Raw genomic sequence first — 72,089 nt, forward strand, 5'->3', positions numbered from 1 at the left:
CATTAGTATACTGTATTGGTGTTTTTCTTTCTGGCTTACTTCACTCTGTATAATCGGCTCCAGTTTCATCCACCTCATTAGAACTGATTCAAATGTATTCTTTTTAATGGCTGAGTAATACTCCATTGTGTATATGTACCATAGCTTTCTTATCCATTCATCTGCTGATGGACATCTAGGTTGCTTCCATGTCCTGCCTATTATAAACAGTGCTGTGATGAACACTGGGATACACATGTCTCTTTCAATTCTGGTTTCCTCAGTGTGTATGCCCAGCAGTGGAATTGCTGGGTCATAAGGCAGTTCTATTTCCAGTTTTTTAAGGAATCTCCACGCTGTTCTCCATAGTGGCTGTACTAGTTTGCATTCCCACCAACAGTGTAAGAGGATTCCCTTTTTTCTACACTCTCTCCATTTATTGCTTATAGACTTTTGGATTGCATCCATTCTGACTGGTGTGAAATGAAACCTCATTGTGGTTTTGATTTGCATTTCTCTGATAATGAGTGATGTTGAGCATCTTTTCATGTGTTTGTTAGCCATTTGTATGTCTTCTTTGGAGAAATGTCTATTTAGTTCTTTGGCCCATTTTTTGATTGGGTCATTTATTTTTCTGGAATTGAGCTGCAGGAGTTGCTTGTATATTTTTGAGATTAGTTGTTTGTGAAGATCTTTTTTGTAGAGTTCTTCTGTGTATTCTTGCTACCTCTTCTTAATATCTTGTACTTCTGTTAGGTCCAAGCCATTTCTGTCCTTTTTTGAGCCCATCTTTGCATGAAATATTCCCTTTGTATCTCTAATTTTCTTGAAGAGATCTCTAGTCTTTCCCATTCTATTGTTTCCCTCTGTTTCTTTGCACTGATCGCTGAGGAAGGTTTGCTAATCTGTCCTTGCTATTCTTGGAACTCTGCCTTCAAATGAGTATCTTTCCTTTTCGCCTTTACTTTTCACTTCTCTTCTTTTCACAGCTATTTGTAAGGCCTGCTCAGACAGCATTTTCCTCTTTTGCATTTCTTTTTCTTGGGGATGGTCTTGCTCCCTGTCTCCTGTCAGTGTCATGAACCTGTGTCCATAGTTCATCAGGCACTCTGTCTATCAGATCTAGTCCCTTAAATCTATTTCTCACTTCCACTGTATAGTCATAAGGAATTTGATTTAGGTCATACCTGAATGGTCTATTGGTTTTCCCCACTTTCTTCAATTTAAGTCTGAATTTGGCAATAAGGAGTTCATGATCTGAACCACAGTCAGCTCCCGTATTGTTTTTGCTGACTGTATAGAGCTTCTCCATCTTTGGCTGCAAAGGATATAATCAATCTGATATCAGTGTTGACCATCTGGTGATGTCCATGTGTAGAGTCTTCTCTTTTGTTGTTGGAAGAGGGTATTTGAAATAACCAGTGCATTCTGTGAATAAAACAGTTAAGGTCCTTGCTCTCAAGGGACTTACCTTCTAGAGCGGGTAGGAGAGTCAGGGAAAAAATGGTAAAAATATTAGCAAAAAATGTCAGACATTTCTGAGAGAATTGATAGAACTTGATTACTTACAACATGTGTGATGGTGTGTGTCATAAGTGAGGGCAATGGATAAAGAGTTAGGAATGATGCTGAGATTTTTTTTTCCTTCAGGCAGCAGTGAAGAGGCATTGTGTTGTCATTAGCCAAAATAAGACAGCAGGCCCAAGAGCACAGATAATCAGAGATGAGCAGAAGGGCAGCAAATGAATTCGATTTTGCAAGCCACGTTGCAAATATCTGTACCTCCAGGTAGAGATGGTGGGCTCCAGAAACTGGCTTCTACAGATAGTATGCTGTAGTAAGTTAAAAACAATTTTGTCTTTGTTAATATCTGTCTCCAACTCCCAGCAGAACACTGACACATACTGAACATGTGCATGACAATTTTCTTGCAGAAAATAATATATATTTTGAAGACAATACTATCTGTAACTCCACGACTAACTCACAGTAAGATTACGACAATGATTCTGTTTCCCATTTTTCCTGTCAGTATTTGGCTATATTACCTCTCAGATGCATGTAGCAAACTTTGACTGGTTTGGTTATCTTATTGTATTTATAGGTTCCCTCCAATACGATCAGTGTTCTTCCTTTCTAGCCCTGCTAAACGAGATATGTTTTTAGGCTGAGTTTAATTAGATACTTAATTAGAATTTAAAATCTCTTTATTAAAACACTAAGCTTTTTCAGAAAAATATTATATTCATATTTGCATCCTCATGGTTTATCCATGTGACACTTAAATTAACAAATGAAAACTTAAAAAAGAATGTGATATGACACACAAGCGAATGAATACACAGAAAAGCAGATCATTGTAATTCTTCACCTAACCTTATCTGAACAAAAATACTCAACTATATGATTCCAAAGATCACTTTCTAGAGATGCAATTCTGATATTAAAATTTGACTATTGAAAATAAGTGAGTACGTTATGTTAAGAGGTCTTACATTCAGAGACCTTTCACGTGTATAACAATGAACATATTCAAATTAAATTAGAATAAACTTATTTTAAAGAAATACCATATAATAGACTATTTCATAAAAAAATCTATAGATACAGAAGAAAATAATATACTGAAGCTTTGGATTGTTCAAACTGGTTTTATAATGTTTTAAATTTCTCTGAAAATGAAATAAATAAACACAAGTTACACTGGAACTTTGATTTTTTAAATCCAACTTATCTGCTTCCCTGTGTAGTTACAAACTTACTATAGAGACAGCTACCTAATTCCAATAAAAATAAAGATAATCTTCAGGAACTAAGAGATCATATTTTTCCATTTACATAATTTGATTTCAAAAAGCATGTGTGTGTGTGTGTGTTTGCATGTGTGTTCTCAGTTGCTCAATCATGTCTGACTCTTTGCAATCCTGTGGATTGTAGCTGACCAGGCTCCTTGGTCCATGGGATTTTTCCTATGTAAAATGGTTACTCGATTACTAATCCACTGTCAATATTCCAAGTAGAGTGATTTCCCTAATGTCTGCATTTAGAGGGGATTCACAGGTGGATCAGTAGTAAAGAATTCTCCTGCCAAGGCAGGAGACATAGGAAACGCAGGTTCCATCCCTGGGTTGGGAAGGTCCACTGGAGAAGGAAATGGCAACCCATTCCAGTATTCTTGCCTGGAGAATCCCATGGACAGAGGAGCCTGGAACACTGCAACCCATGGGGTCACAGAGTCCGACACAACTGAGCACACATGCAGGCACCCTGCATTTAGGGACTAATTTATTAAACCTATTTTCTGATTTTAATTCATTTGTCATTTCCTAAATTAATATTCAATCTCAAAAATGTGCAAAATAAAAGTTTTAGTATATAGCATTCTATTGCTGAAATAACCAGGAAACACCTTTCCTTTCAAGTTTAAGGTAGAAAGAATGCAAGTGGTTATGATTGTGGACTCTGAAATCAACTTCCTCTAAGTTGAGTCCTTCCTACCACTATCACTTCCAGGTGATACATCTTTGTGTGTGCATGTGTGCTAAGTCGCTTCAGTCATGTCCAACTTTGAGACGCTATGGACTGTAGCCCACCAGGCTTTCTCTGTCCATGGGATTCTCCAGGCATGAATACTGGAGTGGGTTGCCATGCACTCCTCCAGGGGATATATCTTTGAAAGTCATTTAACCTCAATAAACTTGTTTCCACATAAGTAAAATGACAAAAATAATAATGGTGCCTATCTCAGAGGTTTGTTGTGAAGATCGGATGAATGACAACACATAAAATTCTTAACACAGAGCATGGCCCTTACCAAAAGCTCAACGTGCTGGTTATATTAATATATAAATTTGGATATTATCTGCCTGTAGTGTTTGTAACACTGTCCATTAAAAATCGTCAGGCATTTTGATACTTCTTGCCCTTAATTGGGATTCCCTGGTAGCTCAGCTGGTAAAGAATCTGCCTGCAATGTAGGAGAACCCTGTTCCATTCCTAGGTTTGGATGATCCACTGGAGGGAATGGCTACTGACTTCAGGATTCTGGCCTGGAGAATTCAATGGGGTCGCAAAGAGTTGAATATGACTTTAATTAGTTAAGTCTTTTAAAGGTCTTTTGTAAGTGCCAATCATATGACTATCCGTATGTTAAATGCTACAGACAATAATAAGAAAATTGAAAATATAGTGTTTGATACACCGGTGTGAATGATGAAAGATATAATAACAGTAAACTTTCATAATAATTACGTGAAAAGTAAAAATGTACATAAATGAGGGTGTGCAGTGAAAAGTCTTTGGTCATTTCTTTTAGCTACGATATGGATTTTTTCTTATTTTCTTTACTGCAGCTTTTGTTTTAATGCAATGATCTTAACTCCTAACCTCCAGAATCTCCTAGCAGGATCAAATTCCCACCCACACTTTTGGAGACAGCATAGTAAACAGAATAGTAAAATAGTGTCTTATAGTTAGAATCATACTCCTTGAAGTTTCACCAAGAATTATTCAAATTTTAATTAGAGATGTTTTTGTCTGCATTCTCAAATGGCAAATTCATTTATTAATAATCCATCCAAAATGTTAGGGAATGTTTCTAAGGTATACATTTTTCTAAATAAAGTAAATGTAAAGACAGTTTCTTTGACTGGAAGAAACCCACAATCCATTAGAAAAAAATACTATGTAAAGAAATCCTTGCAATGAAATGTTAAATGTGATATAATGGATAAGTTACATTAGTTTCACAGATGACCCATAGATAGTACTGACTACTTCTACCTAAAAGAGGGAAGAATCTCACATTGTTTCATAAGGGAAGCATCACTTGAGCTGCTGGGGTGGGGCGTAGGAAAAATGTTTGAACAGATGTAGCACATGGTCATAAGATGCAATGCTCTCAACTGTAGAGAACGGCCAGAGAAAGTGACAAGAGCTTTCAATAAACTGAAAAAAAAAAAAAAAGTGAACTCTGAATCATCAGCGAATGAAGTAATGAACCATTTCATTCTTGGGAGTGATATGGTCAAATCTGTTTTAAGAAAGATGAAGACCCTATATACGAGACAGCAAAAGAGACACAGAAGTATAGAACAGTCTTTTGGACTCTGTGGGAGAAGGTGAGGGTGGGATGATTTGAGAGAATAGCATTGAAACATGTATATTATCATATGTGAAATGGATCGCCAGTCCAGGTTCAATGCATGAGACAGGGTGCTCAGGGCTGGTGCACTGGGATGACCCTGAGGGGTGGGGTGGGGAGGGAGGTGGGAGGGGGGTTCAGGATGGGGGATACATGTACACCCATGGCTGATTCATGTCAATCTATGGCAAAACCACTACAAAATTGTAAAGTAATTAGCCTCCAATTAAAATAAATATTTTTAAAAAAAAAAAGAAAGACGAGAAAAAGGAGTGTGGAAAGTGATACGAAAACTACAAGACATTCTTTAAAGATGGCAGTTGATGGATCAGTTTTAACAACATGTGTTTAATGGTTTCTGAACTAGATACGGTAACTTTCAAAGGCTGGAAAATTTAAATATTTTAACTCACTGGATAATGTGTAAAATAAAATATTACATTAATTATAAGTCATTCATATCTATAATATTTTATATTGAGTTATTACTGCACACGTATAATATACTTCTAGGAAAAATGAGTGCATTAAAGTCTAGACTATTATTTCAAAGATAAGCTTAGCAAAATGAGATGAATTTTAGAATTAGTCAAACCTCTGAAAATTACAGTAAAAGCAATGATGGCCACAGGGCATCAAAAAATTCTGAACTGTTTTATGAAACATGCACATTTTCTGTGAAAAATCAGTCTACTTAATATATGCTACCATACACAAATGCATTGTTGATGCTGCCTTAATTAAAAGGACTCCTTTCAGTAATGTCTCTGGCTCTGGAGGAATTACAATCACACAGATTGGAAGAGCTAAGAAAGCTTATTTAACTAAGCTGTCAACAACAATCTCACAGATCTGCTTAAATTTATTGGGAGGTCGTGAGGTCTATTTGAAATGCTGACAATAAACACAGAACCAGTTCTAAATGTGTTACATTTAATACAGAGAAATATATTACAAGGTTAAAGGAAGTTGGCAGTATCTATCAGAAATGCACCTACCCTTTGACACAGGATTTCACTTATAAGATTATATCCAAAAATTACGCACAGAAGTATATAACCCAAATCTTTACTGTAGCTCTTTTTTAGAATAGAGAATATTTGGAAATAGCTAACAAATATATTTATAAGGCAAGGGTCATATAATTAAGTGTTTCAACTGGACTGTTAAGCTATATAAAAGACAAAAAGTACCCTACTTGAACTGAATATGAAAGAACTTCCAGAATATATGAAGAGATAAAAAAAACAAGTTAGTACAAATAATGACTCAATATATGTGTTATTTTAAGAAGAAGGTAGGGGGGTGTGTGTGTGTGTGTGTAGAAAAGGCCCTGGAAAATTAACTTACCTGGTTAGGGTTGGTGGCGGGGGAATGGTTATCTCTAGCAGGAATTTAGGGGCCTGGTAAAGGAGGCATTCACTGCTTCTGTTTGTGTATATCCTTGCATTATCTGCATCATTTAAAAATGAAAGGCTCTCTTTCTATCCCCATTTCTTATGCTGGGACTTGAACATTTCCTTTGCTTATTATAATATTTTAGAATTTATTTTTATTTATTTTTACTTATTTATTTATTTTTGGTAGCGTTGGGTCTTCATTGCTGCTAACGGGCTTTCTCTTGATGTGGCGAGCAGGGGCTACTCTTGCTGCAGTGGCTTCTGTTGTTGCAGAGCACAGCTCCAGATGCACGGACTCACTAGTTTTGACTCCCCAGCTCTAGAGGGCAGGCTAAGCAGTTGTGGCACATGGACTTAGCTGCTCCATGGCATGCGGCATCTTCCTTGACCAAGGATTGCACCCAGGTCTATTGGTAGACAGATTCTTACCTGCTGTACCACCAGGGAAGTCCTGTTTTTATTTTTATACTAGCAAAAACATGAAATTTCAGCACTAGTGACATAAACATCCCATCATAACTGCAGCACATTATTTCTCCTAATTAACCATTGCCATTTACTACCATGGGTTAGTTTGGCAGGTGAAATTTATGCATAAGTATCTTTTTTAATATGAATGTATACTTTATTTTGTACAAGAATCTAGTTGATAATGAATCACTGTCTCTATATGAAGAGAGACAAGATAGTATAATGTTTGAGCATAATACATAAAGTCAGATAGACCTTGGGCTTGAATCTCAGCAACCATGTGACCCAGGACAAGTTTATTAAACATTCCATAAAGCCTGATTTTTTTCTTGATTGAAAAATGAATATCATGGTATCCACTTACTAGAGCCTTAGGAGGACTAAAATAGATAATGCTGTAGAAAGTCCTGTAGCACATTGCCTGTTAGAATTCTTTTAGTGCTTTTTGTTAGCTTTACATTAATATCCTGTTTTCAATAAAGTATATAATTTCTGAAAAAACATATGAAAACATTTTGTATGAATTTTTCAATAATAGTACATATTCAAAGCTGTTTAATTCTCTAATAATATATTTTGCTTCTGAATATAGAATGTAACTATGTTAATATGCGAGAGCTAGACATTAGCCTTGTAAAAACATATTTTATATAATTATTTCATTTTATTTGATTACCTGCACAGTTCTAAGAATCAGTGATCTTTGGAGTACATGTGGGAAATAATGTGAAAAGATGACAAGATTGAACACAGGAAAACTGGATTTTCACTATTCAAACTATTAATTTCTTTCTAAAATGTGTTTTTCATGTGAATTTTCATTATGTATTCAGGCTGTAGCTTCCTAATCAATAAAATAATTCATACCATGGGAGAATAAAAAAGAGGGAAGACCAAGAAGTTAGTATAAAAATTATATTTAAGGAATTGATAATGAATCTAAGTTAACATGGCTTTTTAAAATTCATGTATTTAATTTTTAAAAATTGCCTAACAATCTAAGAAATCAGTAACTGAGGGGAAAAGAAAAAGTCTTGATTCTGTTTCCATGTGAGAGTAAATCAAATGAACCACGATTGTCATACAGCTGTTAATATTATTAGGCTTAATCCTTACTTTAAGGGTCTGGGAATTGAAAAAAATAAACTGATACATTAAAATTTTTTAAGACTTCTGACAACAAGGTGAATAAAGGGAATTGAGACTTTAAAATACATTTTTTAGAAAGTGTTCTAGTTTCATTCTTTTACAAGTGGTTGACCAGTTTTCCTGGCACCACTTGTTAGAGATTGTCTTTAATCTATTGTATATTCTTGCCTCCTTTGTCAAAGATAAGGTGTCCATAGGTGTGCAGATTTATCTCTGGGCTTTCTATTTTGTTCCATTGATCTATATTTCTGTCTTTGTGCCAGTACCATACTGTCTTGATGACTGTGGCTTTGTAGTAGACCCTGAAGTCAGGCAGGTTGATTCCTCCAGTTCCATTCTTCTTTCTCAAGATTGCTTTGGCTATTCAAGGTTTTTTGTATTTCCCTACAAATTGTGAAATTATTTGTTCTAGCTCTTTGAAGAATACCGTTGGTAGCTTGATAGGGATTGCATTGAATCTATAAATTGCTTTGGGTAGTATACTCATTTTCACTATATTGATTCTTTCAATCCATGAACATGGTATATTTCTCCATCTATTAGTATCCTCTTTGATATGGAATTTAGAAAGATGGTAATAACCCTGTATATGAGACAGTAAAAGAGACACTGATGTATAGAACAGTCTTTTGGACTCTGTTGGAGAGGGAGAGGGTGGGATGATTTGGGAGAATGGCATTGAAACATGTATAATATCATTAAAAAAAAAAAAGAAAATTAGTTTAGTTGTCTTTAAAGCTGCTACTGAAATACAAAAAAGCAAAGTAATTTTAAACAAATAAATTTTAAAATGATGAACAATTTGATAAAGTTACAGTTTGATAAAGAACAATTTGATGTAAGTTTTCAGTAGGATTTAAAACAAATAATGATATTTTAATTGTATAATATATTTTAATTGCATAATAATTCCATTGAATAAACATTGTTGTTGTTGCTGTTAAAAAAAATAAAAATTAATAAATAAAATACATTTTTTAAAATGTCAGTTATACCATGGCTAGAAATATCCCTAGGCCAGATATAGGTTTCACATTTGAGAATTTAACTATGGAAATGACTGTCAATTTCACCATGACAAGCTTACAGGACAGTTAATATAGGACAAATATATTTGTCTTCTTATATCTACATTATCACTTTAGTCAACCTGAAATTATTTATCAATTTGTATGATAGAGAAACTTATGGCCTAAGTTGTCATTTAGGTACTGGGCTATAGCAATGAGTTTTTATAAAAGTGAAAATTGTACGTTCCATAAAATTCGTATATGAGCAGTAATGTTACAACATGAAAAGAAAAAGAAGAATCAAAACATTCTTAGGTTCAGAAAACATTCAACCTTTGCCATTAGAACTAATTCCATCTAGTATTTTTGCTTCACGCTCTTTTGCATAATTTTTTAAATATATGTAGAATTTTAGGTGCTTTTTAAACAAATATATTATTTTAAGTATATAATATGCCTACTAACACAATGAAAAAATATGGAAGAATATAAGGAAGAAAATAACAATCATACATAATTTGTATGAAGTGCATACAGCTAGTATTAATATTTTATTATAGTTCTTTAATATTTTTCTCTATGCATTTTAAGTTAAAGTTTTATGTGTATTTAAGAACAGTAAATAAATAAGAGTATTTACAAATCTTAGATGAAAGATAATATTATACAAGATAATAGGTGACTTATTGACATGATATAGGATATTTTCATTCGGGAAGATTTTTTAAGATACAGAAACAAAATTTTCTTTCCTTAAATTTCTTGACAAGGAAGTGACCTTTAAGTTACTTTCAGATGGGTATAAACAAGAACCAAAATTCATTGGCAATTACTTTTGTAAACTCCAAACTGCGTTAAAGTTATAACCATCATAAACAAGTTCATGAACTGAAAAAAATCCAGTTATGGCTTTAAGTGGCCATAAACGACGGGTAACATCCTATTTGAACATTGGGTACAGTTTTATAAGCAGATTTCTTGATTCTAGAAAATCTGAAGATTCAAAACAGGGACTGAGTTTTGTAGTACTTAATATAAAGTCCAACTTCATTGTTCAAATTTAAAGTCAATGTGAGTATTGTTGTTTAAAGCTAAGTTTTGTCCAATTCTTTGCAACCCTATGGACTGTAGCCCACTGGTTCCTCTGTCCATGGGGATTTCCCAGGCAAGAATACTGGAATGAATTGCCATTTCCTTCTCCAGAGGATCTTTCCTACCTTCCTTCTCCAGGAGATCTTCTCAAACTGGCATCTCCTGCATTGTCAGACAGATTCTTTACACTGAGCCACCAGGGATGATGTTAGAAAATTTTAAGAAAAAAGAAAACGACTTCAGGGACTTCCTTGGTGGTACAGTGTGTTGGCACAGGTGGCTAGGAATCCACCTGCCAGTGCAGGGGACACAGATTCAATCTCTGGTCTGGAAAGATTCTACACATAGTGAAACAACTAAAGCCCACACAAAGCAAAGAATACCCAGCACAGCCAAAAATGAATAAATAAGTTATTTTTTAATAAAAGGAAAACAACTTCATAAAACAGAAATATTACACTCTACAAGCTGCTTTCTGCTCTGCCTTTTCCTGGAATCTTCCCCACCCTTATCCTGTTACCTGTCACCTCTTCTATGGGATATTTCCTGAGGATACCACTCCAAAGTAAACAGCACAACTTCCTACTTTCCCTCTTTTGTGTCTCTACTGTAATTTGTGCACATTTCTAAAGTCGTGGGCTTCCCAGGTGGCACTAGTGGTAAAGAACCTGTCTGCCAATGCAGGAGACAAAAGCAATGCAGGTTAGATCCCCGGAGAGGGAAGATCCCTTGGAGTATGAAATAGCAATTGGCTCCAGTATTCTTGCCTGGGAAATTCCATGGACAGAGGAGCCTGGTGGGCTACATTCCATGGAACCACAGAGTCAGACACAACTGAGCAACTTTTTTTCTAAAGTCATACATGTAATACTTTATGGATTGAATTTTGGCATGTCTTCCTTCCATTTACCTTACACTAAAGAGCAGTGCAAAAACATGGGCATATTAAACTTTTTTTTCTAGCACAATGTCATATGCATATTGAAATATAAATAAATGCTGAAAGGTCAAAGCAATATTTAACATCCCTTGTGGCTCTGACGGTAAAGCGTCTGTCTACAGTGCGAGAGACCCAGGTTCAATCCCTGGATCGGGAAGATCCCCTGGAGAAGGAAATAGCAATCCACTCCAGTACTATTGCCTGGAAAATCCCATGGACAGAGGAGCCTGGTAGGCTACAGTCCACGGGGTCGCAAAGAGTCTGACATGACTGAGCTACTTCACTTTCACTTTCAGGGCAACATAGATTGAACAATCACTTAGTGATGTTTCTAAAAATTCCTGATACCAGCTATCAGGAAAGTATTTCTAACCACATCATATGTTTTTTATTGTATTTCCCTCTGTAAGGTTTTATTTTGTTTTGTTTTCTGTTCTAGTTAAGCTAGATATGAAATTGCAGTCATTGTGCCTAGTATAGATCCCTGGTACTTAACTGAACTCCATGTTTAAAAGGATAAATAAATTGGTGATGAATTATGTATAATATACTTAATCATTCTGATTTTAGAATTTAATAATAACCTTAATAAAAATAATTCTTACTTAAAGAGAAAAGCAATTGCTCTTTTAATACAGAGTATTATTTAAATAAAATGATTTCTCCATATATCGTATTGTTGTTGTTGTTTAGTCGCTAACTCATGTCCAACTCTTGTGACCCCATGGACTGTAACCCACCAGGCTCCTCTGTCCATGGGATTTCCCAGGCAAGAATACTGGAATGAGTTTCCATTTCCTTGTCCAAGGTATCTTCCTGATCCAGAGATCGAACTTGTGTCTCCTGCTTGGCAGGTCGATTCTTTACTACTGAATCACCTGGAAATCTACCATATATTATATATATATTGTTATATACTCAAATTGGTATTTGATCTTACTAAATTCAAGTTAAAGTTTACCTGGTACACTGGCATACAAAAATGTGTGGCAGTTTTACTGAGACAACATATTACAGTCTTTTATACTATACCACTGTATAAATGTTTGTACAATTCCTTTAGGGGAAAAATAATCATCTTATGTATTACTGGCAGGAATATGATCATTAATATTCCTCAAGAGTGTTGCTTTATCCAAATTTTAACTTGATTTGGAAGCACCTAAATGCAAAAAAGCAAAAGGGCTATCTGAGGAGGCCTTACAAATAGCTGTGAAAGCAGAGAAGCAAAAAGCAAAGGACAAAAGGAAAGATATAAGCATCTGAATGCAGAGTTCCAACAAATAGCAAGGAGAGATAAGAAAGCCTTCCTCAGCAATCAATGCAAAGAAATAGAGGAAAAAAACAGAATGGGGAAGGCTAGAGATCTCTTCAAGAAAATTAGAGATACCAAAGGAACATTTCATGCAAATATGGGCTCGATAAAGGAAAGAAATGGTATGGACCTAACAGAAGCAGAAGATATCCAGAAGAGGTGGCAAGAATACACAGAAGAACTGTACAAAAAACATCTTCACGACCAAGAGAATCACGATGGTGTGATCACTCTCCTAGAGCCAGACATCCGGGAAGGCAAAGCCAAGTGGGCCTTTGAAAGCATCACTACGAACAAAGTTAGTGGAGGTGATGGAATTCCAGTTGAGCTATTTCAAATCCTGAAAGATGATGCTGTGAAAGTGCTACACTCAATATGTCAGCAAATTTGGAAAACTCAGCAGTGGCCACAGGACTGCAAAAAGTAGGTTTTCATTCCAATCCCAAAGAAAGGCAATGCCAAAGAATGCTCAAACTACCGAACAATTGCACTCATCTCACACAGTAGTAATGTAATGCTCAAAATTCTCCAAGCCAGGCTTCAGAAATACATGAACTGTGAACTTCCAGATGTTCAAGCTGGTTTTAGAAACGGCAGAGGAACCAGAGATCAAAGTCTCAATATCCGCTGGATCATCAAAAAAGCAAGAGAGTTCCAGAAAAACATCTATTTCTGCTTTATTAACTATGCCAAAGCCTTTGACTGTGTGGATCACAGTAAACTGTGGAAAATTCTGAAAGAGATGGGAATACCAGACCACCTGACCTGCCTCTTGAGAAACCTATATGCAGGTCAGGAAGCAACAGTTAGAACTGGACATGGAACAACAGACTGGTTCCAAATAGGAAAAGGAGTATGTCAAGGCTGTATATTGTCACCCTGCTTATTTAGCTTCTATGCAGAGTACATCATGAGAAACGCTGGGCTGGAAGAACCACATGCTGGAATCAAGATTGCTGGGAGAAATATCAATAACCTCAGATACGCAGATGACACCACCCTTATGCCAGAAAGTGAAGAGGAACTAAAAAGCCTCTTGATGAAAGTGAAAGAGGAGAGTGAAAAGTTGGCTTAAAGCTCAACATTCAGAAAACGAAGATCATGGCATCTGGTCCCATCACTTCATGGAAAATAGATGGGGAATCAGTGGAAACAGTGTCAGACTTTATTTTTTGGGGCTCCAAAATCACTGCAGATGGTGACTGCAGCCATGTAACTAAAAGACGCTTGCTCCTTAGAAGGAAAGTTATGACGAACCTAGACACCATATTAAAAAGCAGAGACATTACTTTGCCAACAAAGGTCCGTCTAGTCAAGGCTATGGTTTTTGCCAGTGGTCATGTATGAATGCGAGAGTTGGACTTTGAAGAAAGCTGAACGCCGAAGAATTGACGCTTTTGAACAGTGGTGTTGGAGAAGACTCTCAAGAGTCCCTTGGGCTGCAAGGAGATCCAATCAGTCCATCCTAAAGGAGATCAGTTTTGGGTGTTCATTGGAAGGACTGATGCTAAAGCTAAAACTTCAATACTTTGGCCACCTCATGAGAAGAGTTGACTCATTGGAAAAGACTCTGATGCTGGGAGGGATTGGGGGCACGAGGAGAAGGGGATGACAGAGGATGAGATGGCTGGATGGCATCACCGACTCGATGGTCGTGAGTTTGGGTGAACTCCGGGAGTTGGTGATGGACAGGGAGGCCTGGCGTGCTGTAATTCATGGGGTCTCAAAGAGTCGGACACAACTGAGCGACTGAACTGAACTGAACTCATCTCTCGGATAAACTCTTTGAGCATACTGGAAAGCATAAAAAGTTACAGATTTAGAAAGAAAATCTATCATTTATCATACCCATACAGCATACTTGCTCAATAGTATACCTGGACATAGGACTTTATCTAATCCTCATCTCCCTTATTTGAAATGTAAGAATGACTGTAAATATATTCTTATTTACCTCATGAATTTTGTGGAAGATTAAATGCAATATACCTCACAACCCTCTCAATGAATTAGTTATCACCATCATTATCATTATTCTTTCTTCCTCACTGCGTCTTAAAACACCTTTCAAAGCTATTCCATTCCTTAGCGCTAACTCCTGCATTCTCTCTAAAGTAGTTAGTTCAGTGTTTGTTTTTATTGGTTCTACTCTAGCCAGACCTTTTCTATCTCACTGGAAAAAAATTAGAAATCTGTAAGAGATATTGGTAAATTAAGTACATGTCTTAGCTTCAGTGTTGAAAATGACTGTTCTTTCTTCCCAATCCTCATCTCAAGTTTTGCTATTTTTATATTTAGTGGCAGAAATATTCAGCTTATCAGCGTTACACATTTTATATCTGCACTGAAGCTTAAAGGAACCAAAAAATGAATCTTGCTGGTCATCATTGTACCCCTATGGAATCGTCTAGCCTCTGTAATTTTCCACTCCGCTACCACCTATAGCTACACATGGACAGTAAAACTTGGGATTGTTAAAAAAAAAAAAAAAAAAAAAGTTTAAATGGAAGAAACAATTACATTTGTCCCTATCAATATCAGAATATCTGAACCTTTTGTACAAAACATGATAATCATGTTTTATAAGACCCTTTTCATTTTCATGGAGTACTGAAGCTTTTGCTCTGTCAGCAACCTTCTTTTCTGTTTACTGCAAATTATTGGATACTGCCCTAAGGGCATGTGCAGCCGTCCACAAAGCAATGAAGGAAAACAAACTGGGCGCACATTAAACAAGGCAAGCCAAGCAAGTCAGATGCACGTCTTGGCACATGTCAGACAGAGCAACAGCCTACTGCAAGACTTTCATGTTTGCTGACAGGAGGTTAAGTATTGGATACAAGCACATGTGATGAGAAGAACGTAATTTACTTTAACATTCTGTTGATTTTAAAATAGACTATTAAACGTAATATAAATTATAAGCTTAGTGCCCTGGGGGAGATTAATGTAGTCACCTTCATTCAGATAGGTAGGAATATGGTTTTGCTTTCTTCCATCTTTTTATTTATGGACCATGGAATAGTTTGCATTGGGAAGCATGATTTTACCCTAAATAACTGGAGGGAGAGAACTGAACTCATTAACATTTGGTGGTTTGTCCAGGTAATATAATCCAGGTAACATTACAGAAACATGATAATATGCATAAGCATATGCCCTCTAAGCAAATGGTTCTACTGTGTAATAATTCATTTATCACTTTGTATCAGTATAAATTCTTTACCAAATGAAAGGATTTTTTCAAGTTAATGAAAACTAATGTAAGATTCCCCCACAGTGTCTTCCCAAGAAGAAATGTAAGGAAGTTTGTACAACCAACACTTTATCTGCCTCCATGAGCAATGATTTGAGGTCAATAACAGATATTCATAATGCCACAAAGAATCTTTATTCCTATACATATGTATGCAGATATGTGAAGTGTGTGTGTTAGTCACTCAGTCATGTCTGACTCTTTGTGACCCTATGGAGTGTAGCCCACCAGACTCCTCTGTCCATAGGATTCTCCAGGCAAGAGTACTAGAGTGGGTAGCCATTCCCTTCTCCAGGGGATCTTCCTGACCCAGGTATTGAACCCAGGTCTCCTACACTGCAGGCTGATTCTTTACCATCTAGGCCACCATGGAAGCCCCATGTGAAGTAGTAAAGATATATAGATAGTCCCATAGGTCCAATGAATATCAGTTCCCAAATTGCATGGCTTCTAAACCTTTGTACCATATCTGAATTCTGATAAGCAACAGATCAGAATACATCTGTTGGAGGCTCCCGAGCACAAGCCATTTATTTTGCTACTGGTTCACAGTGTCGAGATTAATTTTTTCTGCTACATTAAATGTCCCCCAAAACTGTTATTTATCTTGCATATAAAATATTTTAATCCATTAAATAATAAAACTAGCAAATGTCATTATCTTCATTTCTCAAATAAATTATAAAAACAAACAAGCATTAAAGAGTCTGGTTCTTTGATAATAGACAAAGTTATGTTTAGTGTGCTCATTTGCATTTCTGCAACCAAAGAGCCCAGAGATTACATTGTAGGTCTAGGTCATGGCAGGGAAGCTCTTGGACAAACTTTTTTGAGTGCTGAGCTGTGAGAAAGAAAAGTAAATATTCACATGTTGGTAGTTTCTTCCATAAGCAAAAATGCACACACACAACAAAAAGTTCAGTTCAGTTTAGTTGCTCAGTCGTGTCCGACTCTTTGCAACCCCATGAATCACAGCACACCAGGTCTCCCTGTCCATCACCAACACCCAGAGTTCACTCAGAACCACGTCCATCGAGTCAGTGATGCCATCCAGCCATCTCATCCTCTGTCGTCCCCTTCTCCTCCTGCCCCCGATCCCTCCCAGCATCAGAGTCTTTTCCAATGAGTCAATTCTTCGCATGAGGTGGCCAAAGTATTGGAGTTTCAGTTTCAGCATCATTCCTTCCAAAGAAACCCCAAGGCTGATCTCCTTCAGAATGGACTGGTTGGATCTCCTTGCAGTCCAAGGGACTCTCAAGAGTCTTCTCCAACACCACAGTTCAAAAGCATCAATTCTTCAGCGCTCAGCTTTCTTCACAGTCCAACTCTCACATCCATACATGACCACTGAAAAAACCATAGCCTTGACTAGATGGACCTTTATTGGCAAAATAATGTCTCTGCTTTTCAATATGCTATCTAGGTTCGTCATAACTTTCCTTCCAAGGAGTAAGCGTCTTTTAATTTCATGACTGCAGTCACCATCTGCAGTGATTTTGGAGCCCAAAAAAATAAAGTCTGACACTGTTTCCCCATCTATTTTCCATGAAGTGATGGGACCAGATGCCATGATCTTCGTTTTCTGAATGTTGAGCTTTAAGCCAACTTTTTCACTCTCCTTTTTCACTTTCTCCTGGCAATCTTGATTCCAGCTTGTGCTTCTTCCAGCCCAGCATTTCTCATGATGTACTCTGAATATAAGTTAAATAAGCAGGAGTACAATATACAGCCTTGACGTACTCCTTTTCCTATTTAGAACCAGTCTGTTGTACCATGTGCAGTTCTAACTGTTGCTTCCTGACCTGCATACAAATTTCTCAAGAGACAGGTCAGGTGGTCTGGTATTCCCATCTCTTTCAGAATTTTCCACAGTTTATTGTGATCCACACAGTCAAAGACTTTGGCATAGTCAATAAAGCAGTAATAGATGTTTTTCTGGAACTCTCTTGCTTTTTCCATGATCCAGCGGATGTTGGCAATTTGATCTCTGGTTCCTCTGCCTTTTCTAAAATCAGGTTGAACATCTGTAAGTTCACAGTTCACGTATTGCTGAAGCCTGGCTTGGAGAATTTTGAGCATTACTTTATTAGCATGTGAGATGAGTGCAATTGTGCGGTAGTTTGAGCATTCTTTGGCATTGCCTTTCTTTGGGATTGGAATGAAAACTGACCTTTTGCAGTCCTGTGGCCACTGCTGAGTTTTCCAAATTTGCTGGCATATTGAGTGTAGCACTTTCACAGCATCATCTTTCAGGATTTGAAATAGCTCAACTGGAATTCCATCACCCCCACTAGCTTTGTTCGTAGTGATGCTTTCTAAGGCCCATTTGACTTCACATTCCAGGATGTCTGGCTCTAGGTGAGTGATCACACGATCGTGATTATCTGGGTCGTGAAGATGTTTTTTGTACAGATCTTCTGTGTATTCTTGCTACCTCTTCTGGATATCTTCTGCTTCTGTTAGGTCCATACCATTTCTGTCCTTTATCGAGCCCATCTTTGCATGAAATGTTCCCTTGGTATCTCTAATTTTCTTGAAGAGATCTCTAGTCTTTCCCATTCTGTTGTTTTCCTCTATTTCTTTGCACTGACTCCTAAGGAAGGCTTTCTTATCTCCTCTTTCTATTCTTTGGAACTCTGCATTCAGATGATTATATCTTTCCTTTTCTCCTTTTTTTTTTTTTTTTTTTTGCTTCTCTTCTTTTCACAGCTATTTGTAAGGCCTCCCCAGACAACCATTTTGCTTTTTTGCATTTCTTTTCCAAGGGGATGGTCTTGATCCCTGTCTACCGTACAATGTCATGAACTTCAGTCCATAGTTCATCTGGCACTCTATCTATCAGATCTAGTCTCTTAAATCTATTTTTTACTTCCACTGTATAATCATAAGGGATTTGATTTAGGTCATACCTGAATGGTCTAGTGGTTTTCCCTACTTTCTTCAATTTCAGTCTGAATTTGGTAATAAGGAATTCATGATCTGAGCCACAGTCAGCTCCTGGTCTTGTTTTTGTTGACTGTATAGAGCTTCTCCATCTTTGTCTGCAAAGAATATAATCAATCTGATTTTGGTGTTGACCATCTGGTGATGTCCATGTATAGAGTCTTCTCTTGTGTTGTTGGAAGAGGGTGTTTGCTATGACCAGTGCATTTTCTTGGCAAAACTCTATTAGTCTTTGCCCTTCTTCATTCCATATTCTAAGGCCAAATTTGCCTGTTACTCCAGGTGTTTCTTGACTTCCTACTTTTGCATTCCAGTCCCCTATAATGAAAAGGACATCTTTTTTTGGGTGTTAGTTCTAAAAGGTCTTGTAGGTCTTCATAGAACCATTCAACTTCAGCTTCTTCAGCATTACTGGTTGGGGCATAGACTTGGATTACTGTGATATTGAAGGGTTTGCCTTGGAAATGAACAGAGATCATTCTGTCGTTTATGAGATTGCATCCAAGTACTGCATTTTGAACTCTTTTATTGACCATGATGGCCACTCCATTTCTTCTGAGGGATTCCTGCCCGCAGTAGTAGATATAATGGTCATCTGAGTTAAATTCACCCATTTCAGTCCATTTTAGTTCGCTGATTCCTAGAATGTCAACGTTCACTCTTGCCATCTCTTGTTTGACCACTTTCAATTTGCCTTGATTCATGGACCTGACATTCCAGGCTCCTATGCAATATTGCTCTTTACAGCATTGGACCTTGCTTCTATCATCAGTCACATCCACAGCTGGGTATTGTTTTTGCTTTGGCTCCATCCCTTCATTATTTCTGGAGTTATTTCTCCACTGATTTCCAGTAGCATATTGGGCACCTACCTACCTGGGGAGTTCCTCTTTCAGTATCCTATCATTTTGCCTTTTCATACTGTTCATGGGGTTCTCAAGGCAAGAATACTGAAGTGGTTTGCCATTCCCTTCTCCAGTGGACCACATTTATCAGCCCTCTCCACCATGACCCACACATCTTGGGTGGCCCCATGGGCATGGCTTAGTTTCATTGAGTTAGAAAAGGCTGTGGTCCTAGTGTGATTAGTTTGACTAGTTTTCTGTGAGTATGCTTTCAGTGTGTCTGCCCTCAGATGCCCTCTCGCAACACCTACCATCTTACTTGGGTTTCTCGTACCTTGGACATGGGGTTTCTCCTCAAGGCCACTCCAGCAAAGTGCAGCCATTGCTCCTTATCCTGGACGAGGGGTATCTCTTCACTGCCGTCCTTTCTGACCTCGAATGTGGAATAGCTCCTCTAGGCCCTCCTGCGCCTGTGAAGCCACTGCTCCTTGGAGGTCGGGTTGCTCCTCCTGGCCACAGTTCCTGGCCTCAGGCGTGGTGTAGGTCCTCCCGGTGGCCAGCCCTGGCCTCGGACGCAGGGTAGCTCCTCTTGGCCACCGCCCCTTGGGCATGGGGTCCTCCCGGCTTCTGCCCCTGACCTTGGACAAGGGGTAGCTCCTCTCAGCCATGCTAAGTGTGCCAGTCGCAGCCGCCTGCGCTAAGTAGTCAACAAAAAGTAGCTGTTTGCTTTTTTTTTTTTTTAAGACTTTTTTGATATGTATATATGTGTTAGTCACTCAGTCATTTCTGATTCTTTGCAACCTCATGGACTGTAGCCCACCAGGCTCCTCTGTCCATGGAATTCTCAAGGCAAGAGTACTGGAGTGGAGAAGATCCCCTTCTCCAGGGAATTTTCCTGATCCAGGGATCAAAACCAGGTCTCCTGCACTGCACACAGATTCTTTACTGCCTGAGTCACCTACCGTTTTTTAAGTCTTCATTATTTAATTTGTTACAATATTACTTCTGTTTTACCTTTTGGATTTTTGGCTGTAAGGCATGTGGGATTTTAGCTCCCTGACAAGGAATTGAACCCACATCACTTGCTTTGGATGTCAAAGTCTTTTTTTTTTTTTTTCTTTCAATGAATAAGTCAATTCTTTTTTCTTTTTTATTTAATTTTATTATTGTTATTATTATTTTTTACTTTACAATATTGTATTGGTTTTTCCACACATCAACATGCATCCGGCATGGGTATACACGTGTTCCCCATCCTGAACCCCCATACCATCCCTCTGGGTCATCCCAGTGCACCAGCCCCAAGCTTCAGGTCTTAACTGCTACTGGACCACCAGGGAAGTCCAGGGAAGATTGTTTACAATCTTAAAAAAAAAAAAAAAACTCCACTAAGTAATCAAATACAATGATAGAAGTTCAAAACAATGTTTTGCATATACGACGTTCAGAATCCAACAGGAAATAAGACTTACCAATACAATATGAAGAAGCAGAAACTATTAAGTTGATTAAGAGCAATATAGATAAAATGGTAAGAGTTTAAAAATGTGATGAACAGTTTTTGACCCAAAAGGAGATTCAGAGAAATCTTTATCAAGAAAGTACCATCATGGTGATATAAAATTAAATTCTAAAAATGTGAGCACTGGTAAGAGAAGAGAGCAAATCCATAAAGATTAAATGAAAAGAAATGTGGAGATTGCTACTTTTCTTAAGCTAATGCTTAGAATACACTGAGTTTCAGGAGGAAAAGGAATTATGTACAAAAGCACGTCCACATACATAGCGATTTATAGTAAGGCCTTTGAGAAATAAACTGTGTTGCACCAAACAATATCCTTCTTGGTCTTATGTACTTCTAAATAGTTCAATCCTTAATTTTTTCTAATTAGGAGCAAGAATCCCAAAACTAACACAGATTAGTTTTCACTTCTATGTGACTTAGTTTAACCTCTAATGCAAGACTGATGACATTCAGTGTTGAGTTCCAAAAGAGAATCTGACAGACCTTACATGAAAGTCTGCTCTTTCCCCGGGAGCCATCTTCATCTTTCCCAGGGCCAGTTACACATCTGTGTCTGGAAATTGTATAGCTCCCCTGGGACTCTCCTATCGGTACACAATACGACTTTCAGTAGCTTGGGTCTTGTCTCAACCAAAGTCCTAGTAAAACCAAAGCATCTTGCCGTGATTCAAGCAGGACTTTAAAAAATCTTCTGGCTCTAAAATTTTTCAGAGGTAGTTGATTTTTAAGCCTGTGACAAAATTTGAAGACACAGGAGCTTGTTGGATGGAAAGTCCCAATAAATGTATGAACTCTTTTTTTTTTTTTCTAAAAAAAGGTACTGCCCTATTTTAATAACTGTTCTCCATCCCACAGATATGTGCATGGTAGTTCATCAAAGATTTTGAGCCCAAATCCATAAAGGGTTATTATTGTTAAATTTTACTTGATTCTTCCTTTTCACGTATCCATCCTCCAGGGAAATTAATTCCTTGGATCTTTTTTCTGAACTGTCCAAAAGAATCAGAATTATTCCACTGGTGTTCAATGTAGAGTTACAGTAGTTTAAGGGTTGCATATGTGATAAAGTGGTATAGCCCACAACCATTCACAGTCTGATGAATCCAAATTATAGAGATGGTCAACCTTATAGGACTTCAAAATTAGTTGAGCCATAGACTCGTGATCACTTGCTTTGCATTTTTAAAAGATGTGAATTGTGTACAAGTGAAACATTATGAGAAAGCAGTTTAACTTCTTTAAAAGTCAGAGGGAGGACACTGGGGTTGGCAGCCTGATACTTTGGTTGACATACTGAAACTCTGGATAAAGCTAGTAAGGTTTCAAAGTATTTTTTCCTCCAGTTATTGTAGCAATTGCTGAAGCTCCAGTTTCAAGCAATCCAAACTACACTGTGGTGGCAACTTTGCAGGGTGTTTCTTCCAGTTAGATGACTTTGGACAAAATCACAAAGTGTATAAATTTCAATGTCCTCAAGCAAAAGATGTCAAGCTTCTGCTTTCCATACAGTCCAGAAATGGGATGCTATCCTGTGATGTATTCTCTGCTGGTCCTTTGACTCCTCGTTGAACTCTAGGTGATTGTTCATGGCCTCAGCATGCGCAGCTTGCAGCAAAAGGAGACAATGCCTGAAGCACTGGGGCCACCATCATACTGGACCCCAATTATTTCGTTATTTCCTATAGAGAAGAATTTTTTTGTTTCAATTCAATATAAAACTACTCTTACAAGAACAGGGGTTGCAAAAAGTCAGGCACTTAATGATAAAGACCATTCATCACAAAATAGGATGAACTTTGGTTATTTTAGCTCAGGAGTGGGAAGTAGAAGTCCAACAGATGGATAAGAAATTGTGGCTTTGACTCAAAAGAACTGCCCAGGCCTTCTACCTCCTTGGCTCTTCCCAGTGTCACTTTCTCATGAAATGCAGTGTGAAAATTAAAATGCAGCTAATTCTACAACTTGAAAAATGAATACATAAAATCATTCTGAAAGAGGCATTAGGTTCTTCCCGATTTCTTCCAAATAGCATTACTGAAACGGATCAACTGAATTTGTCTTCTGCAGACAGTTTCCACTGTGTAAGTCCTGGGGTTCAGTAGTGTGGGGAGTTTTTGAATTCACCGTGTTTGAATGCACCGGCTGGCTGAGCTCTGTGCAGGACCAGCTGGCTGTTCCTCCTTGATAACCAAGGTACCCAATGGGGCATTGTTTTATCATTGTGATGACACAGGCGATTTGCAGGCAGCTTTCTTGACTTCTGCCTGCCTGCGGGCACATCAGGACCTTGTTTTTATATTTTTTTTTCTAATAACCTCACCTTTTTTTTCTAATAACCTCACCAAGCAAGCATGTTTTTAACACCTCAGGACTGGAAACGCATCCTGACATCTCCGCCACACCATCTCACCTGGTTTAGGAGCTGGTACTTCCGAATCCTCTTCCAGTTTAGGTTCTGATACTTTAGAAACATGCTAAATAGTGAAAAGGTAGGAAAAACCGTCAAGTAATCTATTCAATATGCAAGCAAAATTGGAAAACTCAGCAGTGGCCACAGGACTGCAAAAGGTCAGTTTTCATTCCAATCCCAAAGAAAGGTAATGCCAAAGAATGATCAAACTACCGCACAATTGCACTCATCTCACACGCTAGTAAAGTAATGCTCAAAATTCTCCAAGCCAGGCTTCAGCAATGTGTGAACCGTGAAATTCCTGATGTTCAAGCTGGTTTTAGAAAAGGCAGAGGAACCAGAGATCAAACTGCCAACATCCGCTGGATCATGGAAAAAGCAAGAGAGTTCCAGAAAAACATCTATTTCTGCTTTATTGACTATGCCAAAGTCTTTGACTGAGTGGATCACAATAAACTGTGGAAAATTTTGAAAGAGATGGGAATACCAGAACACCTGACCTGCCTCTTGAGAAACCTGTATGCAGGTCAGAAAGCAATAGTTAGAACTGGACATGGAAAAACAGACTGGTTCCAAATAGGAAAAGGAGTTCATCAAGGCTGTATATTGTCACCCTGCCTATTTAACTTATATGCAGAGTACATCATGAGAAACGCTGGACTGGAAGAAACACAAGCTGGAATCAAGATTGCCGAGAGAAATATCAATAACCTCAGATATGCAGATGACACCACCCTTATGGCAGAAAGTGAAGAGGAACTCAAAAGCCTCTTGATGAAAGTGAAAGTGGAGAGTTAAAAAGTTGGCTTAAAGCTCAACATTCAGAAAATAAAGATCATGGCATCTGGTCCCACCACTTCATGGGAAATAGATGGGGAAACAGTGGAAACAGTGTCAGACTTTATTTTTCTGGGCTCCAAAATCACTACAGATGGTGATTGCAGCCATGAAATTAAAAGACGCTTACTCCTTGGAAGGAAAGTTTTGACCAACCTAGATAGCATATTCAAAAGCAGAGACATTACTTTGCCAACAAAGGTTCGTCTAGTCAAGGCTATAGTTTTTCCTGTGGTCATGGATGGATGTGAGAGTTGGACTGTGAAGAAGGCTGAGTGCCAAAGAATTAACGCTTTTGAACTGTGGTGTTGGAGAAGACTCTTGAGAGTCCCTTGGACTGCAAGGAGATCCAACCAGTCCATTCTGAAAGAGATCAGCCCTGGGATTTCTTTGGAGGGAATGATGCTAAAGCTGAAACTCCAGTACTTTGGCCACCTCATGCAAAGAGTTGACTCATTGGAAAGGACTCTGATACTGGGAGGGATTGGGGGCAGGAGGAGAAGGGGACGACAGAGGATGAGATGGCTGGATGGCATCACTGACTCAATGGACATGACTCTCAATGAACTCCGGGAGTTGGTGATGGACAGGGAGGCCTGGTGTGCTGCGATTCATGGGGTTGCAAAGAGTCAGACACAACTGAGCTACTGATCTGATCTGAATCTATTGCTGTTTCCAAAGTTAAAGTATTAACCTGAAATTTGATGATGACAGTACGTAATGAATGGGAGAAATTGTGGCAGGTTGTGAGAGAGAAATTGAGGTCTGGAGAGGAGGTTCTCTGACTATGGGAGACCAGGAGGGTTGTGTTTTTGGTTTTTTGCTTTTTTTTTTTTTTTTTTTTTCAGATAACTTGACTAGGAGATTAGAAAGCTAGGTCTACCAAAAATGAGACAGATAGGTGGAGCAGGCTGGAAGGAAAAATCAGCTATAGTTTTAGATTCCTGGTGTTTGAGTGTATGTGTGTTAGTTGCTCAGTCGTGTCCCACTCTTTGTGACCCCATGGACTGTAGCTTGCCATGCTTCTCTGTCCATGGAATTCTGCAGGTGAGAATACTGGAGTGGGTCACCTTGTCCTCCTCCAGGGGATTTTCCCAACCCAGGATGGAACCTAGGTCTCCTGCATTGCAGGCAGATTCTTTACAATCTGAGCCACCAGAGTGTTTGAGTAGGCAGAGGGAAATCCACTTAGAGGTAATAGTCCTTAATGAAAAATTGGAATTAGGTTCAGGAAGAAGTACCACCTGAGAATTTAAATTTTTAATTTTGCTAAAAAATGTTTGTAGGAGAGGTTATGTAATGTCAAAAGTTTGCAGAGGGAGACAAGAAGAGAAGGTTAGATGGAGCAGTGAGAAAGAATATTACAGAAGGAAAAGATGATTATTAAGAAGATTATTTATTTAGAGGTATATCTTGGTGTGAGTGAAGTGAAAGTCGCTTCATGTCTGACTCTTTGCAACTCCTTGGACTGTATAGTCCATGGAATTCTCCAGGCCAGAATACTGGAGTGGGTAGCCTTTCTCTTCTCCAGCAGATCTTCCCAACCTAGGAATCCAACTGGGGTCTCCTGCATTGCAGGCGGATTCTTTACCAACTGAGCTATGAGGGAAGACTTTGGTGATTGTTTGTAAATTGAGAAGACCAAACTCAGATAGTATCAGTTTTAAATATTGAGAAAGAATAGTACCTTCTCACCGATGTACCTGTTTCATTGTCAGTGAATACAGCTATAATTATATATGTATAATTATGTGTATATAAATCTATAGGAGTATATGCCACATTATAATTTCAAAATTCTTTGTAAGATATATGAATATATGATATACATTTTATATGTAAGTATATTTATCCAGGTACTTATATATGATGATGGGAATTATAGAAATGATTGCTTTCTATTTAAGAATGAATTACTTGGTATGGTGACACATCATAACAATTTTGCACGTTTGTGTATTTGATGTTTTGTTATAGTAGTTTCATATATACAAACATTTAGCACCTGGCTCTTCCAAAGGGCATGTGATTCTTCCATAAGCAAAAGCCAAGGAAGTCTTATTGAACCAGATGTGCCAACTTTGCATACATTTGGGGTGGAGCATAGGGTTAATATGCATTCTTATGTCCATGTATATGTGCCTGCACAGTTGCTACAGTTGTGTCCAATTCTTTGAAACCCACTGAACCATAGCCCCCCAGGCTCCTCTGTCCATGGGTTTCTCCAGGCAGGAATACTGGAGTGGGTTGCCAAGTTCTTCTCCAGGGGATCCTCTCTGCCCGGGGATCAAACTCCAGTCTCCTGCATTGCTGGCAGATTTTTTACTGATAAGCCACTGGGGAAGCCCTCATATTGCCATAACTGTATTCAAAATCAGTAGTGTTGTATTAGAAACTTGTGACAAAGAGACTGTTTTTGAAAACACTTGCCATAAACCTGCTAAACAAAATATGTTCAGTATTTCCCATCGTATATACAAAAGATAAAGTATATTGTAGCATATGTTGTTAACAGATGAATCTCTGGTGACATTTAGGGTATATAAAAATGATATATCAACTTGAGAAAATAATTCACTCAAGACATGATAATAAAAGTTCTTGTTTTTCTAAATAAAACTAATCTTTAGCAATCAACCCATTACCTTTGAATAACACTTTCAAACTTTTCTGAAATTATTTAAGGCAAAGTAAGGTAAATTTCAAAAAAAGGTAAATTTCTAACAAATAAGACATTGTTTGAATAGGGAACCAAATACTCTTCAAGTAACTTATGCTCATTTGTGAGACTAATATTTGCAAGTAGCAACATTCTATATGTAAGTGCATGTATATTATCAGGATATGGTCACCTACATAAAAATTTGAAACCAAATTTTTATTTTTTTTAACAATTGCAGTTTAAAGGAAGGTGAACTTGTGTATGCCTTGTTTGATTGAGTGGTTTTCTATAGATAATCAGTATTATTAGTAGCTTTTAACAACATGCTGTCTTTTTATACTGGGACCTGAGAGACATATTGTTCTAGTGTCTGTGGATTTAATTTAAGTTTCAACGGCTACCCAGTAACTCTATCTTGCTATCTAGCTACATTGCTTTTAAATCTCTCCCCTAGACATCCTATTTCCAACTTACTATTGTAGACCACCATATCTCTTTCAAAAATAGGGCTCTACCCTCCTGTGTTGGATGATTTTCTTTTATTGTTCAGAAGCTTTTAGGTTTTGTGACAGTAGTTTAATTACTATATCTTTATTCAGTTCATTTCAGTACAGGCGCTCAGTCATGTCCAACTCTTTGTGACCCCATGGACTGCAGCATGCCAGGCCTCCCTGTCCATCACCAGCTCCCAGAGATTACTCAAACTCATGTCCGTTGAGTCGGTGATGCCATCCAAACATCTCATCCTCTGTCGTCCCCTTCTCCTCTCGCCTTCAATCTTTCCCAGCATCAGGGACATTTCAAATGAGTCAGCTCTTTGCATCAGATGGCCAAGGTATTGGAGTTTCAGCTTCAGCATTAGTCCTTAAAATGAACATTCAGGACTGATTTCTTTAAGTATGGACTGGTTGGATCTCCTTGCACTCCAAGGAACTCTCAAGAGTCTTCTCCAACACCACAGTTCAAAAGCATCAATTCTTCAGCTCTCAGCTTTCTTCACAGTCTAACTCTCACATCCATACATGACCACTGGAAAAACCATAGCCTTGACTAGATGGACCTTTATTGACAAAGTAATGTCTCTGCTTTTTAATATGGTGTCTAGGTTCGTCATAACTTTCCTTCTAAGGAGTAAGTGTCTTTTAATTTCATGGCTGCAGTCACCATCTGCAGTGATTTTGGAGCCCAAAAAAATAAAGTCTGACACTGTTTCCACTGTTTCCCCATCTATTTGCCATGAAGTGATGGGACCAGATGCCATAATCTTTCTTTTCTGAATGTCGAGCTTTAAGCCAACTTTTTCACTCTCCTCTTTCACTTTCATCAAGAGGCTCTTTAGTTCTTCTTCACTTTCTGCCATAAGGGTGGTGTCATCTACATATTTGAGATTATTGATATTTCTCTCGGCAATCTTGATTCCAGCTTGTGCTTCTTCCAGCCCAGCGTTTCTCATGATGTACTCTGCATAATTTAAATAAGCAGGGTGACCATATACAGCCTTGACGTACTCCTTTTCCTATTTGGAATGAATCTGTTATTTCCACGTACAGTTTTAACTGTTGCTTCCTGACCTGCATACAGATTTCTCAAGAGGCAGGTCAGGTGGTCTGATATTCCCATCTCTTTCAGAATTTTCCAGTTTATTGTGACCCACACAGTCAAAGGCTTTGGCATAGTCAATAAAGCAGAAATAGATGTTTTTCTGGAACTCTCTTGCCTTTTTATGATCCAACGGATGTTGGCAAACTGATCTCTGGTTCCTCTGCCTTTTCTAAAACCAGCTTGAGCATCTGGAATTTCACGGTTCAAGTATTGTTGAAGCCTGCCTTGGAGAATTTTGAGCATTACTTTGATAGCATATGAGATGAGTGCAATTGTGTGGTAGTTTGAGCATTCTTTGGCATTGCCTTTCTTTGGGATTGAAATGAAAAATGAACTTTACCAGTCCTGTGGCTACTGCTGAGTTTTCCAAATTTGCTGACATATTGAGTGCAGCACTTTCACAGCATCATCTTTCAGGATTTGAAATAGCTCCACTGGAATTCCATCACCTCCACTAGCTTTGTTCATAGTTATGCTTTCTAAGGCCCACTTGACTTCACATTCCAGGATGTCTGGCTCTAAGTGAATGATCATACCATCATAATTATCTGGGTCATGAAGATCTTTTTTGTACAGTTCTTCTGTGTATTCTTGCCACCTCTTCTTAACGTCTTCTGCTTCTATTAGGTCCATACCATTTCTGTCCTTTATCGAGCCCATATTTGCATGAAATGTTCCTTTGGTATCTCTAATTTTCTTGAAGAAATCTCTAGTCTTTCCCATTCTATTGTTTTTCTCTATTTCTTTGCACTGATCATTGAGGAAGGCTTTCTTATCTCTCCTTGCTATTCTTTAGAACTCTGCATTCAAATGGGTATATCTTTCCTTTTCTCCTTTGTTACATAGTTTCAATTAGGAAGTGTGATGTTGCTAGCTTTGTTCTGCTTTCTTAGGATTATTTTGGGGTCTCAAAGTCTTTGTAGTGTCATACAAATTTTAGGGACTTTTTTCTAAATCTGTGAAAACTGCCATTGGTGTTTTAACAGGATTCACATTTGATTTATAGATCACTTTAAGTAATATGGACTTTTTACCAATATTAATTCTTCTGTGCCATTAAGAAAGAATATCTTTGTATTTGTGTCTTCTTCAATTTCTTGCATCAGTATTCTGCCCTGCCTTTTAAAAATTGCCTTCTGGCAGCAAATGGGAGAAATTATGTGTCTTACTTCTTTTGTTTCTTTTTTTCTTAAGGATCATTGCTCTATACTGCCAGTATCTGAAAAAAAAAAAAAATCATCAACTGTTGATAAAATACAGTTCCTCCTGGAAAGTGGGGAAACTTTAGTTCTTTTCTTTCAGTTACTGATTTGGGGATCAGATGATGGTGCAGTGGTCACATCCAATTGTAGCAAATAGGTTTCTTACTTTCTATCTTTTTTATTATCACAATATAATCATGAATTTATACTAATTCAGTATTTTACTATCAGAGTCATTTTTTGATCACTGTTTTTTCCCCAAGTTTTCTCAATGTAAACCTTCTCAGGTTATTCTCCATGACCCAACTAACCTCTGAGATTCCTTGCTTCATGGAACAACAAAAGCCAAATATCAGAGTTCCTTCAGATAGTTCAGTTTTCTTCTCAGTAAATTTGTTTGACATTGGTCTGAATTTTTTTTTTTTTTTTTTTTGCCATTAGTATGTTTTATTGTTCTTGAATATTCATTTGTTTTTTCCTGGAACCATCTAATTCTGTGTTTGCGGTGAGAGAGAACTTTGGGTAGATTACTATCTTTCTTAATCTTTTATTATGGTATAGTTTAATGTTGTTTAATAAATGACACATATTTTGGTCTGTCTCTTGACCTCTAATTTGGGCTCCTCAGCCAGTTCTGCTTGTCCTTAATGTTATTGCTTTTATTTACATATTAATTGGACTTTGCGTTATTTTATTTTTCTCTTGGTTGTGCTGAGGGTATATACTACAGAAGGTTTATTTGTGCTTTGATTGTTTTGAATGAACTTTGGAAGATTATAAGTTGGAGGATTGGATATTAGAACTTAGGTGACTACCATTGTTCTTTAAGGACTTTATTTCTGTTTTTGTTAACTCTTGGAATTATATTACAAGGTTTTGGTGGTGGTGTTTTATCTTATTTTGCATTAATGCAAAATGCACAAGTGTATTATCTTCAAAGCTTTATATTTTCCACTTATACCAGTTGAAACTTCCCTTATTGTTCAGCAATAAAGAATCCACCTGCATTGCAGGAGACACAGAACATGTGGGTTGGATCCCTGGGTTGGAAAAATCTTCTGGAGAAGGAAATGGCAACCAACTCCAGTATTCTTGCCTAGAAAATCCCATGAACAATGGAAACAGGTGAGCTACAGTCCATGGGGTCACAAACAGTCAGATATGACTGAACACACATACATGCAGTCATCAAAGAAGACAAACAATACTACTTGAAATATCATATATAACCCACCTCATCATGTTATAGGGGCTTCCCAGGTGGTACTCTAGTAGTTAAGAACCCACCTGCCAATGCAGGAGGCATAAGAGATGCGGGTTTGATCCCTGGGTCAGGAAGATCCCCTGGAAGAGGGCATGATAACCCACTCCAGTACTCTTGCCTGGAAAATCCAATGGACAGAGAAGCCTGACAGGCTTACAATCCATAGGGACACAAAGAGTCAGACCTGACTAGAGTGACTTAGCAGCTGCAGCAGTATCATATTATATATTTATGTGTATTTTATATTAAATAGGTTTAATCAAAATTTTGCTTTCTGCCAAGAAAATTATATTTATATTTATTATGTTATTTTTATTTTGTGTAACAGATCAATGTCACAAGTTATTAATTGTCTATTGGCAACAATATATTTAAAATATCATAAGAAGCCTAATTAATAAACTGTATACCAATAGTAGTTAATACAGCAGACTCTGATAATTCTAAGATTTGAAAGTTGGCATGATAGCTTATGGAGACACCTCAAGAAAGCTTTGTTTTTCTTAAATTGTAAAATTGGTCTAATAATAGTATTAAAGTTTTAGCATTGGTATGAAGATTCAGTGAGCTACCTATGCAAAGTATATCACCCAGCACTTAGAAATATTTAATAAATATTAGTAGATATGCTTATTATCTCTCTATATAATTACCTACATTTGAACTTTGCAAATGCAATTTGTGTCACATCATTTGCATTTTCTCTTTGTCTCAAAAGAGTAGAATTAGGATGGAATTCTTCTTGACTTAGCATTTATATTGAATTTAAAACATTCAACTTTCAGAAACATAATTATAAAGTATTATGTATTTTTTTTATCTTATTTTCTTAAAAAAAAAGAGTTTGCTGTTTATGCTTCTGTGTCCAGGAAATAAAATGTCTTTTATTTTCTGACAGACAATAGAGAATTTTGAAAATTAAAAGTAACATTTAAAAATATTTTTAATATAAATGTATTTATTTTAATTGGAGGTTAATTACTTTACAATATTGTACTGGTTTTGCCATACATCCACATGAATCCACCACAGATATACACGTCTTCCCCATCCTGAACCCCCCTCCCTCTATCCTCCCCGTACCGTCCCTCTGGGTTGTCCCAGTGCACCAGCCCCAAGCATCCATTATCATGATATATGTACTTTTAACAATATGGAAATCTTAGAAAAGTGAAAAGAAGATTGAAAATTCCTGATCATTCTGCTACATTGAGATAATGACTGTTAACATCTTATAGATCGTTTCCAATTTGTTTTACCGACATCCCTGCTTTGCTTTTTATCCATGATAAGACTTTGGCTCACAAATACAATTGTTTTATCTTTGAAAAGATTTTTAGAAGTATAATTGCTGAGTTAAGGGGAACAAAGGTATTTCATGCTATCGTCATCTTCCCAAATTGACATTTAGAAATATTGTGTCACTTGTGTGTGATTAGATTCTAATTCTTTGTCATTTCAAATTCAGATAAAAATCTTTTTGTGTTGTTATAACCCATTTTATTACTTAACCTTGCTCATAAGTTCCTTTGTATACCATCAAATGTGCATTTAAGGCTACATTGTGAATGGCTTCAATCTATTAACACTACAAATTATTGAAACATCTTCTCTACTTTCACTTGTTGGTTTTCATTCAAATTTGTGATGAAACACCTTCATGTGTATGCTGATGACAAAGCATGAGAAAAACCCATGGGCAACGTGGAGTTGTGGTTCTAAAAGCCCAGACACTGATGTTGAGAGCCTCTGGTGAGATGAACCTGGTTGGAGGGGAAGGCATGCACCAGGGTGGATAGCTGTGGGCCAGGATAGAAGTTCAGGCACAGGCTCCCAGACCGAGTTTCCTCCAGTAATGCCTTGGCTTGAGGACTCAGGCCTGCTACAGAGTTGATGGGTTCTGAAAGCCTTGCTTCTAGCCAACATTCAAGGCTGCATTTAGCAACTACCTCTATTCTTCATAGAACTAGATGCTGAGGCTGAAAGTCCCTCCCAAACACCTTTTCTGCAAGAATCTTCTCTCTCAATGTTGTCAAGACATCCCCAGGTTCAGAATATACACCTTTAACCTAGTCTCCCAACCAACCAAGCGTCCTGGATCATCCATCCACAATACTTTTATTTTTTATTTAAATAGGCCAGGTCTTAGTTGAGGCATGTGGAATCTAGTTCCCTGGCAAGGGATCAAACCCACACCTTCTGTATTGGGAGCATGGAGTTTCAACAACTGGACCACCAGGGAAGTCCTACAATGCTTTTATATTCATGTTAACAGATCTGAGTCCATATTTCAGCCCTCTCTGGAAACAGAATGTGTAACATAAACTTTATACTAATCCATGGTATCCCCCAGGATGGGTCCTGAAACACCTCAATTCCACCTCTTCCTTCAACCCAAACCCTCAGGGGTGTACACCCTCAGTGTTCTTGGAGCATCCTCTCCTGGACCTGAATCAGGCACATCCTAAAATATAGAGGGCAGCACCAGAGTTCTGTGTTGCAGCCATGAAATTAAAAGACACTTGCTCCTTGGAAGGAAAACTATGACAAACCTAGATAGTGTATTAAAAAGCAGAGACATTACTTTGCCAAGAGATATTTGTATTGTCAAAGCTACAGTTTTTCCCGTAGTCATGTATGGATGTGAGAGTTGAACCATAAAGAAGGCTGAACACTGAAGAATTGATGCTTTCAAATTGTGGTGCTGGAGAAGATTCTCAGAAATCCCTTGGACTGCAAGGAGATAAAACCAGTCAATTCTAAAGGAAATCAACTCTCAATATTCATTGAAAGGATTGATGCTAAAGCTCCAGTACTTTGGTCACCTGATGGGATGAGCCGACTCATTGAAACAGACCCTGATGCTGGGAAAGATTTAAGGCAAAAGAAAAGGGAGCAGTGGAGGATGAGATGGTTAGATACTGTCACTTACTCAATGGACATGAAATTGAGCCAACTCCAGGAGACAGTGGCGGACAGAGGACCCTGGCATACTGTAGTCCATGGGATCACAAAGAGCTGGACACGACTTAGCAACTGAACAACACCACCACCAGAGTTCTGAGACTGGCCACTGAGTATAAAAAGATAAATCTTTCACCAGACCCTACTTCAAAACAGTCCTTCTCAGGTGACCCTGAGACTTCTGCCTCAAGCATCCAGACTTACAAGCATTTATGCTAACAGATCCCAGCTGCATCCAGACTCTGTACCCTGTAGGCAGCCCCTCCAGGTCCTTGGGGCCTGGCAGCCTACCAGAGTATCATTTTCTTGAAATGAGCCACAGATGGAGAGTCTTTAGTATTAATCTTGCTTCTTATCTTTGCTGGGCAAACTTAGGCCAGTTACTGCTGCAGTGAACATGAAAATGCATCTTATCCTACCCAAATCCAGGAAAAAAAAAAAACCTTTTACAAGCAGAATATTTTATCTGTAGATTGAGGACCACGTTACAGTACACTTCAGATTATAGAATGAGACAACAGAATTTAACTTAACAATGTTTTGGTTCAAAAGCGGTATGTATGTATTTTCTTATTGGAAAAGATAAATGATGAGTCTATTGACACACTTTTGACACATAAATGCAAATTAGAAACTGACCGTATTCTAAAACTGACATCACAAACCAAAAGATGAGATGATTTAATATATGGTGTGGTATTAGGCCTACTCTGATGACCCAGACGGCAAAGAATCTGCTTGCAATGCAGGAGACTGGGGCTCAATCCCTGGGTAGAGAAACGGATGGCTACGCACTCCAGTATTCTAGCCTGGAGAATCCTAAGGACAGAGATCCTGGTGGGCTACAGTCCAGGAATCACAAGAGCCAGACATGACCGGGTGACTAACAGTTTATGTATTATTAATGTTTCATTTCTGTTCAGTCACTCAGTTGTGTCTGATTCTTTGTGACCCCATGGACTGCAGCACATCAGGCTTCCCTGTCCATCACCAACTTCCAGAGGTTGCTCAAACTCATGTCCATCAAATCAGTGATGTCATCCAACCATCTAATGCTCTGTCATCCCCTTCTCCTGCCTTCCATTTTCCCAGAATCAAGGTCTTTTCCAGTGAGTTAGTTCTTCACATCAGTTAGCCAAAGTATTGCAGTTTCAACTTCAGCATCAGATCTTCCAATGACTATTCAGTACTGATTTCCTTTGGGATTGAGTGGTTTCATCTCCTTGCAAACCAAGGGACTCACAAATGTCATCTCCAATACCACAGTTCAAAAGCATCAGTTCTTCAGTGCTCAGCTTTCTTTATAGTCCAACTCTCACATCCATACATGACTACTGGAAAAACCATAGCTTTGACTAGATGGAACGTTTTTGGCAAAGTAATGTCTCTGCTTTTTAAATGCTGTCTAGTCTGATCATAGCTTTTCTTCCAAGGAGCATTCGTCTTTTAATTTCATGGCTACAGTCACCATCTGCAGTGATTTTGGAGCCCCCAAAAATAAAGTCTGTCACTGTTTCCATTGTTTCCCCATCTATTTGCCATGAAGTGATGGGACCAGATGCCATGATCTTAGTTTTCTGAATGTTGAGTTTTAAGCCAGCTTTTCCACTCTCCTCTTTCACTTTCATCAAGAGGCTCTTTAGTTCTTCACTTTCTACCATAAGTGTGGTGTCATCTGCATATCTGAGATTATTGATATTTCTCCCAGGAATCTTGATTCCAGCTTGTGCTTCATTCAGCCTGGCCTTTCACATGATGTAAAGTTCTGTTGATTAATCATTTGCCTGCCAAGCAAGAAACATAGGTTTAATCCCTGCCTGGGGGAGATCCCCTGGAGAAGGAAATGGCAACCCACTCCAGTATTCTTGCCTAGAAATCCCATGGACAGAGGAGCCTGGTGAGCTACAGACCATGAGATCCCAACAGTTGGACACTATTTAGCAACTAAACCACCACCACTCTGCATATAAGTTAAATATGCAGGGACAATATACAGTCTTAAAGTATTCCTTTTCCTATTTGAAACCAATCTGTTGTTCCATGTCCAGTTCTAACTGTTGCTTTTTGATCTGCATACAGATTTCTCAGGAGGCAAGCAAGGTGGTCTGGAATTCCCATCTCTTTCAGAATTTTCCACAGTTTGTTGTGATCCACACAGTCAAAGGCTTTGGCATAGTCAATAAAGCTTAAGTGGATGTTTTTCTGAAACTCTCTTGCTTTTTCAATGATCCAACACAGATGTTGGCATTTTGATCTCTGATTACCCTGCCTTTTATAAATCCAGCTTGAACATCTGGAAGTTCACGATTCACGTATTGCTGAAGCCTGGTTTAGAGAGTTTTGAGCATTACTTTGATAGCATGTGAGATGAGTGCAATTGTGCAATAGTTTGAGCATTCTTTGGTATTGCCTTTCTTTGGGATTGAAATGAAAACTGACCTTTTCCAGTCCTATAGCCACTGCTGAGTTTTCCAAATTTGCTGGCATATTGAGTGCAGCACTTTAACAGCATCATCTTTTAGGATTTGAAACAGCTCAACTGGAATTCTATCGCCTCTACTAGCTTTGTTTGTAGTGATGCTTCCTAAGGCCCACTTGACTTTGCATTACAGGATGTCTGGATGTAGGTGAGTGATCACACCATCGTGATTATCTGGGTCATGAAGATCTTTTTTGTATTGCTCTTCTGTGTATTCTTGCTACCTCTTCTTAATCTTCTGCTTCTATTAGGTCCATACCATTTCTGTCCGTTATTGAGTCTATCTTTGCATGAAATATTCCCTTGGTATCTCTAATTTTCTTGAAGAGATCTCTAGCCTTTCCCATGCTATTGTTTTTCTCTATTTCTTTGCATCGATCACTGAAGAAGGCTTTGTTATCGTTCCTTGATATTCTTTGGAACTTTGCATTCAGATGCTTATATCTTTCCTTTTCTCCTTTACCTTTAGCTTCTCTTCCTTTCTCAGCTATTTGTAAGGCCTCCTCAGACAACCATTTTGACTTTTTGCATTTATTTTTCTTGGGGATGGTCTTAATCACTGCCTCCTGTACAATGTCACAAACCTCTATCCATTGTTCTTCAGGGAATCTGATATCAGATGTAATCCCGTGAATCTACTTGTCACTTCCACTGTATAATCATAAGGGATTTTATTTAAGTCATACCTGTATAGTCCAGTGGTTTTCCCTACTTTCTTCAATTTAAGTCTGAATTTGGCAGGAGTTCATGATCTGAGCCACAGTCAGCTCCCAGTCTTGTTTTTGCTGACTGTATAGAGCTTCTCCATCTTTGGCTGCAAAGAATATAATCAATCCGATTTAGGTGTTGACCATTTGGTGATGTCCATGTGTAGAGCCTTCTCTTGTGTTGTTGGAAGAGGGTGTTTGCTATGACCTGTGCGTTCTCTTGGCAAAAAACTCTGTTAGCCTTTACTCTGCTTCATTTTGTACTCCAAGGCCACATTTGCCTGGTACTCCAGGTAGCCCTTAACTTCCTACTTTTGCATTCCAGTCCCCTATGATAAAAGGACATCTTTTGGGGGTGTTAGTTCTAGAAGATCTTGTAGGTCTTCACAGAACCATTCAGCTTCAGCTTCTTCAGCGTTACTGGTCGGGGCATAGACTTGGATTACTGTGATATTGGATGGTTTGCCTTGAAAACTAACAGAAATCATCCTGTCATTTTTGAGATTTCCCCCAAGTACTGCATTTTGAACTCTTTTTTTGACTATGATATCTACTCCATTTCTTCTAAGGGATTCTTGCCCACAATTGTAAATATAATGGTCATCTGAATTAAATTCACCCATTCCAGTCCATTTTAGTTCACTGATTCCTAAAATGTCAACGTTCACTCTTGCCATCTCCTGTTTGACCACTTCTAATTTACCTTGATTCATGGACCTAACATTCCAGGTTCCTATGCAATATTGTTCTTTACACATCCGACTTTACTTCCATCACCAGTCACATTCACAACTGGCCGTTGTTTTCACTTTGGCTCCTTCTCTTCATTCTTTATGGTTTTACTTCTCCACTCTTCTCCAGTAGCATATTGGCCACCTACTGACCTGGGAAGTTCATCCTTAAGTGTCATATATTATTACCTTTTCATACTGCTCATGGGGTTCTCAAGGCAAGAATACTGAAGTGACTTGCCATTGCCTTCTCCAGTGGACCACGTTTTGTCAGAACTCTCCACCATAACCCATCTGTCTTGGGTGACCCTACATGGCATGCCTCATAGTTTCATTAATTCATTATTGTTTTCCAGTATCCAGTTTTTATTTATTTCTCAGTACACAGGAGATTATACCTCCTCACCCTCTTGAAGTTAGAGTGGTAATACTATTATTACTTTTGCCAGTGAACTGCTCAGCTCTACATATGGAAGAGATAAATCGTTTCACTTTCACCTCATAAGAGACACAAAGATAAATTCCAGGTGTACTAACAGAAGTCTGTCTATTAAAGCAAGCAAAAAAAAGACATACACACAGAAAAAATTAATGAGACTGTCTATCTGCCCCATATTGGCTCAGATGGTAAAGCGTCTGCCTGCAATGCGGGAGACCTGGGTTCGATCCCTGGGTCGGGAAGATCCCCTGGAGAAGGAAATGGCAACCCACTCCAGTACTCTTGTCTGGAAAATTTCATGGACAGAGGAGCCTTGTAGGCTATGGCCCATGGGGTCGCAAAAAGTCGGACATGACTGAGCGACTTCACTCACTCACTCACTCATCTGACATCAAGATAGGGAAGGAATTTTTTTTAAACATTATAAAAAAATATATATGCACATCTCTACACATATATTTATAGCTAAAAATCAAGAAAAATTAACTCTCAAGAAGAATATGGCCAAAGAAAATGGGCTTGCATTAACATTCCTTTCTCCCAATTCCTCATCTTCTTTCCTATAATTTTCAAAGATTCAGAAATGCTTTCTTACATTAATTCATGGAAGAGACATTGTTAGCTGGATGTATTCTAGACATTGCTGTAAAGTTTGGGGTAGAGGCCTTTTTCACCTCCTGAAGTTCTTTATGCCCATAAATACTTCATCCTAAAGCTGAACCGAAAAAGACATAGTATAAAACTCAACAAGGCATAATTTCCAGAAATTGTTGTTTATGGACAAAATATGATTTCACTAACCTTTTGATCATTCTAGGTTTTCTATATAATTTTTTAAAATATCAGTAATCTAAATGAATTTATAATTGTAGTGGATCACAAAATGTAGAAGAGTGAAATAATTAGGAAAATAATTAGGTTTCCACTAATCCTACCAACTCCAGTTTGGATTTTTGTAGTCCATAAATCATTATAAACAATAGATTGAGCAAGGCAATGTTGATATGCCACTCCAGGATTTACACTGATTTAGCAAGAATTACTGGGAAAATAAACAAAGCAATTATAACTGAATTTTTGTGTAGACTCACCCCCAAAACTTTAACTTCCTCTGTGACTTCTCTTTCTTTCACTCAAATTTTCTCCTTATATTTCTTTTCAGTGGACCTACTCTGAGATCAGTATTAGCCCCAAACTTCTAGTGTCTTCTATTTTTAATTATAATATGGGGAGGTAGATGTTACCTTAATGCTTGCTTTTCTTTTATTTTCATTCTTTCACATCAGTTCAATTCAGTCCCTCAGTCATGGCTGACTCTTTCTGACCCCATGGACTATGGCACGCCAGGCTTGCCTGTCCATCACCAACTCCTGGAACTTGCTCAAACTCATGTCCATGGAGTCTGTGATGCCATCCAACCATCTCATCCTTTGTCATCCCCTTCTCCTCCTGCCTTCAATCCTTCCCAATCAGGGTCTTTTCAAATGAGTCAGTTCTTCATATCAGGGGGCTAAAATATTGGAGTTTCAGCTTCAGCATCAGTCCTTCTGATGAATATCCAGGACTGATTTCCTTTAGGATGGACTGGTTTGATCTCCTTGCAGTCCAAGGGACTCTCAAGAGTCTTCTCCAATGCCACAGTTCAAAAGCATCAATTCTTCTGAGCTCAGGTTTCTTTATAGTCCAACTCTCACATCCATACATGACTAATGGAAAAACCGTAGTTTTGACTAGATGGACCTTTGTTGGCAAAGTAATGTCTCTGTTTCTTAATATGCTGTCTAGGTTGGTCATAGCTTTTCTTCCAAGGAGGAAGTGTCTTTTAATTTCATGGCTGCATTCACCATGTGCAGTGGGGACTATTATTTTCTTACATTATTGTTACCAATATTTACTTGTTCAGAAATAACTGTGCTTTTCACTTTTACTTACACTACATCAAGATAAACCACTGCATTATCTTTATGTTAATGTATTAATAAATTATGCCAACTTTTATTGTGAAAGTGTAAACAATTTTGATTCAAATATTTGGAGAGTACAATTTTATAAAGGCCTGTTGATTGATATGGTGAGGAAATATTTACATGCATAATTAATTATTGGTAATTCTGTGCCTCTTTTCCACAGGAGAGAATGCTTAAATTTCACCAAGTGAAACATATTTTTGATGTACTAGATAAAATGCGATGCCTGCGAAAACGTTCTACTGTCTCATTCTTGGGAGTTCTTGTCATTTTCCTTCTGTTTATGAACTTGTACATTGAAGATAGCTATGTTATGGTAAGTCTTGGAGGTTGATTACTTTTTGTTCAAAGTAAGGCCTAAATCAAACAAGACAGTCCACTTGCAGCATAACTTCAGTCCCAGGATATTGAAATAGCCTTAGTCTGAGCAAAATTATAACATATATCTTTCCCATCTAGCTACTTTTATCAATTATATATTGTCAACATTATAATTGTTTTGGCTTATGTTGCAATGCTTTATTTAATGCTATATGCTATATTTAATGCAAATATGCACATCTAATTACAAATAAGTTAGCTATCATCCCTATCTGAATTAATTGTATGTCTGTGTGTGTGTGTGTGTGCTTGGTCTCTCAGTTGTATCCAACTCTTTATGACCTCATAGACTCCTCTGTCCATGGGCTTCTCCAGGCAAGACTACTGGAATGAGTTGTCAGTTCCCTCTCCAGCAGATCTTCCTGACACAGGGATGGAACCCATATCTCCTGCATTGACAGGCAGATTCTTTAGCACTGAGCCACCAGGGAAGTTCATAGTAGTATATTACATATTTACTGAAAAAAAAAAACACTTATAAGTAGAACTGGGCAGAGTCACCTGTAAATAGACTAAAGAAATTTTTATAGGTATTACTCCTTACTTTCTATACTTGTCTATATTATCAAAAATTTTCAAATCCTATTGTCTAATTAATGATACTAAGTGTGCTATTTTGTTAAGAAAGAATGCTTTATTAATGTGTGACGTCTCATTTGGATCTTGAATAGCTGTATATGACCACCATGTTTTACCCTTATAGTCACTGAAAAGTAATAAAGAATGGCAAGAACTAAAGATAAGGATGTGCAAACTGTTCAATAGTTTAAAAAAGATAAAATTAGTAAGTTAGTAAGTAGATTTTGTCCCCCATGTCCGGCAGCATGCAGGTGTCTTAGTCCCCTGTGCATGCATGCATGCATGCTAGGTTGCTTCAGTCTTGTCTGACTCTATGACCCTAAGGAGTATCCAGGCTCCTTTGGCCATGGGATTCTCCAGGCAAGAATACTGGAGTAGGTTTCCATGCCCTCCTCCAAGGGATCTTCCTGACCCAGGGATCAAACTCATCTCTTGCATCTCCTGCATTGGCAAGCAGGTTATTTACCCCTAGAGCCACCTGAGAAGCCCCCAACCAGGGATCAAACCCATGCCCCCTACAATGGAAGTGTGGAATTTTAACCTCTGAAGAAACTTACTAATGATATGCATTGAGACACCAAGGAAGTCCCTAATTTTATGGGTTGTTTGTTTTTTTTGGGGGGGTGGGTAGTTTTCTTTTTTTTTTGGCCACACCACACAATTATAGATACTTAGTTCCTGACCAGGGATCAAACCCATACTCTCTACAATGGAAGCACAGAGATTTAACCACTGGGCTGCCAGGGAAATTCCCTGAATGAATTTTAAGTGAATTATTAAAGTATACAAAAAGACACATTCTGACTAATCGTGAGAACTCAATATGTCTCTATTATTTATTTTTGTTATGATTGTCACATAATTCATGTCTAATGAGAATAATTATGGACATAATTTCTTATTTACTTTTTCCATCGTAACTGATGTTAAAATAGCTGAGAAAATTCTAATACTTGTGCAATGATTCCTGTTTACATATTTCAGAAAACCAAAGCCTTTGAACACACAGAGAACTGGAAAGTACTTTCTTTCATACAAGCATGCTGAAAACTTTCAATTAATATCTTAACTAGAGAGACATTCGGAGAAGGCAATGGCACCCACTCCAGTACTCTTGCCTGGAAAATCCCATGGACAGAGGAGCCTGGTAGGCTGTAGTCCATGGGGTCGCTAAGAGTCGGACACGACTGAAGTGACTTAGCAGAGAGACATTGACAACAACTTCAAAGATCATTTCCTAGTAAAATGTTTTATTTTATTAATTGAAAATGATTTAGTAACTACCAATTACTTGTCAGATACTATTCTATATTCTACAGGCCAACTAAATGATCTTAGTTGGTACAGATTTTCTTAGGAGGTCTTCTGTAAAGCATCTTGCCTCCCTTAGCATTGTTCTTTGATAGTGAAATTCTGTCACATCCCTAGATCTTGACTCTGCCTATGTCTTTTACCTTCAGTTATAGGTTTAATCTTGTGAGCTTTTACCTTCAAGTATAGGTTTAATTCTACCGTCCTTAGTCAATTCACCATATTGAAGGTATCACAGTTAATAGAATTTGACTAGGCATGATCTAGTTAAACATAGCAAACTGGAAAGACTTACGAGTGATATGCATTTTAGACTTTTTTAACCTATTAGGTTTATGAAATTTAAGAGCAATAGATCAAGACCTAGGTGACCCAGCTATTTTTTAATTAAGAGAATTGAAGATTGTAAATTAATTAGAGGAGCTCTTGATTAATGATTTAATTTTGTGATAAACATTTATTTCTTGCATCTCTGTGTACTGGTAAAAGTAAATCTCGTCTTGTAAATCAAACACATGGTATTGGTAGGATGTTTGTTGCATTTAGTGATGATAGACTCTTTCAAGTGCAATTTCAATATTTAACTTTAAGTAGACAAAATATTATTATATGCAGCAAACATCTTTATGTCTTTTGGAAGAGAACCACTTCAAAGTCACCATAAAATGTATAAGAAGTAATAGAGTACATACCCATAAGATCAAATGCTATTGCTCTATTTATACATTTCTGTCTAAACATCAGTCCTACCCGCATTATTTAAAAGTGTGATTTAATGAAGTAGCTCTTACTAAACAGTACTTTCTCAATGAAATCTGGCTACATTAGCCATATACCACCAGGGAAGCCCATATATATCTAATCAGATTTACAAATCATCCCAGGTACAGAGAAGATATTAATTACTTCTTAGCTTAAAAAAATTGAATTTTTTTTAAATATTTACTTTATTAAGTAGAAATTTGCATTACTTAGAAAAAGTGAATTAAAATGGATATTAAATATAAGCATCCCCCCATTTTGAAAATTTAGTGACAATATTTTTATTAATTTAAATATTCACTCTTAACTAGAGGATGTTTTCTACCTAAATTACATTTTGAACTAAATTTTATCCCAAGGCTTAATATGTATAAACTTTTAAATATTCATTGTCATTCATGTACAAATACTTTATTATTGTTCTTCAGTTCAGTTGCTCATGTGTTAGTTCAGTTCAGTTCACTGGCTCAGTCATGTCTGACTCTTTGTGACCCCATGAACCACAGCATGCCAGGCCTCCCTGTACATCACCAATTCTCGAAGTCCACCCAAACCCATGTCCATCAAGTCAGTGATGCCATCCAACCATTTCATCCTCTGTCATCCCATTCTCCTCCTGCCCTCAATCTTTTCCAGCACCAGGGTCTTTTCAAATGAGTCAGCTCTTTGCATGAGGTGGCCAAAGTATTGGAATTTCAGCTTCAATAACAGTCCTTCCAATGAACACTCAGGACTGATCTCCTTTAGGATGGACTGGTTGGATCTCCTTGCAGTCCAAGGGACTCTCAAGAGTCTTCTCCAACACTATAGTTCAAAAGCATCAGTTCTTCGGCATTCATCTTTCTTTATAGTCCAACTCTCACATCCATACATGACTACTGGAAAAACCATAGCCTTGACTAGACAGACCTTTGTTGACAAAATAATGTCTCTGCTTTTTAATATGCTATCTAGGTTGGTCATAACTTTCCTTCCAAGGAGTAAGCGTCTTTTAATTTCATGGTTGCAATCACCATCTGCAGTGATTTTAGAGCCCCCAAAAATAAAGTCAGCCACTGTTTCCATTGTTTCCCCATCTATTTGCCATGAAATGATGGGACCAGATGCCATGATCTTAGTTTTCTGAATGTTGAGCTTTAAGACAACTTTTTCACTCTCCTCTTTCACTTTCATCAAGAGGCTTTTTAGTTCCTCTCCACTTTCTGCCATAAGGGTGGTGTCATCTGCATATCTGAGGTTATTGATATTTCTCCCGGAAATCTTAATTCCAGTTTGTGCTTCTTCCAGCCCAGCATTTCTCATGATGTACTCTGCATATAAGTTAAATAAGCAGGGTGACAATATACAGCCTTGACGTACTCCTTTTCCTATTTGGAACCAATCTATTGTTCCATGTCCAGTTCTAACTGTTGCTTCCTGACCTGCATACAGGTTTCTCAAGAGGTAGGTCAGGTGGTCTGGTATTCCCATCTCTTTCAGAATTTTCCAGTTTATTGTGATCCACACAGTCAAAGGCTTTGGCATAGTCAGTAAAGCAAAACTGAATGTTTTTCTGGAACTCTCTTGCTTTTTCGATGATCCAGGAGATGTTGGAAATTTGGTCTCTGGTTCCTCTGCTTTTTCTAAAACCAGGTTGAACATCTCGAAGTTCATGGTTCACATATTATTGAAGCCTGGCTTGGAGAATTTTAAGCAATATGTTAGTATCCATAGAAAACTGGCCTCTTAGTTGTGGCATGAGGAACCTAGTTCTCTGATACAGGATTGAACCCCAGCCCCCTACACTGGGAGAACAGTCTTAACCACTGGACCACCAGGGAAGTTCCCTGTTTTTCTTACATCAGGAGGAAATTGTAGTTATAATTCAGAGAACTCAGATAAACAATTACAGTAATAAGGCCTCTAGGGTTATTTAGCACATGGATTCTACTCTTCTTGCTAGAAAATCCATCAATGGCCCCAAATCCTGGGTGTATAACAGCTTAGTGTATTGCTTACATGATAGAGGCATATGTGCCTTTCAGTAGGAAAGAAAGCCAAGTTCAGTGTAATAGACAAATTATATTACAAGGCAAACTAAGTAGAAGAGACACTGCATGCCCAATCAACTTAGCCTCTCGGCTGTGAGCATCTTCATAGTAGCCACTAGGGTATATATTTAGCCTGTAGCTAGTCCATTGAATTTCATTCCCATCCAGAAAATGATTGTCATAAAGCTTTGTCTTGTTACTGAAAAATACACTACAGCATAGTAGCTATAGAAAGGAGGTATCCAGGGAGAGCCTGGCTGTTCAGGTAGATGCTTCTGGAAAGCAGCCAACAAGGCTGACTCAGGTGAAAGTTGCATTATTTATTTATGCTGAAAAGTGTAAAGACTTGTTCTTGAGAATTTAATAAAGTGCTTTCATATGTCTCATTTCATCTTATATGCTGTTATGTCCTTCAATCAGGATGAATGTACTCTATCTTATCACAGAAAAGGTCTGGATTTTTACGTGTTCAAGATAGAATTCTTAAAGAGATATTCAGTATCCTGCACTTCCTTTAGAATGTGACATCACATAAGAACAGAATGGTAAAATGAATTCAGTATTGTGACTACTGCCTGATTTTTATAAATATATTTTCTAGATCCTGTTAAATATGGACATCATATTTACTATTAAAGTAGCTAATGCAAAATTGAGTCTCCAGTTACCTTTTGAAAATCCTAAATTTGTTCATTTTAAAACTTTCATGATTTTTTTTAGGTTTTCAGAAATACAAAGATGAAAATATATATATGCAACTAATTTAAGATAATCAGAATTCAATGCATATTAATTAGTACATTTATACAACTAGCTTCCCAAGTTTAATGTCATGTATTTTATTTTATTTTATTTTTTTAATTTAATTTTATTTTTAAACTTTACATAATTGTATTAGTTTTGCCAAATATCAAAATGAATCCGCCACAGGTATACATGTGTTCCCCATCCTGAACCCTCCTCCCTCCTCCCTCCCCATTCCATCCCTCTGGGTTGTCCCAGTGCACCAGCCCCAAGCATCCAGTATCGTGCGTCGAACCTGGACTGGCAACTTGTTTCATACATGATATTTTACATGTTTCAATGTATTTTAAAATTCTTTAATTTATAGATGGCAAACACATTATAAATCAGAATAAAGTATTTTTCTTTGTCCAAATTATCAAGGCAATATAAAATATTATACACTATTAAAAAGCAAATATAGGCTCATAAACATAATTCAATATACAGAAAAGATATACAGAATGCATATTCATTTATCAAGGACCAGATTGAAAGATCTTCCCAGTCAATGTTCACTATTTCAACTTTTATTCTAAGACAATTTCAGCCTGGCCATAGATTTAAAACTTTGAGTTAGTCACCTTTTCCATTGATATTTGAATTTGAAATCAAGCAGTAAATGTTCCAACTAAAGTAAAATTTGTATTTGAATTCTTTCTAGTATTTTAGGATAATGTTTAATTGATTAAAGTTTTATTGACCACAGTCCAATAGTATGAGGACCAAATTTATTTAATACATTCACTTTCTCTGTTGTCTTAATGGCATTGCTTATACCTGACCTGCCAATCTTATACTGAATAGTTGAAATATCCACAGAACTCACACAGCACAATAGATACTTTGCCAGAAAAGAAACAAACAAAAAAAAATCTAATTAGGTTGTCCTAATATTCTACCAGTGATAATAAACCATATACAAAAGCCAAGCAAGTCATCATGTTGCTAGTAATATATAACTAATAGAGGCTTGTTCAAATGATTAGATAATCAAAATCTACAACTGAATTTATATCAGAGGGAGATAAAGGGAAGCAATTAATTGTTAGCAGGATACTGTTAAGCTGAATAGGAATCTTCTTGAATATAAACCATCCTGAAGATTGTATGACATAATTCCATTATCAAATTGATACTAAAGTTTATACAGTTATGTAAAGTTTAAAAATAAAATAAAATTAAAAATAAATAAATAAATAAAATAAAAAAAAAAAATAAATAAATAAATATAAAAGATCTAAACTTTACTTTCATCAGGACACTCCCTCCCCCACTCTACACTCACAAGCAACAAGCAAACATCATGGTAAAGACCTGTACAAGGTCTAAAGACATTTCCTTAAACATTTGGTACTAATGTCTCGTAATCAAGATATCTTGAAGATATTTGTAAAAAATACTATCATTTCACAAAGACCATGACTGTCCATTCTCAATAGCCTTCGATTATAGTGGCTACATAAATGACTGACTAACACTTCTTGATAATAAGCTATTCAAACTCCAATCATTATGTTCACTGTTGCATCCTTCTAATCATTCCTAAAATTTCAAAATCTTAGAAATAATGTGTGGTCTTTTATTTGACAGGACTTGAAGAACAGTAAGTAGTTTGATATGATTCAGATATGGGGAATCTAGTGAGAATTAGCTTTACATGAAACTGTAAAGATCACTGTCAAGTTTGAAGATTCTTGTAAATAATTTGAATTTTAACATGAAAGCAGTGGGAGTTTTCAATTTTTTTTTTATCAAGAGAATGCCATTATTAATGTATGCTTTAGAAAAGCAACTGTAGGCATAAAATAAAAAGTGGAAAATAGTGAACAGAATCTAGAATTCAGGTGAAAAATGATTATCTACATCTTCTAATGCCAGTCATTGATATTTATATAATACCCATATTAAAGACTCTTGAGAGTCCCTTGGACTGAAAGGAGATCAAACATAAAGGGAATCAACCTTGTATATTCATTGGAAGGATGGCTGCTACAACTGAAGTTCCAATACTTTGGCCACCTGATGCAAAGAGCCAACTCACTGGAAAAAGCCCTGCTGCTGCTGCTGCTGCTGCTAAGTCTCTTCAATCGTGTCCAACTCTGTGCGACCCCGTAGATGGCAGCCCACCAGGCTCCCCCATCCATGAGATTTTCCAGGCAAGAGTACTGGAATGGGCTGCCATTTCCTTCTCCAGACCCTGATGCTAGAAAAGATTGAAGGCAGGAGAAGGGGACGACAGAGGATGAGATGGGTAGATGGCATCACAACACCAACTCAATGAACGTGAGTTTGAGCAAGCTCCGGGAGATGGTGAAGGACAGGGAAGCCTGGTGTCTTGCAGTCCACAGCGTTGCAAAGAGTTGGACACGACTGAGTGACTGAACAACAACAACAACAACATATTGTATATCAGATATATATACCCATTATATATATATATTTATTATTATTATTATTGTGTAAGGAGAAAGTTTATTTAATTCATGACCATCTGTTATTTCTCTCCTCCTCCTTCTTGGCATTCAGGAAGGAGACAAACAGATTTTAAGAGAAACATCTACACATCAGCTGAGTCCAGAACACTACATGCATACTTTCAAAGATTTGTCTAATTTCTCAGGAGCCCTCAATGTCACCTATCGCTACTTAGCTGTCATGCCTTTACAAAGAAAGCGTAAGTACTTTTAAAATCAAGAACAATAAAATACTTTGTTTTAAAATAATGATAATACACTTCATTTGTATAACAATAAATTTATGGGCTTTACTAATATAATATATATTTTGGGAAACATTGTGTTTCTTCACAAATTCAGTTATTCACCAATCCAATTTCATTAATAACAACACCAAAAAAAAAAATTAAATGCCTAATTGCAACATGAAATTTTTAACAGTTTGCTATAGAATTCATGTAGGGAGACTAGGAAAAAGCAACTCACTTTAACTTTTTTAAGTTAGCTTTTAAAAATAATTATTCCCACAGTGATACATTTCCAAACATTGGTTTTATGACATGCCACCAGTTTGAAGTAGTGAAAGTCATTGTATTTGTTTCCTAAGATGTCATAACAAACGATCACAAACTAGGTGGTTTGAAACAATGGAAATTGATTCTCTCACATTTCTGGAAGCCAGAATTCAGAAACCAGGATGCTGGCAGCACCAGACTCCATCTAGAGGAGAATCCTTCCTTGCCTCTTCCAGGTGTTAGTCGCACTTGGCATCCCTTGGTTAGTTGTAGCAAAACTGCAATCACTGCCACTCTCCACATGGCCTTCTTTGTCTCTCTGTGTCCTCTCCCATTCTTATAAGGACATTAGTCCTTGAATTTACTGTCCAATCTAAATCCAATATGATTTCATCTGGAGATCTTTAACTAATTGCATCTTAAGGTCACAGTCTAAAGTTCCAGGTAGACATGAAATTTTGGAGGCAATTATTCAATCCACTACAGGCACTTTGATCCAAGAAGTAACATACTACATTTCATGGATTTCAAGACATTGTAAATTATAGAAAATATCATGATCTAATTGATGTACCACTAAGAAAACACAAGCATCATCAAGTTTAAGTTGTAAGATGCTATCAGTTGTGATATACAACCTGAGTTTAAAATATTTCTGTGTGAAAAATATGTTTTAGAATTAGTGATACACAGTGATATCATGAACTTCTTAGTAGATGGTGTGGAGACCACAAAAATTGAGTTGCCTGTTAAGAAGTGTTGACGCAAGTGAGTTTGTGATCACCAGGTTGAGGAAAAACTGCAATAGTTTAGCTTTCTTTAGATCTTTTTTATTCCATTTCAAATGTCTACTTCTCTTAAACTTCCTCCTAATTTCAAAGACTGCCACTATTTTTTAAAATCTCCATCTATTGCACCACCTTTGTTCACACATTACTAATCCCTTACAAATGTGTGCTGGCACATATACCAACTGCTTTATACTAAAGAGGCAATATAAAACAGAGAGTTTGTGTATGTTAGTCACTCAGTTGTGTCTGACTTTTTGAGACCCCATGGACTGTAGCCTTCCAGACTCCTCTGTCCATGGGATTCTCCAGGCAAGAATACTGGAGTGATTTGCCATTTCCTTTTCCAACTGCTTTATACTAAAGAGGTAATATAAAACAGAGAGTAAGAGCAGGCAAGAATATTGCAGTAACTTGCCATTTCCTCCTCCAAGGGATCTTCCTGACCCAGGGATTGAACTGGTTACTCCTGTGTCTCCTGCATTGGCAGGCAGTTTTACCACTGTGCCACCTGGGAAGCTTTTGTATATTTAGCATAATCCTTTAATCACAAAATGCTCTATATATGATCATTCACTTAGATGTACTTAATAGAGTAGAAGGCCTAAGGGGAAAAGAACTTTTTTTCCTTTTTCTACGTTATTCAAAACCCAGCTTCGCCTTTAATTTGTCTTCATTTTGGATTCTTTTGTTCAGGATTTCTTACAATTGGACTTTCATCAGTGAGACGAAAAAAAGGAAGCTATTTACTTGAGACAATCAAGTCAATTTTTGAGCAATCCAGCTATGAAGAATTGAAGGAACTTTCAGTGGTGGTTCATCTAGCTGACTTTAACTCATCCTGGCGTGAGGTCATGCTGCAAGATATTACACAGAAATTTGCCCACCATATTATTGCTGGAAGGTTAATGGTTATACATGCTCCAGAGGAATATTACCCAATCCTGAGTGGCCTTAAAAGAAATTACAATGATCCAGAAGATAGAGTCAGATTCCGTTCCAAGCAAAATGTAGATTATGCTTTTTTGCTCAACTTTTGTGCCAATATTTCATACTATTATGTAATGCTTGAAGATGATGTTCGTTGTTCAAAAAATTTCTTAACTGCCATCAAGAAAGTCATTGCATCCTTAGAAGGAACTTACTGGGTAACCCTTGAGTTCTCTAAACTTGGCTATATTGGAAAACTTTATCATTCTCATGATCTCCCACGTTTGGCACATTTTTTATTAATGTTTTATCAAGAAATGCCTTGTGATTGGCTATTGACTCATTTCCGGAGTCTGTTAGCTCAGAAAAATGTGATTCGTTTTAAACCATCTCTCTTTCAGCACATGGGTTATTATTCATCATACAAAGGAACTGAGAATAAGTTGAAGGATGATGATTTTGAAGAGGAGCCATTTGACCTCCCAGATAACCCTCCTGCAAGTCTTTATACCAACATGAGTGTTTTTGAAAATTATGATGCAAGCAAAGCCTACAGTAGTGTTGATGACTACTTCTGGGGGAAACCACCTTCAACAGGAGATGTCTTTGTGATTATATTTGAAAAACCAATTGTAATCAAAAGAATTAAAGTGAATACTGGAACAGAAGATCGACAAAATGATATTTTGCATCATGGAGCTCTAGATGTTGGGGGAAATATTAGATATTTTAAACAAAATAGACAATGTGTTACTTATATTAAACTAGGAGAATTCAGAAATGGAAACTTTGAAGTATCTGATGTAAATACAAAAATTCCATTTGATATCCATTGTATGAGGATATATGTTACCAAAACACAAAAGGAATGGCTGATTATTAGGAGTATTAGCATTTGGACTTCTTAGCCAATTAAATCAGTATGTCCAGTTACTGAAGCAGGTCTTCCTGTTTCCTGCTTTGCTACTTCCTCTTTTGCTCCCTTTGTCCTTTAGAGGGAATGCAATGGATTGGATATTTAAAAAGTCAATCATTTTGGCAGTTTTGATCTGCTCATTGTCAGCATACTTTTACTCTTATACACACATTTATTTTAACTTTTGAAGCTGAGAATCAGTTCATAGTTAGTAATACTTTTGTTTATATTTTAATGTTATTGTGTTACTTTCAAAATTTCACCTGCATGTCAAAAAGGTGACATGAAGGATTTAAAATGAGAAAATGTGGTTTGTTCAATGGTGAATCTTGAAAGATAGTTCCCACTGTATGCACTTAGTCAAGAATTTATTTCATTATATCATCAGATAAATTTTATTAAGCATCTCTGTGACTATGCAGTTGGTTAGAATAATAATCTGTCTTGTTTTTCTTGTAAACTTAGGTTTCCATAGACTTCTGTACATCTACAATGAATACCTCCTCATAGAAGTGATGTCTTTACAACAGAATTTTGTGTGTCTCTGAGGTGATGAAAAGAAGAAAAAAAACTTAAAAATATCCTCCCCTGATTATTTATATAGCAGGGGAAATTGTTCAATGTATAAAAATTTGAACACCTACTGTCAATAAATTTTCTGTGGGAAGCAGTCTTTTTCCAGGTTCCCTTTTGCAAAAATAAAGGTTATACTCAGTATTTTCAGGTTCCACTGGGTACCTGCACTTAATAGAAAAAAAAAAAATAGAGAAGGCTTATGGTTAGTCCATTCCTAATGAACATTTTCAGTATATGCAGAAAATTTTTGAAATTGATTTTATATGTTTGTATTAAAATTCATATGCTTAAAATCCTTGTGATTTATCATATACTTTTTTGGAGTTCAAATGGACATTTTATGAAGGAAGAACATAAGAAACAGAAATCAGTCATTTTTTATACACTCATAGCAAGTCCAAGATGAGAGATCAAATGTTTTAATACCCAGACTATGTTCTTTCTCTTATGTAAAGATTGGTCTTCACATAATTTATGATTTTGTTTCTCTGGTACTTGCATCTCAGTTAAAAAGTTATTCTATCTGAAAATAGCTTGCATAATTTTTCCATAAGTCATGTTGTCATTCTGTAAAATAATCCTAAAGTGTCCTAAATGATACTCTTGTGATATATGCACCCAAATGGTAAGCAAACTTGTCTAAATTTTACTGTGCGGGACTTCACTATAGTGTCTACACCATAGAGTCATTAAAGCAATTCAGGACACCTACATTAGTGCATCTTAAAATCATTGTTTTTTCAGAATGTCCTGAGCTTGTCTCATCCTTTTCTTTTTTGACAAACAGCAAAGATGAAGTGATTTATTGTTTATTGTTGTTCAGTCATTAAGTTGTATCCAACTCTTTGTGACCCCCATGGACTGCAGCACACCAGGCTTCCATGTCCTTCACAATCTCCCAGAGTTAACTCAAACTCATGAAGACAAATATACTATTATATAGATCAATGTACAATGTATACAATATGGAGAGATAGATGAAATACCAGACTTGGGATAATGAAAAGACATGAGGAATTCTTCTTGTTCTTCTTTCCATCCTGAAACAAAATTCTTAGGAATCACTTGTATGATAGAGCCCAAGAAAAAACTGGAAAATATTTTATTAATTCTATTCAAATAAATTAAATTAGAAACTCAGATAAAATTATTGAGAACTTTTTTATTGATACAATAGCTAATGTGTACTTTCTTTGCACACAGTTGCTACAGTATTTGAGAAATGTATAATATTCTGTGGCATGTATAATGAATGAATGTATAATATTCTGTGGCACATTTAAGTGTCAAAGTTATAACATAAATACTGCCACTAAACTGCGAAGGAGGAGACATAAGAGAATCAGGTGGATCCTTGGGTTGTGAAGATCCCCTGGAGAAGGAAATGGCAGCCCACTCTAGTATTCCTGCCTAGAGAATTCCATGGACTGAGGAGCTGTGTGGGCTACGGTCCATAGAGTCACAAAGAGTAGGACACTACTGAAGAGACTTAACACACACCTGCCACTAAACTATTACCTTTATTTTGATTTGGAGGATGCTTGCCAGTACTTAAAGATACTCCATATTCTTGACTTTTCTCTCTTTTATTACCTGGCTAACTATATAGTATTCTACACATATCTTAGAAATTAGAAATAACCTTTTTTTCTGCACTTTAAGGATAAAAAGTACACAACAGAGACATAAAATACCAAGACCTAGGTAGACTCCATAAGGTGAGTTGTTAACTTTTACATATTCTTCTGAGTGTTCACAAAGGCCAACCATTGACATTAAATTCTGAAAAATACCTCAAGAAACATTAATTAAATGGAGCTTTGCTGGAAAATTACAAATGCAAATGTGAACTACTGAGGTCACATTTCATCTTAAATTTGAGCTTTTCATTACTAAAACTGGGATTGCCTAAGCTGATCAATCACCTAAGAATGTCTCTGTTTTCATTATAGGTTGACCATGGGTCAACTTTCTAAGGAAAAGACTTTGACAAAGAAAGCTTCTCCATTATGGATCCATGGTACAAATAACCTTTCTCTTTCAAAAAATATCTGACCAAACATTCTTTATCTTTACATGGTCCAAGGTGTAATCTTATGTTTTAAAATGAATAAGACTCCAGTAATCTTGTCTCAGAAGATTTGGAGAAGGAAATAGCAACCCACTCCAGTGTTCTTGCCTGGAGAATCCCAGGGACAGGGGAACCTGGTGGGCTGCTGTCTCTGGGGTCGCACAGAGTCGGACACAACTGAAGCGACTTAGCAGCAGCTTAGCAGCAATCTTGTCTCAGAAACACAAAGCAAGAAAGGGAAGTTTAATTATATTCTGTTATTAAGCATTATGTGATCTCTCTCTTTGCAGTAATTTTAAAAACACATCAAATTCTTTTTGCAAATGTCCATTGAAAAAGACTGGAATGTGACATGAATTATAGAGTTATTTAATTGCTATAAAATAAGATACTGACAGGTTTCAAGCACAAAATATGGTATGACCATAAAAAAAATCTTGATTTGTATACTTTAAACAGACTGAAATATTACTTGTGCTTAAAATTCTTAAGAGAGTCTTTTCAGTATTTATGAAAATCAAAGAAAAGCATCTTGTTAAAGCACAATACAAATTGGAGATAAACATTTTTAGAAAATACATATTTTAGCAGCAATAATAAAGGTGGATATAAAAAATACATAAAACTTGTAATGCAAGCACTTTTACATTCTCATTGAAAAGTGGTAACCTTGTGCAATTTATAAATCAGATGTTTTCCAATTATAAAATATAATTTGGAAACCAATATGTCATTTAGAACTATTTATGTCATACAGATGCACTTATGACACTGGAACATTCCATTTCTTACTGAGCAATATTCTTTGGGAATTTTTATAAAGCTATCATAGCAAAACTGTACAATAATGGTATATAAATGAAACAAACATGAAATATAAGATATAGCAGGGAAAGCATTTGTTCTTCTAGATGTTCATATGACATTTGACTCAATATTTGTCAGCTTGCAACATGCCCTTTAGAACATGGCACCTAGAATTAACATTGCAAACACTACTTGCAATCTCCTCCTACAGTTGAAGGTAATAATGTAATTCTCTACGTTTGCCTTATCAATATATCCACTAATTCAACACTGTTATCTTTTTATCACCATACTACTGACTAATAGAGTCCACACTCAAACTTTATGGTATTTGTTACATAATCTACTGATAAAACATAATTTGCCATTTTGTACATGTTCAACTGATTCTCTGAAGATTTCTTTTAAGATTTCATATTAATTTCAAAAGAATCCCATGTTGTTCCTTCTGGCCATGATCCCATACATTTCTGCTCTTGATTCTGTCATTCAGTATTTTAACATAATCTCTCAAATGTATGCTACTACAAATTTAATATGTGTCTTTTGTCCTCATAGGAGATACAGTTGGAAGAGTTGTGGAGATCTGAGTTTGACACCCAGTTTTGCAATTACTAACTTCTAGATATGAGAAAAGTTGTTTAATTTCTTTGAAATTCAGTTCCCTCATCTGTGAAATTGGAATAATTTTACCTTGTAGGGTGTTAGAGCTGGTGATCAGATAATGTAAACTCATCAAGAAACATATGTTTCCTCTTTTTTTAGCCATGTTATATAAGTGTAAAAGGATTTGATCCTTCTACACTCTACCATAGGCCTTGACTCTGATCAATAGGAATCATAAACTTCACTGCCCATTAGAAATGTTCCACCTTTTTTATATCATGTCCAAAAGAATGTCATGTAGGACTATGTGAATGCATTCCAAAAATCAAAATATATTTCTGTCATTCTAATCTATGATTTTAGAGGTCTTATTCAAAATTTGTAACATCTGTTCCTAACATTTCCACTGTAAATATTAATGACCATTGCTTTTTTAAGAAACCTAAATTAATTTACTTTGAAAAATAAAAAAAGGCTTTTTACATTTCTAAAATTATTCTCAGAATCTTTATTAAGCTCATAGAACCATGGTTTTCAAAAAAAAAAAAAATTAATGCTGACTTCCTGTTCTCTGGCTTATTTTCCATTGCTGGCAAAAGTGACCAGTGTACTGACATAAATTACACAGGCAGTGATGTTCAAACTTAGGACACAGGTGGCTTATCTCCTTGACTACTCGGAGTTTCTGTGCTTGTATTTCTACTGCTTTGAATTTCTTCTCTATTTATTTCAGAATTCTTCTTTTTTTTTAAATTAGTTTATTTTAATTGGAGGCTAATTACTTTATAATGTTGTAGTGGTTTTTGCCATATTGACATGAATCAGCCATAGGTGTATATGTGTTCCCCATCCTGAACACCCCTCCCACCGCCCTCCCCACCCCATCCCTTAGGGTCATCCCAGTGCACCAGCCTTGAGCACCTTGTCTAATGCATCGAACCTGGACTGGTGACCTATTTCACATATGGTAATATACATGTTTCAGTGCAATCTCTCAAATCACCGCACCCTTGCCTTCTCCCACAGAGTCCAAAAGTCTGTTCTTTATATCTGTGTCTCTCTCTGTCTCGCATATAGGGTCACCATTGCCATCTTTCTAAACTCCATATATATGCATTAATATAATGTATTGGTGTTTTTCTTTCTGGCTTATTTCACTCTGTAAACTGGGCTCCAGTTTCATGTACTTTATTAGAATTGATTTAAATCCATTCTTTTTAATAGCTGAGTAATATTCCATTGTGTATATGTACCACCGCTTTCTTATCCATTTGTCTGATGATGGACATCTAAGTTTCTTCCATGTCCTAGCTATTATAAATGGTGCTGCAATGAACATTGGGGTACATGTGTCTCTTTCAATTCTGGTTTCCTTGGTGTGTATGCCCAGCGTGGGATCGCTAAGTCGTATGGCAGTGCCCACAGGACTGGAAAAGGTCATTCCAGTCCCAAAGAAAGGCAATGCCAAAGAATGCTCAAACTACTGCTCAGTTGCACTCATCTCACATGCTAGTAAAGTAATGCTCAAAATTCTCCAACCCAGGCTTCAGCAATACATGAACTGTGAACTTCCAGATGTTCAAGCTGGTTTTAGAAAAGGCTGAGAAACCAGAGATCAAATTGCCAACATCTGCTGGATCATGGAAAAAGCAAGAGAGTTCCAGAAAAACATCTATTTCTGCTTTATTGACTATGCCAAAGCCTTTGACTGTGTGGACCACAATAAACTGTGGAAATTCTGAAAGAGATGGGAATACCAGACCACCTGACCTGCCTCTTGAGAAATCTATATGTAGGTCAGGAAGCAACAGTTAGAATTGGACATGGAACAACAGACTGGATCCAAATAGAAAAAGGAGTATGTCAGGGCTGTATATTGTCACCCTGCCTATTTAACTTATACGCAGAGTACATCATGAGAAACTCTGGGCTGGAAGAAGCACAAGCTGGAATCAAGATTGCCGGGAGAAATATCAATAACCTCAGTACACAGATGACATCACCCTTATGGCAGAAAGTGAGGAAGAACTAAAAAGCCTCTTGATGAAAGTGAAAGAGGAGACTGAAAAAGTTGGCTTAAAGCTCAATATTCAGGAAACTAAGACCATGGCATCTGGTCCCATCACTTCATGGGAAATAGATGGGGAAACAGTGGAAACAGTGTCAGACTTTATTTTTGGGGGCTCCAAAATCACTGCAGATGGTGATTGCAGCCATGAAATTAAAAGACACTTACTCCTTGGAAGGAAAGTTATGACCAACCTAGATAGTATATTAAAAAGCAGGGATATTACTTTGCCAACAAAGGTCCATCTATTCAAGGCTATGGTTTTTCCAGTGGTCATGTATGGATGTGAGAGTTGAACTGTGAAGAAAGCTGAACATGAAAAATTGATGCTTTTTAACTGTGGTGTTGGAGGAGACTCTTGAGAGTCCCTTGGACTGCAAGGAGATCCAACCAGTGCATCCTAAAGGAGACCAGTTGGGTGTTCTTTGGAAGGACTGATGCTGAGGCTGAAACTCCAATACTTTGGCCACCTCATGCAAAGGGTCGACTCATTGGAAAAGACCCTGATGCTGGGAGGGATTGGGTGCAGGAGAAGAAGGGGACAACAGAGGATGAGATGGCTGGATGGCATCACCAACTCGATGCACATGGGTTTGGGTGGACTCCAGGAGTTGGTGATGGACAGGGAAGCCTGGCGTGCTGCGATTCATGAGGTCACAAAGAGTTGGGCACGACTGAGCAATTAAACTGAACTGAACTGATGGGAGTTCTAGTTCCACTTTTTAAAGGAATCTCCACACTGTTCTCCATAGTGGCTGTACTAGTTTGCATTCCCACCAACACTGTAAGAGGGTTCCCTTTTCTCCACTCTCTCCAACATATATTGTTTGTAGACTTTTTGATAGCAGCCATTCTGACCAGTGTGAGATATTACCTCGGTGTGGTTTTGATGTGCATTTCTCTGATAATGAGTGATGTTGAGCATCTTTTCATCTGTTTGTTAGCCATCTGATTGTCATTTTTGGAGAAATACCTCTTCAGTTCTTTGGCCCATTTTTTGATTGGGTCGTTTATTTTTCTGGAATTGAGCTACAGGAACTGCTTGTATATTTTTGAGATTCTTTGTCAGTTGCTTCATTTGCTATTATTTTCTCCCATTCTGAAGGCTGTCTTTTCACCTTGCTTATAGTTTCCTTCGTTGTGCAAAAGCTTTTAGTTTTAATTAGGTCCCATTTGTTTTTTGGGTTTTTTTTGTTGTTGTTGTTTGTTTGTTTGTTTGTTTTTTGCTATTATTTCCATTACTCCGGGAGGTGGGTCAGAGAGGATCCTCCTGTGATTTATGTCAGAGGGTGTTTTGCCTATGTTTTCTTCTAGTAGTTTTACAGTTTCTGGTCTTACATTAAGGTCTTTAATCCATTTTGCATTTATTCTTGTTTATGGTGTTAGAAAGTGTTCTAGTTACATTCTTTTACAAGTGGTCGACCAGTTTTCCAAGCATCACTTGTTAAAGAAATTGTCTTTTCTCCATTGTATATTCTTGCCTCCTTTGTCAAAGATAAGGTGTCCATAGGTACGTTGATTTACCTCTGGGCTTTCTATTTTGTTCCATTGATGTATATTTCTGTCTTTGTGACAGTACAATACAATCTTGATGATTGTAGCATTGCAAGTATACTCTGAAGTCAGGCAGGTTGATTCCTCCTGTTCCATTCTTCTTTCTCAAGATTGCTTTGGCTATTTGAGTTTTTTTTGTATTTCCATACAAATTTTGAAATTATTTGTTCTAGTTCTGTGAAAAATACCATTGGTAGCTTGACTGGGGTTGCATTGAGTCTATAGATTGCTTTGGGTAGCATACTCATTTTAACTATATTGATTCTTCTGATTCATGAACATGGTATATTTCTCCAGCCATTTGTGTCATCTTTGTTTCTTTCATCAGTGTTTTGTAGTTTTCTATAAATAGGTCTTTTGTTTCTATAGGTAGATTTATTCCTAAGTGTTTTATTGTTTTCATTGCAATGGTGAATGGAATTGTTTCCTTTCTCATTATTAGTGTATAGGAATGCAAGGGATTTCTGTGTGTTAATTTTATATCCTGCAACTTTACTATGTTAATTGATTAGCTCTAGTACTTTTCTGGTGGTGTGTTTAGGATTTTCTATGTAGAGGATCATGTCATCTGCAAATAGTGAGAGTTTTACTTCTTTTCCAATCTGGATTCCTTTTATTTCTTTTTCTTCTCTGATTGCTGTGGCTAAAACTCCCAAAACTAAGTTGAATAGTGGTAAGAGTGGGCACCCTTGTCTTGTTCCTGAGTTTAGGGGAAATGCTTTCAATTTTTCACCACTGAGGATAATGTTTGCTGTTGGTTTATCATATATTGAGGTATGTTCCTTCTAAGCCTGCTTTATGGAGGGTTTCTATCATAAATAGATGTTGAATTTTGTCAAAGGCTTTCTTTGCATCTATTGAGATAATCATATGGTTTTTATCTTTCAATTTGTTAATGTGGTGTATCACATTGATTGATTTGTAGATATTGAAGAATCCTTGCATCCCTGGGATAAAGCCCACTTGATCATGATATATGATCGTTTTAATATGTTGTTGGATTCTGTTTGCTAAAATTTTGTTAAGGATTTTTGCATCTATGTTCATCAGTGATATTGGCCTGTAGTTTTCTCTTTCTGGCAACTTTGTCTGGTTTTACTATTAGGGTGATGGTGGCCTTCATAGAATGAGTTTGGCAGTTTACCTTCATCTGCAATTTTCTGGAAGAGTTTGAGTAGCATAGGTGTTAGCTCTTCTCTAAATGTTTGATAGAATTCACCTGTGAAGCCATCTGATCCTGGGCTTTTGTTTGCTGGAAGATTTTTTATTACAGTTCAATTTCTGTGCTTGTGATGGGTCTGTTAAGACTTTATATTTCTTCCTGGTTCAGTTTTGGAAGGTTATACTTCTCTAAGAACTCATCTATTTCTTCCAAGTTGTCCATTTTATTGTCATATGGTTGCTGATAGTAGTCTCATGATCCTTTGTATTTCTGTGTTGTCTGTTGTGATTTCTCCATTTCCATATCTAATTTTGTTGATCTGATTCTTCTCCATTTTTTTCTTGATGAGTCTGGCTAATGGTTGGCCTATTTTATTTATCTTCTCAAAGAACTAGCTTTTAGTTTTGTTGATTCTTGCTTTAGTCCCCTTTGTTTCTTTTTCATTTATTTCTGCCCTAATTTTTATGATTTCTTTCTTTCAACTAACCCTGGGGTTCTTCATTTCTTCTTTTTCTAGTTGCTTTACATGTAAAGTTAGGTTATTTATTTGATTTTTCTCTTGTTTCTTGAGGTAAACTTGTATTGCTATGAACCTTCCCCTTAGCACTGCTTTTGCTGAATCCTGTAGGTTTGGGGTTGTCGTATTTTCATTAATTTCTATGCATATTTTAGTTTCCTTTTTGATTTCTTCTGTGATTTCTTGGTTATTCAGAAGTGTGTTGTTTAGCCTCCACACATTTGTATTTTTAATAGTTTTTTCCCGCAGTTGACATCTAATCTTACCGCACTGTGATAAAAAAAACAAGTTTGAAATGATTTCAATTTTTTTGAATTTACCAAGACTAGATTTATGGCCCAGGATGTGATCTATCCTGGAGAATGTTCCGTTGTTCCGTGTGCACTTGAGGAAAAGGTGAAATTCATTGTTTTGGGGTGAAATGTCCTGTAGATATCCATTAGGCCTAACTGGTCCATTGTATCATTAAAAGTTTGTGTTTCATTTCTAATTTTCTGTTTAGTTGATCTATCCATAGGTGTGAGTAGCATATTAAAGTCTCCCACTATTATTGTGTTACTGTTAATTTCCCCTTTCATACTTGTTAGCATTTGCCTTACATATTACAGTGCTCCTATGTTGAGTATATATATATATATATATATAATTGTTATATCTTCTTCTTGGATTGATTGTTTGATGATTATGTTGTGTCCTTCTTTGTCTCTTTTCATGACATTTATTTCAATGTCTATTTTATCTGATATGATTATTGCTATTCCTGCTTATTTATTTATTTATTTATTTGTCTCCATTTGTGTGAAATATCTTTTTCCAGGCCTTCACTTTCAGTCTGTATGTGTCCCTTGTTTTGAGGTGGGACTCTTGTAGACAGCATATATAGGGGTCATGTTTTTGTATCCATTCAGCCAATCTTTGTCTTTTGGGTGGGGCATTCAATCCAATTACATTTAACGTAATTATTGATAAGTATGAGCCCATTGCCATTTACTTTGTTGTTTTGGGTTCAACTTTATAAAGCTTTTCTCTTTCCTGTATTAAAAAGATCCTTTAGCATTTGTTTAAGAGCTGGTTTGGTGGTGCTGAATTCTCTCAGCTTTTGCTCATCTGTAAACCTTTTGGTTTCTCCTTCATATTTAAATGAGATCCTTGCTGGGTATAGTAATTTGGGTTGTAGGTTTTGCTCTTTCATCACTTTAAGTATGTCCTGCCATTCCCAGGGATGATGGAGCCTGGTGGGCTGCCATCTATGGGGTCACACAGAGTCCGACACGACTGAAGTGACTTAGTAGCAGCAGCAGCCATTCCCTTCTGCCCTGAAGAGTTTCTATTGAAAGATCAGCTGTTATCCTTATGGGAACCCCCTTGTGTGTTATTTGTTGCTTTTCCCTTGATGCTTTTAATATTTGCTCTTTGTGTTTGATCTTCATTAAATTGATTAATATGTGTCTTGGGGTGTTTTGCCTTGGGTTTATCCTGTTTGGGATATCCTGTCTGGGTTTCTTGCATTTGGGTGGCTATTTCCTTTCCCATTTTAGGGAAGTTTTCAACTATTATCTCCTCAAGTATTTTTTCATGGCCTTTTTTTTGTCTTCTTCTTCTGGTACTCCTATGATTCATATGTTGGAGCATTTAACATTGTCCCAGATATCTCTGAGGTTGTCCTCATATCTTTTCATTCTTTTTTCTTTTTTCCTCTCTGCTTCATTTATTTCCACCATTCTATCTTCCACCTCACTTATCCTATCTTCTGCCACAGTTATTCTACTGTTGGTTCCCTCCAGATTGCTTTTGATCTCAGTTATTGATTATTCATTATTGATTGAATCTTTTTTATTTCTTCTAGGTCCTTGTTAAACATTTATTGCATCTTCTCAATCCTTGTCTCTAGTCTGTTTATCTGTAACTCCATTTTGTTTTCAAGATTTTGGATCATTTTTACTATCATTATTCTGAATTATTTTTCAGGTAGACTTCCTATCTCTTCCTCTTTTGTTTGTTTTGTTGGGCATTTATCATGTTCCTTTACCTGCTGAGTATTTCTCTGCCTTTTTATTTTGTTTAGATTGCTGTGCTTGGCATGGCCTTTCTGTATGCTGGAAGTTTGTGGTTCTTCTTTATTGTGGAGGTTGCTCACCTTGGGTGGGGTTGGATGAGTGGCTTCTCAAGGTTTCCTGCTTAGGGAAGCTTGCCTCGGTGTTCTAGTGGGTGGAGCTGGATCTCTTCTCTCTGGAGTGCAATGAAGTGTCCAGTAGTGAATTTTGAGGTGTCTATGGGTTTGCCGTGACTTTGGGCAGACTGTATTTCAATGCTCAGGCCTATGTTCCTGCACTGCTGGAGAATTAGCAGGGTATGTCTTGCTCTGGAACTTGTTGGCTCTTGGGTGAAGCCTGGTTTCAGGCTAGGTATGGAGGCTTTTGGATGAGCTGTTGTCGATTTATGTTCCCTGGAGTCAGTTTTATGGTCTTCTCAAGTTTTGGATTTAAGCCTCCTGCCACTGGCTTTCAGTCTTATTCTTACAGTAGCCTCAAGACTTCTCCATCCATACAGCACAGATGATAAAACATCTAGGTTAATGGTGAAAAGATTCTCCACAGGGAGGGACACCCATAAAGATTCACAAAGTTACATGGAGAAGAGAAGAGGGAGGAAGGAGATAGAGGAGACCAGGAGGAGAAGAGGGGGAATCAAAAGGGGAGAGAGCAATCTAGCCAGTAAGCAGTTCTCTAAGTGTTCTGCAGAGCCCAGAACACCCAGAGAGATTTACAGAGTTAAGTAGAGAAGTGAAGGGGGAGGGAGGAGATAGAGGTGACCAGGGGGAGAAAAGGGAAAGTCAAAAAGAGAGAGATCAATCAAGCCAGTAATCACACCCCTAAGTAAAAATGGGTACTGAGGATTAGATTCTTAAAGGTACAAAATCGATAACAAATACCAAAAAGCAGATTAAAAATCTAAAGTAGAGGTTAGATGCTCAAAAATACAATATTAAAAATACAAAACAAAATCAATCACAAAAATTATAAAAATATATATATGAAATTTGCTTTAAGAATAGGGTCATTTTTGGCAAGGTAATAGTATGTTATAAAAATGAAAATTAAAGGAGTAACAAAGAATTTAAAATGAAAAAACAATGTTTAATTGAAAAATGATAATAGTAAAAATACATCTAGAAATTTCTCTGGAGTGCTTGAGGGCAGTGTGGATCATTTCAGTTTCAGATAGTTCCTTATTTCAGCTTATACTTCTTCTCAAGGTCTATAGGCCTCTTCCAATGCTTAGTCAATCCTAAGTACAGGATTTTAATCTGTTGAACCTGTCACTTCCAGAGTGGTTCCCTCTTTGTTTATTTTGGCTTCCTCTGTTTGCAAGTCTCTTCAGTGTCTAATTTCCTCCCTGACACAGGGGGGAAAGGTGGTCACTTATTTAAGCTCACTTGTTCAGTTGTGCTGTGGGAAGGGAGGAACACTGCAAACAAATATCATGGCATGTGTGGGGAGTGCTCTCAGTGTATGGACCACACTGGGTTTGTCTCAGCTCATGGCACATGTGCTCTCCCAGTCTACACTACTCAGGCTCCAGATTGCTCTGCAGGGGAACTGTCCAAGGTGGGCTCTAGGTTTTGTGCACTTCCCAGGTCTAAGCTGCTCTGGTTCAGGTTCTCAGGTACCCACAAAGGCTCAGACTCCGATGGACATGCATTTTGTGCCCTTCCCAGGTCCGAGCAGCTCAGGCGACCAGGTGCTTGGCGAGCGCACTGTCCGAGGTGGGCTGTGCATCTTAATCACCTCCCCTGTCCCAGGTGCTCAGTTTCCTGGGTGCAACAAGAGCACCATCTCAGGTGTGCTGTGTGTCTCCTCTGGGGTGCTGGTTTCTGGCTGCAACCCTCCTGGCAGATGTCAACCATCTAGGATCCCAGGAAGACTTGGTTAGAAACTGGGAGCCTGCTCACAGTTTGGTGGAGGATACCATCTCTGGGGCCAAGATTGCTCTGGCCTTCCGGCTCTGGCTGTCACCGGCCTGCCTCTCTTCCTCCGGTGGGAGGATAGGCCAGTGCGCAGCTGGCTAGCTCTCCTTTGGTATGCACTCAATCCTTTGTTCTGTGAGCAGGCGAGGCTACACTTAGGTTAGAGCTCTTCATGGGAAAGTTCTCTCTCTCTCTCTCTTTTTCTCTTTCTGGCTATCCCACAGTTTGGTTGCTATCTCATGTTAGCTCCCTTAGATTGTCCAGAGGGCATTCAGGCCCTGTCCTTACCCTAAGCATGTAACCCGCACCCCACTGTTCAGCCCCGGCTTGATGGCGGTTGTGAGTGTCTGTGCTACTTTGCTGGTAGTTGTGGTTAGGCGCATTTTCTGTTTTGTGTTGTTTTTTTTCCTTCCAGTTATGTTGCGGGAGAAGGCAATGGCACCCCACTCCAATACTCTTGCCTGGAAAATCCCATGGACAGAAGAGCCTGGTAGGCTGTAGTCCATGGGGTCGCTAAGAGTCGGACACGACTGAGCGACTTCACTTTCACTTTCATGCACTGGAGAAGGAAATGTCAACCCACTCCAGTACTCTTGCCTGGAGAATCCCAGGGACGGGGGAGCCTGGTGGGCTGCCGTCTATGGGGTCGCACAGAGTTGGACACGACTGAAGCGACTTAGCAGTAGCAGTAGCAGCTGAGATTCAAAAACTCCCCACAGCCTCACTAGTGAGAGGGTTTCCTGCATCCCCGGGATGGGTCTCAATCCCTAACTCTTTTGTCTCACTTTTTGTCTTTTATAATTTGTCCTACCTCCTTTCGAAGAGAATGGGCTGCCTTTCTGGATGCCTGGTGTCCTCTGCAAGCATTCAGAAGTTGTTTTGTGGAAGTTGCTCAGCATTCAAATGATCTTTTGATGAATTTTGGGGGGAAAAGTGGTCTCCCCATCCTATTCCTCTGTCATTTAGGACAGTTCCCCCCAGAATTATTCTTGTTAGAAGGGAAAGACTAAAATGAAATATATTTATATTAGTTCTTAATTTTTATTTTTCCATTGGTTTTAACTGTATTTATCTGCCCCTAGAGAAAGCATCTTTTTTATTATATTGTATATGTTCCAAAAATATTTCTTCTATCTCTCATGATTGTTCTCTCTATATATTTTATGTGTAGGTATACACACAAACCTATACATATTATGTATGAATATATCTATATGTCTCTGTGTATGTATTTGTCTGCATAGATGTGTACTTATGTAGCTGAAAGAGAGATATTGTATCCTTAGCATTATTTTTAGCTTCTTCACTTCCTCTTAATTCTTGGCTTCACCTTTCCTGACACACTGTCTTCCTGTTTATGCTCCCCTTCTAAACTTGTTTTACTTTTTTTTTTAATTGGAGCATAATTGCTTTACAATATTGTGTTATTTTCTGCTGCACAAAGAAGTGAATCAACTATACATATACAAATACAGGTCCCTATTGGACCTCCCTCCTACCCCTCTCCCCATCCCATCCACTATGAAGTAGACAAACTGGCTTTTGGTTACATGTCCTGACCGCATATTTTGTACATGATATCCTCTGAAAATTATAGCTCATTGGAAATTTTGTGTAACCCTTTAAATTCTTTAAATTCCTTATTCTTTTGTTTAAATTCTTTAACATTTGAAGATTAAAACATGAGTTGCAAGGTGTTGTATTTCCAAACTACAAAGATATTCTAGTAACAAGGTCATACATCCCTAAAGTTCTAGTCCCTTATACCTTATTAATCTGCTTATCAAGGTAACTCCAGTTTAAGTCCAGAGTAGAAATCACTTCATTAATTGCAAAATCTTCTGAAATGCTTTACTGATCTATTTTTAACATTGAGATTGAAATGTTAGATTTGAGGCCGTGTTCTGGACAATTGGTTATGGACATCTATTCTGAAAAACATACATTTTGGGGGCCAAAGCAGTTTTTTATTTGAACAATTGCTTCAGCTTCCCATTTCACTCTGTCTAGATATCCTCTTTGGAGATTTACTCAAAAGTTAAATTCACTATGTGAGAAAACCTGTAAATTGTATATGCTTATAGAAAAATACAATCATATTAAAAGTATAGAATGTTCAAATTTCATGTCTTTATAGGAGGAACAAACAATACCCTAAATATCTAGCTCTTTAAAATATCTGAATCAAAGATACAGTGTAAGATTCTCAATACTGTTTCTATTAAATGAAAAATTTCATGAGGCATATGCTTATTAAATTGAACATACAGGAAATTAACACCTTAACAGGTAAACAATGACAATGAATAAAAAATATTTAGAAACTCAGTTTATAATTTCAAAATACAATAAGTTTATTAATACAACTTAAACTACAATAGCTAACATAACCTACAATCATTCTGCCTACCTATAAATAAATACAATTTCAATGTATAAAAATCATTAAAGCAAAGGAGAGATAAAGTAATAGAGGCTGTTAGCACTCTTAATTGAAAGCTAATTGTAGCAAAAATATTTAAAATATTTAATTTATATTATACTCAAAGGTCTGAGGAGAAGGCAATGGCACCCCACTCCAGTACTCTTGCCTGGAAAATCCCATGGGCAGAGGAGCCTGGTGGGCTGCAGTCCATGGGGTCGCTAAGAGTCAGACATGACTGAGCGACTTCACTTTCACTTTTCACACATTGGAGAAGGAAATGGCAACCCACTCCAGTGTTCTTGCCTGGAGAATCCCAGGGATGGGGGAGCCTGGTGGGCTGCCATCTATGGGGTCGTGCAGAGTCGGACACGACTGAAGCGACTTAGCAGCAGTAGCAGCAAAGGTCTGAAACAGATGTCAATAATTTTTCTCTCTTACCTATCTCCTCCCTCACTTTATGGTGTGCCAAGGAAATACAGTACCTGAAGTGTTACATAGAAATAAATGGCAATCCCATTGTCAGTCTCCAAGGTTTCAAATTCTGTTACAAACCATACATTTTAAAACACTTTTATTACAATTTCATCTGTGTCAATTTTCTTATCGAATATTAATCTATCATTTTCTCTGTGTTGTTTCCTCAATTATTTGAAAACTATGAAAATATTACATGCATCTTTCCTACCTATGAAATATACTACATTTGCTCAACTGCTTGACATTTCCTGAATTCCCATTTTAAAATAACATATGTAGTTCCCTCCAGTTTTTAAATATATTTGTATTCTTCCACACACTATTATTTCACATTTTTTTACTTTATCAATGAGTGACAGTATTTTTCCAGGCACTTAAAATAATGATCTCAACTCTTCTAACAAATTTGTCTCTTTTAAAGCAATCTGATTTTTACTACAAACTGCTTCTATGATCTTACAACTGTGTGTTATTGATCATTACAGGACTACAGAAGATAGTATCAATAGTTGGCAGAAATTATTCACCCATATTAGAAATTAAACTCTTTAACAAGCTACAGCTCACATTTTAACAATGAATAATACTATTGAAAGGTATTGAGGATTTGCACCTTTCTTTTTTTTAATGCTTTGAATATATTCTTGAATTATAATTCCTTACCTATAAATAATATACCTAGAAATGTGTTTGTGCATGTTAGTCGTTTGGTCATGTTCCACTGTTTTCAACCCTATTGAATGTAGCCTGCCAGGCTCCTCTGTCTGTGGGATTTTCCAGGCAAGAATACTGGAGTGACTTGCCATTTCCTTCGCCAGGGGATCTTCCCAACCCAGGGATCGAACCCAAGTCTCCTGCATTGCAGGCAGATTCTTTACCATTTGAGCTACCAGAGAAGCCATGTTTTACAGTGGTATACAACAAATATGGAACAAACGTATAGTAAGGAAATTTTAAAATATAAAGCAATAAAGATGGGCGTTTAGTGGAAATTTTATGCTAGAAGTGGGAAGGGAAACCCCACTAATTTCAAAGTGGTTTCTCTAATTTTAAAATAAAAGTATTTTGATATTTGGCAAATCTAATACAGTTATGTTAAGTTTAAAAATAAAATTAAATTAAAAAAAATAAAAAAAAAATAAAAAAAAATAAAATAAAAGTAAAATTAAACACAAAGAGGGAAGTGAGAAAAACTGGGGCAAAAGTTAAAGGAATGATGTAACTGTTGTGGAACATAATTTGGCATCTTCATAAGTTAAAAATTTGCCTTGAAAATTAATAATTTTATATCTATTTATAAATTCTAGATTATTTTATAATTTTAAAAATCTCAAAAAAAAAAACACACAAATATCCCACAGGAGATCAGAGAAACAAATTCTAGTATGTCAAACAATGGACAGTTACATGGAAGTGAAACTGAATGAGCTATAGTCATATACAATAATAAGGGTTAGTCTTAATCAAATGGAAAAAATTGCAGAAAAATACACATGCATTTTATATTATTTTTAAAGCTAAGTACTCTTGTTTAAAGATATATGCACACGTAGTAAAACTATTTTTAAGAAGAAATGGAAAACAACCCAGGATGATGGTTACATCTTGGGAGAATGCAGAAGGATGTGACTACCAAAAAAGATTGATTCAAAATTATTTATAATGTTCTAGTTCTTAAAGATTGCATTGGGTTTGTAAGTGTTCATTTGTTCATTATGCTTTATAACCTGCATATATTTTGCTCGTATTCTGCTATGCTTCCAAATACAATACAGTAAAATTTATAATATATAAAAGATCGGTGATACATCAGAACATATGAATGGGTGATATCAGGTATGTAATGATTAATGAAAAAAGTCCCTGACATTGTATCTTAATGATCAAACACTAGAAAGAACTGGTTTTTATATTTTGCAAAGGGAGATATCATCATGAATTTTAAACCTTAAGAAACTAATTCCCTAATTTATAAATTCCCAGAAGTTATTGTTGTCTCTATGTATGTTATGTGTAGGCTGACATGACTGTGTATCTTAAGATTACACTCGATGTTCACTATACATAAATTTTATTATTTTCAGCCTAAAAGATATGTTCATATGTTATGTATAACTGACAATGTTACAAATGAATTCTTCTAATATCTTGAATGGGAAACCTGCAATTTTCATTTTTAATCAGACCATTTACTCCTACCACCCTATTGATCCCCCAAGCATAGGAATAAGAAGCCTGTTTTAGCTGCAAAACTCCAAAACAAAAATTTCTATGGAAATTGGATTGAGAGGTAAAAGAACAAGCCACACTTAGATAATTATACCATTATAACAATACCTACAAATAAATATACCATTAATAAAGGATAAATTTAAGAAGAATAATTCCCTAAAACCGAATTTCTTTGATGCACAAATCAACCTGTCTAAGTCAGTTATTTTCAAAAGGGCAAGCTTATCTCTCCTAATAGAATGAGGATGATGGCTTTCCCCTAAATGAAAACATCTATAACCCTAGGTTTTTATAGAATTACAATGAAGAAGCTTTCCTATTTTTTATTTAAAGGTAATTGTTTAACAGAATTTTGTTTTCTGTCAAACCTCAACATGAATCAGACATAGGTATATTTATATACCCTCCCTTTTGAACTTCCCTCCCATCTCCCTCCCCATACCATCCCTCTAGGATGATACAGACCTCCTGTTTGAGTTTTCTGAGTCATACAGCAAATTCCTGTTACTATCTGTTTAACATATGGTAATGTAAGTTTCCATGTTAATCTTTCCATACACCTCACCCTCTCCTCTCCTCTCCCCATGACCATCAGTCTATTCTCTATGTCTGTTTCTCCATTACTGCCCTGCAAATAACTTCTTCAGTACCACTTTTCTAGATTCTGTATATATATGTTCAGTTCGGTTCAGTTCACTCCCTCATTCGTGTCCAACTCTTTGCGACCCCATGAATAGCAGCACACCAGGCTTCCCTGTCCATCACCAACTCCCGGAGTTCACTCAGACTCACGCCCATCGAGTCAGTGATGCCATCCAGCCATCTCATCCTCTGTCATCCCCTTCTTCTCCTGTCCCCAATCCCTCCCAGCATCAGGGTCTTTTCCAATGAGTCAACTCTTCACATGAGGTGGCCAAAGTATTGGAGTTTCAGCTTCAGCATCAGGCCTTCCAGCGAACACCCAGGACTGATCTCCTTTAGGATGGACTGGTTGGATCTCCTTGCAGTCCAAGGGACTCTCAAGAGTCTTCTCAAACACCACAGTTCAAAAGCATCAATTCTTCGGCGCTCAGCTTTCTTCACAGTCCAACTCTCACATCCATACATGACCACTGGAAAAGACATAGCCTTTACTGGATGGACCTTTGTTGGCAAAGTAATGTCTCTGCTTTTTATTATGCTGTCTAGGTTGATCATAACTTTCCTTTCAAGAGGTAAGCATCTTTTAGTTTCATGGCTGCAATCACCATCTGCAGTGATTTTGGAGCCCCCCCCCGCCAAATAAAGTCAGCCACTGTTTCCACTGTTTCCCCATCTATTTCCCATGAAGTGATGGGACCAGATGCCATGATCTTTGTTTTCTGAATGTTGAGCTTTAAGCCAACTTTTCACTCTCCTCTTTCACTTTCATCAAGAGGCTTTTTAGTTCCTCTTCACTTTCTGCCATAAGGATGGTGTCATCTGCATATCTGAAGTTATTGATATTTCTCCCAGCAATCTTGATTCCAGCTTGTGTTTCTTCCAGCCCAGAGTTTCTCATGATGTATTCTGCATATGAGTTCAATGAGCAGGGTGACAATATACAGCCTTGACGTACTCTTTTTTCTATTTGGAACCAGTCTGTGGTTCCATGTCCAGTTCTAACTGTTGCTTCCTGACCTACATATAGATTTCTCAAGAGGCAGGTCAGGTGGTCTGGTATTCCCATCTCTTTCAGAATTTTACACAGTTTATTGTGATCCACAATGTCAAAGGCTTTGGCATAGTCAACAAAGCAGAAATAGCTGTTTTTCTGGAACTCTCTTGCTTTTTCCATGATCCAGCTGATGTTGGCAATTTGA

At 37.2% G+C, this 72,089-nt stretch overlaps 1 protein-coding gene across 1 annotated transcript; it reads left to right on the top strand.

Moving 5' to 3' along the window:
- The first annotated feature begins 40,501 nt into the window (after positions 1 to 40,501).
- MGAT4C (MGAT4 family member C) lies at positions 40,502 to 51,778 on the top strand. The gene is made up of 3 exons (XM_055566395.1): positions 40,502 to 40,648; positions 48,708 to 48,855; positions 50,637 to 51,778. Exons 1-3 carry the CDS (start codon positions 40,502 to 40,504, stop codon positions 51,776 to 51,778), a joined length of 1,437 nt encoding a protein of 478 aa, XP_055422370.1.
- Positions 51,779 to 72,089: the final 20,311 nt, after the last annotated feature.

The sequence above is a fragment of the Bubalus kerabau genome, chromosome 1 (assembly GCF_029407905.1).
Source record: "Bubalus kerabau isolate K-KA32 ecotype Philippines breed swamp buffalo chromosome 1, PCC_UOA_SB_1v2, whole genome shotgun sequence".
Lineage (NCBI taxonomy): Eukaryota > Metazoa > Chordata > Mammalia > Artiodactyla > Bovidae > Bubalus > Bubalus kerabau.

What these genes read in the sequence shown, in the direction of transcription:
- MGAT4C (XM_055566395.1), top strand. Translation starts at nt 40,502, where the DNA reads ATGCTTAAATTTCACCAAGTGAAACATATTTTTGATGTACTAGATAAA. An exon ending in TTGAAGATAGCTATGTTATG is followed by an intron (nt 40,649 to 48,707) that starts GTAAGTCTTGGA and finishes CTTGGCATTCAG; the next exon opens with GAAGGAGACAAACAGATTTT. An exon ending in CATGCCTTTACAAAGAAAGC is followed by an intron (nt 48,856 to 50,636) that starts GTAAGTACTTTT and finishes TCTTTTGTTCAG; the next exon opens with GATTTCTTACAATTGGACTT.